The sequence below is a fragment of the Hyperoodon ampullatus genome, assembly GCF_949752795.1.
Source record: "Hyperoodon ampullatus genome assembly, chromosome: 10".
Classification (NCBI taxonomy): Eukaryota; Metazoa; Chordata; class Mammalia; order Artiodactyla; family Ziphiidae; genus Hyperoodon; species Hyperoodon ampullatus.
The window spans coordinates 42,505,457-42,566,296 of NC_136923.1; the positions used below are offsets into that span (position 1 = coordinate 42,505,457).

Below are 60,840 nucleotides of genomic sequence, written 5' to 3' on the forward strand. Positions count from 1 at the left end.
CCTGATCCCTGGGGGAGGGAATCGAAGAGGGGCCTTGCTTATGTCAAACCAACAAACACCAAGCCACCTCCTCTTCCAGATAACAGGCTGGGCATCTCTCCAAGGTGCCCAGTGTCTGAAATGCAGCCACATAGCCAGGTACTGTCTAGGGAAAAGTCATTTATGAGAACAAGAACATGCCAGGCGGATGGCTAGAGGCAGCAATATGCCTTCTTCACTATTCGATAGCATTAAAAGGCAGCCCTCTCTGTGGGCCTCTGAGACTTATTTTGCCACAAATTTTAATTATCAGGAATATCATCATGACCTTGGAGTTGGTAAGGGAGGGATCTCTTAAAATGACAAAAAAAATACTAAAGGAGAACACTAAGGTGAAAGATTGGTAAATTGGGACTTTATTAAAATTAAGAACGTCTGTTCATCAAAAGACACCACTGATAAAAAGGCAACTCACAGGGCTTCCCTGGTGGCGCAGTGGTTGAGAGTCCGCCTGCCGATGCAGGGGACGCGGGTTCGTGCCCCGGTCTGGGAGGATCCCACATGCCGCGGAGCGGCTGGGCCCGTGAGCCGTGGCCGCTGAGCCTGTGCTCCGGAGCCTGTGCTCCGCAAGGGGAGAGGCCACAACAGTGAGAGGCCCGCCTACCGCAAAAAAAAAAAAAAAAAAAAAAAAGGCAACTCACAGACTGAGAGAAGAAATCTGTAATATATAAAACTGACAAAGGACCCATATCCAGAATATATAAAGAACTGTACAGACAAGCCATTTAAAAGCTGGCAAAAGACTTGAACAGGCACTCCATGAAAGAGGATATGCAAGTGACCCAATCAGCCTATGGAAAAGTATGCAGCCTTATTAGCATTAGGGAAATTAAGATTAATAGCCACAGCGAACTATCACTACACACCCACAAGACCGGGTGGAACTTTGAAAACAGAAGGACAAGTGTTGGTGAGGATGCACAGCAACTGAAACTCTCAGGGGAATGTAAACTGGTACTACCTCTCTGGAAACAGTTTGGCAACGTCTACTAAAGGTGCACATATACCTACCTGATGGCCCGGAGTTCTCAGCGATGAGTGGATTCATGCATCTAAGGACACGTACTAGGATGTTCAGTAACGCTTTATTCATCACAGTCCCAAACTGGAGACAACACAAACGTCCCTCAGCCACGAACTCGAGTATGTTCACACCTCAGAACCCTAGGGGGCAGGGATAAAGGACATCATACACTGCACACCAGAATGTGAGTGAATCCCACTGAGGAAGCCAGGCAGCAAAGAGCACATACTGCATGAGTTCAGTTTTGTAGAGGTCAGAGCAGCTGAAACTGACCTCTGGGATAGAAACCATGATAGTGGGTTCCTCTGGGGAGGAAGCGAGGGGTAAAGAAAACACTCTCTAGAATTCGAAGTCTAAACATCACAATCGTCTCCCCTGCCGCATTGAGAACTTTTTCTCCTTTGCTTGTTGGAGGTCGGAAGATCAAGGACAGGTGGTATGTCTGAGGAGCCCCTATCTTCCTCAGCACACCCCGCTTTCTCCTGTGCCGCTAGCCAGGCAGGAACTCCGGGGAAAGTCCAACCAGGGGTTGAGCCACAGTGGTGATTTCATTTTGGCATCAACTAAGATTCCCACTGGCAACTCTGCTTTTCATCTCTTTTTAATTTTACTTATTTATCAAGTATTTTCTTAGCTCTTACTCTGTACCAGGTGCACTGTTCAAAGTATGTCACTCTTTAGTGTGTTATTCATTCATTCAGCCTGTAATAATGACTTCTTTGTTGAGCACTTAGTATGTGCCAGGCAGTAAGCTAAATTCTCAGTTAATTCTCACATGAGCTCATGGAAGGGGAAAATATTTGTTCCCATTATAGATAAGGAAACAGAGGCTCAGAGAGGTTAAATGACTTGTTCAAGGTCACATAGCCAAGTTGGTGGCAGAACTGAGATTCAAAGCCAGATCCTGCTTCACTCCCAAAGCACCTGACTTAGTCGTTTCTAGCGACCTCCTTAAACCAAATCACCTGAGAGACTGGTAAAGATATGAGGTTTCTTAGCCCCCCCGACCCGGCTCGGGCCTAGTGAACCAGAATCTCTGGCCCCAGGAGTAGAATCTCCCACAGTGGTTGTTCGAAACCTGATTCCTGGCCCTATCCTGCACTACAGAGCCAGACTCCCGGCCCTGCACACAGTAGGCACACACAACCTGTCTGTGGTTGGAAGGAGATGGCTGCCTGGATCACTCCTCTTCCACTGGAGAGGTGGGGGGAGTCCCTCGCTTCCTTCTGCTCTCTGGGCAAATGTAAGTCCCCTCCTCTGGGAAGCCCTCCTTGACTACCCCAGCCTACCCCCCCGCCCCCAGAACTGCTAACCCCTTTGCCTTAGTTGCCTTCCTTGCCTCTTTCTGTCTTAAATATGGACTAGGGTAAACCCTATGGAATTATCCTTTCTGTAGGTCAAAAATAGTTGAAAATGGGCTATTTCATCCAGTTCATTTAAGCAATTCCCTTTACCAGAATGTCAGCTCCGGGAGGGCTGGGGATGTTTGTGTTGTTCACAGCCCTGTCCCCAGACAAAGCCTGACACACAGTAGGCACTCTGTAAATGCTGGGTAGGTGCTGGAGGGAACCTGACCACTCCCAGGAGCTCCACAGCCGACGCACCAGACCCCACGTCGAGCTGGAGGGGCCCGGGCGCCATCCTGTACAGCGCAATCTCGGGTGCCTTCCCGGGCGCGGCGGCCCAGCGGCGGGGGGCGGCTCGCCGTCATCCATTTACCAGCCTCGCCCCTCCGACGCGAGCGTCGTTAATGAGATTAGCAATTAAAAAGCGGGCGAGCGGCCGCGGCAGAGGCGCGGGGCCATCCCCAGGCCGAGCCGAGCGGGACGGCGCTCCTGGCGGCCGCGCACCCAGCGCGCCGCGCGCCAAGCTCCGGGGCCATGGACGAAGCGCGGCCGCTGTGGGCCACCCCGCTGCAGTTCGTGTTCGCCTGCATCTCGTACGCCGTGGGCCTGGGCAACGTGTGGCGCTTCCCCTACCTGTGCCAGATGTACGGCGGAGGTGAGTGCCGGCGCCCGGGCTGCGCAGTCCCCTCAAGACCCCGCGGGGTCGCCTTCTGTGCGATAATGGCATTCTTAATCCTCTGACTCCTTTTTTTAATTTGAAAGGCCTGGGGGTGCGCGCTGGGGTTGGCCCCATATTGCGTGCCAGTAAACTGAGGCTCAGAGAACGAAGTGATTTGCCCAGAGTCACAGAGGCGGGAATCGGACCTAGGATATCTCAGTCCACAGCTGGAGCTCTTATCCAGAGCGCCTTCTCGAGCCCTCTGCAGCCCCGACCCCATCCCCGGGGCGGCCAAGCCCCCCAGCACGCCCTTGTCACCCTTGTTGGTCAGGCTGCGGCTCTGCGAGCAGTAGGAGGCACGGGGTGGGGGTTATACTATTTTCCTCCCTCGGGAGAAGAGGTGGCAGGGGTCTGACAGCAGGAAATTTTCTTGTTCAGCAGAAACTCGTTATACAACTTTCAGATCAGAAACATTCCTGGCAGCATGATTTGAAACTCAGGATAAAAGGATTTTGAGCTGTTTCTTTAAATTTTTTATCACAAGATTGGTTTGGGTTTGGGGCCACAGTAGGCAGGAAGGCTAATCACTCTATTGCAGTGTTGTTCGTTTGTTTTGGTTTTTTTACAAATTTTTCCTCTGAAGCATCACAGTGCGCTCACTAGACAGCAACGCACCCACACAGCATTCGCATACCTTCCAGGGAGCTGGAGACGCCTTCTGTGACATGCCAGAGAACCTCAGTGAGGGTAAAGTGCCTTTTTGGAAGGCAAGGTGGCAATAGAGATTGAAGTCTCAGCATTAAAAAAATTTTTTTCTGAGTTATTCCATTTCTAGCATTCTACACAAAGAAAATAGTTCTGACAGAAGGTAGACAGTAGAAGGATAACCTCCATCTTTTAATAAGAGCCAGGCATGGGAAACCTCCTAAGCCCTCAACTAAAGGGGATTGGTTCCATAAATTATGGAACATGCACGCGGTGGTGCTCTTGGAAGCCATTAAGATGGTTTTTCAAAAAATGTATTTAAGTATTTTTTCATGTCATACATTAAATGGAGGGAGGGAAGTCAGATTCGAAGCTGTATAAAATGGATGATCTCAATTATGTTTTAAAGTATGCAGAGAAAAGAGAATGAACAAAAACATACCAAAGAGAATAAAACAATAGTTATCTTTGGCCGTGTGTGTGTGTGTGTGTGTGTGTGTTGTGGTGTCTTCTGTACTCAGCATGAGTGGTTTTTTTCACCATAGAGGACAATGAAAGATGTTAGACCAAAGTATTTACTAGGTTTAACCTATTCAAGAAGACCAACATAAAACACTACTCCCTCACTCTCACCCACCCCTCCCAGCTCAAAAAAAAAAAAAACTTGACAGAAGATTAATGTGCAGTTTTTTTTAAAAAAAATAATGCATTCTTAATCCTGACTCCTTTTTTTAATTTGAAAGGCATATATATATATATATATATATATATATATATATCTCATAAGTATGTGAAGCACGTGTATGCCCATATGCTCCAACAGCTTCATAACTGACTTTCATAAGAATTATTTGTCAGGATGAGATTTCCACATCATTCGGCATTCAGTGCACCTACCCACGATACCTTTACCCTACTACACGTTTCCCAAACATGAGGCCAGGTGAGCCTTGCTGTCACGTGACTATTTAATTCCTTGTTTCTAACAACAGCATTACCTGAGTAGTCTGCAGGTGGACACTGGTAAGGTGGGGTAGTTCTGAGGGGGAATATAATTGACGCTCGAACAACATGGAGGTGAAGGGCGTCCATCCTGCACGCTGTTGAAAATCCCTGAAAATCCGCATATGACTAACAGTTGGCCCTCCGTATCCACAGTTCCTCCATATCTGCGGTTCAGCCCACTGGGGATTATATAGTATTGTAGTACTTACTACTGAAAAAAGTCTGTGTATAAGTGGACCCATGCAGTTCAAACCCAGTGTTGTTCAAGGGTCAACTGTATATATAAATTGCTAGGGAAACTGCAAGACCTTCAAGACCCAGGAAAAGAAAGAAGAAATCTTGTGCCTGGTACAGAGTATACTTAAGCTGATAGGTGGAAAGGTAGATGGATGGATGATGGTTGACCAGCAAATGGACACTGGGGAGAGGATGGATTGGTGGGTGGGTGGAGGGATGGATTGATGGATGGATGGGTCCAAGATGGACAGATGTCGGTTAGGTGGGTGGCGTCCTCTCAGTCATAAGTGTCTACAGAACAAAGACCAAACAGCTTATCCTGGCTCGGTAAGGACTTGACCACCTAACACCTGCCCCTATTTCCACCTCATTTCCTGTCACCCATCTTCCAGCAGCCCCCCTCCCCGCCAACTATTCTGAACAACTGTCCATTAGTGAATGCCCACTCTCTATCTCCACACTTTGCCCAAGCTATTCCTCCACCTGGGATGCCACTGTTAGCCTGGGGCACTTCCAGCACCTGGGCAGAAGGCCTGCACTTTGTTCTAGAGTTTCTGTCGCCCACTAGCCCCATCTCTGTGAAGTGGTGGGGTCAGAGGAGGCACCCAATGAATATTTGTTGCATGAAGAAGCCAGGTCTGTTATGAAAAGCCACAGAGTTCGTGAGGCAGGGGTGCTGATGGTTTTCCCAAGCCTTTCACTGCCCAACGGTGTCACCTACAGTAAGTGATTTCTGTTTACACTCCTGTTCTGTACCTGACAGGTAACCAACCGCATCATGAAAGGCTCCAGAGCGGGGGTCTAACTCCCCTCTACACAGAGCCCTGGCTTCCACCACCCCGCCCCCCACCAGCCAGCAAAGAGCTTGTTTATAAACCGCAGAGCCAGGCTGCGCCAAAATACTTCCCAGAATAAAAAGGATTAGGGGTCCGTGCTCCTTCCCATGAGGCTTCCTTCCTGCTCTGCGGGCCAGGCGGCACAAGGAATGTTAATTCTGAAGATTACATTCCAGGTGCCAGCACCCAATGCTAGAACAAAGGAAAGGCAGTTGAAGGAACTGCACAAAATCTGTGCTTGATAGTCAGCAGGCCTTGGAGACCAAGTCAAAGTCTAAGGCCGTGGTTGTTCGGGAAGAAATTGGGATGCAAATGTGTTGTATACCAACATGTGGAAAATGGGTGCACCTGCCGTTGACTTTTATATAAATGTGCTCAAATCATGGAAGAATCATGGAAGACTGAGAACATTGATGCGGCTCACGGAAATGTGGATTTTTTTCCCCTAAATTTTCTCTATGTGATACTTAACCCATAAAGAGGGGCAGTCAGAAGACACCTGACTAGGCAGTGGGACAGTGACACTTTTCCTCGGAGCCCCTTCTTCTCCTCCCTGGTGCTTAGGTCATTGCATCTCAGACTTTGCCCACCGAAGCTTCTTGATAAACTACAGACTGCTGGCCCCGCCCCTAGAGATTCTGATTTGGAGAGCTGTGGGGGAGGGCAGGATTCTGCGTTTCTGACAAGCTCCTAAGTGATGCTGATGGCTGCTGCTGGCCCATGGACCACACTTTAGAGGAATCCCCCACCCCAGACCACCAGCTGCTGGGAGCCAGGCGGTGGGGTGCCAATAATGTAGAACACCTGGCTTTTGGAGGAAAGAGCAGGACCTAATTTAGAACATTTGCTGATGACCATGGTGTAAATACTCCCACTGTGGCCAAGTTCAGACTAACCAGTGGAATGTCTGGGAATGTGGGGTTGGGAGGAGATGTGCAGCTCTTGAGAGCTGGTGTGAGCCAGCCCCGGCATGCCTGGAGCCACAGCCCTTCGGGGCAGCCCCCAGCCTGGGACTGAGCCACACCAGGCCAGGCCACAGATGGATGGGTGGGCAGCACGACGGCTGCTCCCTTGTGTACTGTGTGCATGTGTGTGTTGTGCTCAGTCTCTGGCCCTTGGTGTTTCTACAGTGCTCCTGGATGGAACAGAAACCTGAGTTTCAGAGGTTGTAAAGTATCAAACACAGTTTGCAAAGTAAGCTCAAGAGGCTGCGTCCCAGCCGTCAGAAAATGTCCCCGGGAGTCCCATATCTGCTGTTCATCCTGGGATTTCCAAATTCAATCCTGGTGACAAGCACACTCTTGGGCTTCTAACATGTGCCAGGCACATGCAGGGTGGACACAGGGGACTGAGGCAGAGATGTGATGAGGGTTAGGTTGGGGTTAGGCTGGGCCTGTAATAAGGAAGAACCTTTATATTCTATCACAAGTTAATCAGTAAAGGGATGTTGCCTATAAGCTTAAATTATACATAATGGCCCATCTCTGGGAACCCTGGCTCCCAGGTAAGGAGCATTAAGCTAAAATACCTTTGTTTAGCTCACAGCAAACATCCTGATGAGGCTCACCTGTGAATGGCTGCATTCCCCCCTCTGGAGGCTGACCGGAACCAGGAAGTGCTTGGCTTTACTCCTCCCCTTTAGTATAAAAGACCGTGAATGCTAACTTAGGCAAGATGGTTCTCTGGGAGGCGGTTTTGCCGTCTTCTCAGTTTTCTGGCTTTCCGAGTAAGGTTGCTATTCCTTCCCCCAGCAACTCATCTCTAGATTTATTGGCCTGTCGTGCAGTACAAGCTGGGACTCGGTAACAAATTTGGGGTTGGGGAATTTTCCGGTAAGGCCCTAGCAGCTGCCGGGACCACTTGTCCAGAGAACCTGCCCTTCAGAATTCCCCAAAGCGGCACCGGCTGCCCCAGTGCTAGGCAATTGGAACAAGGAATTGATATTTGGGAGCCGATGGGTTCCATGCAGTAGGTAAGTCACTCCGGTGTGTACAGCCGGAAACTTTATTTCCTCTCCATTTGGGGCTTTTTCTCCAAAATAAGCCAGTTTGTATTTGAGTGGGGTACCCTGTTGGAGAGAGGAAAGAGTTGTTGGACTTTTACCCGGTTCGTTTGCTTCTTTGGATGCTAGCGTTGGTATGTGCCATTTGTGTTTTGTTTGTCTTGAATGTCTGTCTTTAAAAATGGAGAATGTTTCAACTATCCCTAAAGAAAGTCCTCTGAGGTGTGTTTTGGATAAGTGATCTGATTACAGCCATGACCCATGAGTAGAAGATGATGATATTTTATTGTAATATTGTGTGGCCACAGTACCTGTTAGAAACTCCACAAGGGGTTTAGACAGAGTTATCTTGGGACCCTGTGCACCGTATACTGCTACGCTTGCTGTGTTAATTACGTCGTTTGTGGTCTCCTACGTCGTTGGTATATGTAAAACCCCAAGACCAAACTGGAGGGTTTATTTAGATTTTCTGTTTTTTCTTTGGGTTTTTTGTTTCATTTTGTTTGGTACTCTTTCTCCATTTACAGCCAAATCAATTTTGTGATATTTAAAACTCTTAGTGATGTCAGATGGAGGAAAGGAATAGAAAAGGGGGGAAAAAAAAAAAGAAGGCCTGTCTGTAGGACATTCCCAGGGAGAAGAGAAAGGTTGCACTTGGTTCCTAAAATCACCAAAAGCCCCAGCCCAGAATTCAGCCCGGTTGGTTGATGCCAAGGCAAAAAGGCACCCTTTTAATGGTTAGCGATGATCAATTGCTATTTATGGTTTTATGGTGGCTTTTCTGTGAAGAAGTGGGGAAGGATGATGACATTCTTTACGTGCAAGTATTTGTGCTATTGCATCAGGGAAAACAAGAGAAAGAAAGGAATGAGAGTGAGGATAGGTTGCTTCAGACCTTAACTCCTCCAGCTGAGCTCGGGACTGCCCCTCCTTCTAGGGATCAACTAGAAAATCCTGTGTTAGTTCCTGGGGCACAGGGGCCTGGTATGGTATTGCCATCTAAGACCCGACAGGGCACCCAGTTGGGATGAGGAACCGCTCCCGGGGCAGGGCAGTCTCCCTTACCCCGTTCTCTCATAGGGGGCCTAAATGCCAACAGCCAGCCAGCTGGGTTTCTCAGCCTTGTTTATTTGAAAGGATTGCAACCCTCCTTTATAGGGAGCTCTCCTACACCTGAACCCAATTGGCAGTACCAACAGCTGAACCAAATCGGAACCCAATGAGGGAGGACTGCCCTTATTAGAACATTACTTATCAGTGCATCTTGGCAGGGCTTTGAAAAGGGGAGCCAAAGCAAAGAGAGGTTGAACAAAATTCAGCAAAAAAACAAATGAAGACCCCTCTGAATTCTTGGAGAAGATTTATCAGGCCTACAGACATTATACTAATGCAGATCGTGTGGCCCCTGAAAATATTAGAATCGTAAATTTGACCTTTTTTAGGGGCAGCAAAGTGCCTTATATCAGGAGAAAGTTGAAAAAATAAGAGGGTTCATTTGAAATGAACCCTTCTCAATTGGTAGATGTTGCTTTTTAAAGTGTTCAACAGGGCTTCCCTGGTGGTGCAGTGGTTAAGACTCCGCCTGCCAACGCAGGGGACACGGTTCGAGCCCTGGTCCGGGAAGATCCCACGTGCTGCGGAGCAACTAAGCCCGTGCGCCACAATTACTCAGCCTGTGCTCTACAGCCTGTTAGCCACAACTACTGAGCCTGGGAGCCACGACTACTGAAGCCTGCATGCCTAGAGCCCATGCTCCGCAACAAGACAAGCCACCACAATGAGAAGCCCGTGCACTGCAGTGAAGAGTAGCCCCCGCTCACCGCAACTAGAGAAAGCCTGCACACAGCAACAAAGACCCAACACAGCCAAAAATATATAAAATAAAATAAATTAATTAGGGAAAAAATTAAGTGTTCAACAGGGAACAACAACAGAAGAAAGAAGATGCAAAATGAAACGCCACTTTTTTGGCAGTGGCATTGAATTCCCGGAAGGTGAGTAGTTGGGAGAGAGATAAGTCACCGTTGGGGTGGGAACAGTACACCTGCTGTAAGGAGGAGGAACATTGGAAAATAGGTTTCCCTAGGCTAAAACATAAGAAGAAAATCAGAGACGAGAGCCTCTCATACGATAGAAAGAGGGGAACACTGGTGAATGAAGAGGACAGGGGCTCCCTTGGACTTGAGGTGCCTAATTCCCTACAGGAACCCCGGGTGAAATTGACAGTGGGGAATGAGCTGATTAACTTTCTGATAGACTTCACCCTGAAGTTTTTCACCAGAACAGCTTGACATCAGGGTCCCACCAGAACACACTTTAAGCCTACAGATGGTGCTCAGGAAAACCCCAGCAAGGGAGACAGCTCTTCCCCCATGCTCCCCACCCTCCCCAGGTCAATGAAAAGGTAAGACCAGAAGTGTGTGCTAATGGCACCCCAGGGAGGGCCGAAAACACATGATCAACACGAATCCCATTAAAAAGGGATGCTGGGAGGTGAGTGCCCTTGCCTGAGTGGTTAAAGGCACAGCCGGTCACGGGCGATGCTGGAGAGGCACGGGCTCCGAGGGCACCATGAGACCCGAGGCAGCGGCCGGAGCCCGGGAGGCGCAGGGACGCATCTGTCACTACCCTGGGGACGGTCCCCCCGGACCACCACTGCCACGCCCGAGAGCCAAACACCATGGAGCCCTTGGATCCTGACCCCCCAGGTTGCTGACCCCACCAGAACTGGAAGCCAGCTTGAGGCTGGGTATGACCCACAAACCTTTGGATCGAAGGGGGCCTTTGGGTTTCAGCATCCTGTAAGACTTTACCCATTTCTAAGCATCAAGAGTATCTGCAGAGTTCCAGGGAAAAGGTGCTGGCCAGTTTCCCCGTGCAAGCCACCATTCACTTCTATAACAATGAGTCCAATTCAGATGAGCAGGAGGAAGGAGTCCAGCCCTCCCACCTTCAGTGTCAGGAGGCGCACGATGGCCCAGGAGGAAAGGGCAGAGACCGGCTGACAAACCCAGGATGGCAACCCAGAGGCTGCAGTGGCCTCAGTGGTAAGGGTTCGCTCCACCCCCCTGACTCTCCGGAGGATGCTGGGTACCCCTCATCCAAATAAGTCTGTCTCTCCAGCACCAGACCAACTCACATGTGCCCTATGGGACAACCCCTGGGGACAGACGCGCCAGGACCCTTTGCATTTCAACTGGGTGTACAAGGACTTGACTTTCTCTGGCCAGCACCTCACTCGTGGCAAGGACTCAGCTTTTACTCCTCCTTCTCCTAGTGAGTCTTTGTGCCTCATTTATACCTTTGAGAAAGGATTCTAGGACCAAGAGGTTTGCATCCACATGGGTTACTATCAGGCGGGGCCAACTTTCAAAGTACGTTCAGCAATGTCACTGTGCTGATCAAACAACAAATTATTCCATAACAATTAATAACCCACCCATGCCTCTCACTTAACCTGAGACCCTTTATTTGGCTATTTCCACTTTTGTAAAAATGATTCAGATATTGTCCGAGGTTGATTGCTTAGTGACATTCTGAAAAATAAAAACTTATTTATAAAAAACACACAAACACACTGAATAATTTCCATATAAGTAACAAAAACAAAAAAATAAGGATTTGTGGGGGGGGAACCATTCTGGATAAAAACACATATGATGCTTGTCTAAGGGCTGTGTGTATGAATAGAGAGACAAGCTTTAACTCTTAGTTGGGGACCACTTTGGGCTTATTACTTGACTAGAGTAACACTGTTTTCAATCAAAGTACCTAATGTAATATTATTTTCAGCTTTTTATATTTTGATGACCAAATGAGTGTATTTGTCAAGGTTTTTTACTTAACTATTTTACATGTTGTTGTCTTCCCAGTTTCTACTTGAAATAAATATTTTGAGAGACAAAAAAAGGTGGTGGGGGGACACTGGGACAATCTCTGAGGCAAGAGAATCGCTTCTTCCATTGATAGACTTGTCAAAATACCAGTCAGTGTATTCAGAAAAGGACAAGGTGAGGGTCGAAGAGTGGGGTTTCACTTGGACCACATCTCACCTGGCTGGAAATGTAGTGTACAAGGAATTGTTTTGATCCCTGAGGCATCTTGGACACTGTGCTGCGGCACATTCATAATAGTGTCCATGAGGGAGAGATGCCATCTTACAATGGATTCAAAAGTCAGGGGAGTTCCCAGGCGGTCCAGTGGTTAGGACTTGGTGCTTTTATTGCCAAGGGCATGAGTTCAGTCCCTGGTCGAGGAACTAAGATCCTGCAAGCCACTCAGCACAGCCATAAAAAAAAAAAAAAAAAAAAAGCATACAGTGGGGCCTAACCTACAAAAGACCATCCAGCAAGTCACTCAGAATTGCATGATTTGTGCTAAAAATAACCCAAAGGCGGCTATTGGACCTCCCCAGATGGGGACCCAACACAGGAACCTGCACCACCGAGGACTGGACTCAAATGCCTTGAGCTGCAGGAAGTCAAGTCAGTTGAAATGCACAAAGGAAGCTTTGAGTAAAGCCCTTCCTGGGGACATGATGGGCCTCAGTGTGTCAAGAACATGTCTGTCAAAGGTGTTTGTTGTGGCAATGTGGCTGATGACAGCAAAAATTACCCACCAATGGAAGCAGCTGGCTTCACAGCTCAAGGGGATTATCTTGAACCATCAAGGCCAAATCAGTACTGCATGTGCACCTGTATGGAATTGTCACAGAGCTCACATTGCTTGCAGGTTTGCTGGACTGAAGAAGATTGATCGTTCTGGGGGACAAGCTAGAAGATGGGCCCCTTCTTAATCTGGGGATGCTGCCATCATTGATATGGTTCCTGGAAAGCCTATGTGTGTTGAGAGCTTCTCTGACTCTCCTCCTCTGGGCCATTTTGCTGTTTGTGACATGAGAGACAGTTGCTTTGGGTGTCATCAGAGCAGTGGACAAAAAGTCAGCTGGAACTGGCAAGGTCACCAAGTCTGCCCAGAAAGCTCAGAAGGCTAAGTGAATATTATTCCCCAATACCTGCCACCCCAGTCTTAATCAGTGGTGGAAGGATGGTCTCAGAACTGCTTGTCTCAATTGACCAGTTAAGTTTAATAGTAAAAGACTGGTTAATGAAAACAATGCATCATAAAACCTTCAGAAGGAAAGGAGAATGTTTTGTGGACCATTTGTTTTTGTGTGTGGCAGTGTAAGGTTCTTAGTTTTTAAAATCAGTACTCTTTAATTGGTTAAAGCCCTCCTTGAGGAAATTATCCCCTGATTTGGATTAAGGCATTGGAACTACATTCATCCTGGAGACCACAATCAACAGGAAAAACTGAGAAAGTGAATACTAATTTGACTTGGGATAAGGCCTTACCAGTTGCCCTGCTGTGAATCAGTGGCTCCCAGAAGCAGGCTTAAAATAAGTCCCTTTGAAATGTTGTGTGGTAGGCCATTTCAGGTGTCTGCTCAGGCGAGAGAATCTATAAATGCTCTAAAAGACCTAGCAGTTGCCAACTATGTTAAAACTTTGGGCACTATACTAACCTCTGTTCATGAGGTTTGCCTCCAACAGGTCTGCCTATCCAACTGAAGTAAATGGTAATTTCATTGTAGCTGGAGAAGCATCAACCTATTTAATTTTGTCCAAATAAATAGCACAGGAATTTAGTATATGTATTGGGAACTGGAACCAAAACTCAAGTTCAATTACAAATTAGACAACAAAGTGCTAAGGGGTTTCATCATGTTCAAATACTTGTAGATAAAAAAGGAAAGATTCTAAGATTCTAAGGAATATTCGTTGCCCCATTTAGCAGGAAATAGCCAGAGCAGTCTTCATCACTTTTTCCACAAAACTGTGGAATGGACATCGACAGTGGGGAATTGTAATACGGAAGAACCTTTGTATTCTACTACAAGTTAATCACTAAAGGGATGTTGCCTATAAGCTTAAGTTACACATAATGGCCCATCTCTGGGAACCCTGCCTCTTGGGTAAGGAATGTAAAGCTAAAATACCTTTGTTTAGCTCACAGGAAACATCCTGACCAGGTCCACCTGTGAATGACTGCAGGCAGGAAGAAATTAACACATTCCCTCCCGAGGCTGACCGGAACCAGGGAATACTTGGCTTTACTCCCTCCCCTTTTAGTATAACAGAAGTCTGAATTCTCAGTCAGCCAAAATGGTTCTTTGGGACACAAGTCCACCATCTTCTCGGTCTGCTGACTTTCTGAATAAAGTCGCTATTCCTTGCCCTAGCAATTCATCTCAATTTTATTGGTCTGTGTGTGGCGACCTGTACAAGCTTGTACTCGGTAACAGGCCATCCACACAGGGCTGGGTAGGTGCCTCTGTTACCTGTTTCTGCATGACAGACCACTCTAAAACTGAAGGACTTAGAAGGAATGATAGAATAAGAAAACCACCATTTGGCAACCAACATAGTAAATAATTGTTTCAGGCAGGATTCTACCCATGGATGCTAAAAGTAGTGGGCAAAGGTCTGATGAGAAATAGGATAGTTACCTGGTCTCAAAATATCTCCCTACAAGATACGTAGTAATTTCAAAGGGGAAATAGTAACTTTCAGTAGAGAAACCTGGTGGACCCCAACTTAACCTAGTGAGTAAGTTAACATTTCCAAGCATGGGGCAAATCTACATTATGTCCCTCTGGACAAAGAACCAGGTCACTTTAGTGTTCCTGCCAAAACTGAAAATGAGGGGCATTCCACAGAATAACTGGCTAGTGTCTCCAGTGTTTCAAGGTCATGAAAGACGAAGACTGAGGTACTGTCCTATATTAAAGGAAGCTAACTAGACGTGGCAGATGCCTTGTGCGATCGTGAGCTGTATCTGAGACCAGGAAAAGGACGTTAGTGGAATAATTGATAAAATTCCAGTAAGGTCTACAGCTAAAATAATTCTGTATCAGTGTTAATTTCCTGATTTTTTTGCTCAGTGCCCTGGGACTATATAAGAGAATGTCTTTGTTTTTAGGAAAGACATACTGAAGTATTAAGAGGTAAAAAAGTCATGGCTAAAACAGTTTATTTCTCACACTTCTGTGAGTGGCTGGGCACTTCTCTACTGGTTTCATCAGGCCTGGCTCATGCAGCTACCTTTGCTGGTGGGTGGGCTGGGCCGGAAGTGCCCTCACATGTTGGCAGTTGGTGCTGAGTTGGCTGGGCCCCTCGGCTCTCCTCCATGTGGCCCTTCATCCTCAGGTAGCCTAGACCAGCTTATATACGTGGTGGTCTCAGGGCCATGCTCCAAGAGGATGAAGGTGGAGCTGTAAGGTATCTTGAGGTCTGAGCTCTGGAACCACCATGGTGCCCTCTTCCCCACATTCTACTGGACGAAGCAAGTCCCAGGGCCAGGCCAGATCCATGGGTGGAAATGGACTCCACCTCTTCCCGGGAGCAGCTGCAAAGAGTGTGTGCTATTTAGTCTCCCACACTATTGCCCCATTGAGATGCATGGGAGCAGATGCACCCTTTTTCAGACCTCTGTTAGCTTCTCCCTGGTGCCAGGGTCTCCTCATTACAGAGCCAGGGTCAGAATTTTTACATAAAAGGAGCATGGGGGACAGTCCAGTTGGAAGAGGGTTGGTTAACGGACTTGTTCTCAAACTGATGACAAAACAAAATTATTTTATTGAGGTATATTTGCATGCAGAAAAATTCATGTTTATTGGCATACAGTAATATGAATTTTGACAAATGCAGGCAGTTGTTATCCCCACAATCATGTCCCCTTGTAGTCAGCCCCTCCTTACTCCCAGCCCCCAGCAGCCACAGATCTTTTTCCCTATAGTTCTGCCTTTTCCAGAATGTCATATAAATGGAATCACACAGTACGTTGCCTTTTGAATCTGGCATCTTTAACTTAGCATAATGCTTTTGAGATTCTCCCATGTGGCTGCATAAATCAGTAGTTTGTTTCTTTTTATTGGCTGAGTAACATTCCATTGTATGGATGTACCAGAATTTATTTATCCATTCACGCACTGAAGGACAATAAGGTTGTTTCTAGTTTATGGCAACTGTGAATACAGACACTGTAAATGTTCAGGTATAGATTTTCGTGTGAACATAAGTTTTCATTTCTCTAGAGTAAATACCCAGGAGTGGGATTGCTGGTCATACAGTAAATGTTGCTTAACTTTATAACAAACTGTCATACTGCTTTCCAGAGTGGCTGAACCATCTTACATTCCCACTAGTAATGTATGAGAGTTCCTCCAAATCCTCGTCAGCATTTGGTATTGTCAGCATTCCCTATTTTAGCCATTCTAAGAGGTGTGTAGTGTCATCTCATAGTGGGTTGAATATGCAGTCTCCTAATGAACAACAGTGCTGATCATCTTTTCATGTGCTATTTTACCATTCATATATTTTCTTCAGTGAAATGTCTGTTCATATTTTTGTACATTTTTGAATGAGTTCTTTTCCATTTTTGAGTTTTTATATATTCTAGATATAAAGATACATGGATATCTTTTTCAAATGTGTTTTGCAAATACTTTCTTCCAGTTTGTAGCTTGTCTGTCCTCTTTTATTTTTTTTTCCTGCATTTATTTTTTTAATTTTTTTCATCTTTATTGGAGTATAATTGCTTTACAATGGTGTGTTAGTTTCTGCTTTATAACAAAGTGAATCAGTTATACATATACATATGTCCCCATATCTCTTCCCTCTTGCGTCTCCCTCCCTCCCACCCTCCCTATCCCACCACTCTAGGTGGTCACAAAGCACTGAGCTGATCTCCCAGTGCTATGTGGCTGCTTCCCACTAGCTATCTATTTTACGTTTGGTAGTGTATATATGTCAATGCCACTCTCTCACTTTGTCACAGGTTACCCTTCCCCCTCCCCATATCCTCAAGTCCATTCTCTAGTAGGTCCGTGTCTTTATTCCTGTCTTACACCTAGGTTCTTCATGACATTTTTTTTTCTTAAATTCCATATATATGTGTTAGCATACAGTATTTGTCTTTCTCTTTCTGACTTACTTCACTCTGTATGACAGACTCTAGGTCCATCCACCTCATTACAAATAGCTCAATTTCATTTCTTTTTATGGCTGAGTAATATTCCATTGTATATATGTGCCACATCTTCTTTATCCATTCATCTGATGATGGACACTTAGGTTGTTTCCATCCCCTGGCTATTGTAAATAGAGCTACAATGAACATTTTGGTACATGACTCTTTTTGAATTATGGTTTTCTCAGGGTATATGCCCAGTAGTGGGATTGCTGAGTCATATGGTAGTTCTATTTGTAGTTTTTTAAGGAACCTCCATACTGTTCTCCATAGTGGCTTACCAATTCACATTCCCACCAGTAGTGCAAGAGTGTTCCCTTTTCTCCACACCCTCTCCAGCATTTATTGTTTCTAGATTTTTTGATGATGGCCATTCTGACTGGTGTGAGATGATATCTCATTGTAGTTTTGATTTGCATTTCTCTGATGATTAATGATGTTGAGCATTCTTTCATGTGTTTGTTGGCAGTCTGTATATCTTCTGTGGAGAAATGTCTAGGTCTTCTGCCCATTTTTGGATTGGGTTGTTTGTTTTTTTGTTATTGAGCTGCATGAGCTGCTTGTAAATATTGGAGATTAATCCTTTGTCAGTTGCTTCATTTGCAAATATTTTCTCCCATTCTGAGGGTTGTCTTTTGGTCTTGTTTATGGCTTCCTTTGCTGTGCAAAAGCTTTGAAGTTTCATTAGGTCCCATTTGTTTATTTTTGTTTTTATTTCCATTACTCTAGGAGGTGGGTCCAAAAGGATCTTGCTGTGATTTATGTCATAGAGTGTTCTGCCTATGTTTTCCTCTAAGAGTTTGATAGTTTCTGGCCTTACATTTAGGTCTTTAATCCATTTTAAGCTTATTTTTGTGTATGGTGTTAGGGAGTGATCTAATCTCATACTTTTACATGTACCTGTCCAGTTTTCCCAGCACCACTTATTGAAGAGGCTGTCCTTTCTCCACTGTACATTCTTGCCTCCTTTATCAAAGATAAGGTGACCATATGTGCGTGGGTTTATCTCTGGGCTTTCTATCCTGTTCCATTGATCTATCTTTCTGTTTTTGTGCCAGTACCATACTGTCTTGATTACTGTAGCTTTGTAGTAGTCTGAAGTCAGGGAGCCTGATTCCTCCAGCTCCATTTTTTGTTCTCAAGATTGCTTTGGCTATTCGGGGTCTTTTGTGTTTCCATACAAATTGTGAAATTTTTTGTTCTAGTTCTGTGAAAAATGCCAGTGGTAGTTTGATAGGGATTGCATTGAATCTGTAGATTGCTTTGGGTAGTAGATTCATTTTCACAATGTTGGTTCTTCCAATCCAAGAACATGGTATATCTCTCCATCTATTTTTATCATCCTTAATTTCTTTCAGCAGTGTCTTATAATTTTCTGCATACAGGACTTTTGTCTCCTTAGGTAGGTTTATTCCCAGATATTTTATTCTTTTTTTTTTTTTGCAGTATGCAGGCCTCTCACTGCTGTGGCCTCTCCCACCGTGGAGCACAGGCTCCAGATGCGCAGGCCCAGTGGCCACGGCTCACGGGCCCAGCCGCTCCACGGCATGTGGGATCCTCCCGGACCGGGGCACAAACCCGTGTCCCCTGCATCGGCAGGCATACTCTCAACCACTGCGCCACCAGGGAAGCCCGATATTTTATTCTTTTTGTTGCAGTGGTAAATGGGAGTGTTTTCTTGATTTCACTTTCAGATTTTTTCATCATTAGTGTATAGGAATGCCAGAGACTTCTGTGCATTAACTTTGTATCCTGCTACTTTACCACATTCATTGATTAGCTCTAGTAGTTTTCTGGTAGCATCTTTAGGATTCTCTATGTATAGTATCATGTCATCTGAAAACAATGACAGCTTTACTTCTTCTTTTCCGATTTGGATTCCTTTTATTTCCTTTTCTTCTCTGATTGCTGTGGCTAAAACTTCCAAAACTATGTTAAAGAAGAGTGGTGAGAGTGGGAAACCTTGTCTTTTTCCTGATCTTAGTGGAAATGCTTTTAGTTTTTCACCATTGAGGACGATGTTGGCTGTGGGTTTGTCATATATGGCCTTTATTATGTTGAGGAAAGTTCCCTCTAGGCCTACTTTCTGGAGGGTTTTTATCATAAATGGGTGTTGAATTTTGTCAAAAGCTTTCTCTGCATCTATTGAGATGACCATATGGTTTTTCTCCTTCAATTTGTTAATATGGTGTATCACATTGATTGATTTGCGTATATTGAAGAATCCTTGCATTCCTGGAATAAACCCCACTTGATCATGGTGTATGATCCTTTTAATGTGCTGTTGCATTCTGTTTGCTAGTATTTTGTTGAGGATTTTTGCATCTATGTTCATCAGTGATATTGGCCTGTAGTTTTCTTTCTTTGTGACATCCTTGTCTGGTTTTGGTATCAAGGTGATGGTGGCCTCGTAGAATGAGTTTGGGAGTGTTCCTCCCTCTGCTATATTTTGGAAGAGTTTGAGAAAGATAGGTGTTAGCTCTTCTCTAAATGTTTGATAGAATTCACCTGTGAAGCCATCTGGTCCTGGACTTTTGTTTGTTGGAAGATTTTTAATCACAGTTTCAATTTCAGTGCTTGTGATTGGTCTGTTCATATTTTCTGTTTCTTCCTGATTCAGTCTTGGCAGGTTGTGCATTTCTAAGAATTTGTCCATTTCTTCCAGGTTGTCCATTTTATTGGCATAGAGTTGCTTGTAGTAATCTTTCATGATCTTTTGTATTTCTGCAGTGTCAGTTGTTACTTCTCCGTTTTCATTTCTAATTCTATTGATTTGAATCTTCTCCCTTTTTTTCTTGATGAGTCTGGCTAATGGTTTATCAATTTTGTTTATCTTCTCAAAGAACCAGCTTTTAGTTTTATTGATCTTTGCTATCATTTTCTTCATTTCTTTTTCATTTATTTCTGATTTGATATTTATGATTTCTTTTCTTCTGCTAACTTTGGGGGTTTTTTGTTCTTCTTTCTCTAATTGCTTTAGGTGCAAAGTTAGGTTGTTTATTCAAGATGTTTCCTGTTTCTTAATGTAGGATTGTATTGCTGTAAACTTCCCTCTTAGAACTGCTTTTGCTGCATCCCATAGGTTTTGGGTCATCGTGTCTCCATTGTCATTTGCTTCTAGGTATTTTTTGATTTCCTCTTTGATTTCTTCAGTGATCACTTCGTTATTAAGTAGTGTATTGTTTAGCCTCCCTGTGTTTGTATTTTTTACAGTACTTTTCCTGTAATTGATATCTAGTCTCATAGCATTGTGGTTGGAAAAGTTACTTGATACAATTTCAATTTTCTTAAATTTACCAAGGCTTGATTTGTGACCCAAGATATGATCTATCCTGGAGAATGTTCCATGAGCACTTGAGAAAAATGTGTATTCTGTTGTTTTTGGATGGAATGTCCTATAGATATCAATTAAGTCCATCTTGTTTAATGTATCATTTAAAGCTTGTGTTTCCTTATTTATTTTCATTTTGGATGATCTGTCCATTGGTGAAAGTGGGGTGTTAAAGTCCCCTACTATGAATGTGTTACTGTCGATTTCCCCTTTTATGGCTGTTAGTATTTGCCTTATGTATTGAGGTGCTCCTATTTTGGGTGCATAAATATTTACAATTGTTATATCTTCTTGGATCGATCCCTTTATCATTATGTAGTGTCCTTCTTTGTCTCTTCTAATAGTCTTTATTTTAAAGTCTATTTTGTCTGATATGAGAATTGCTACTCCAGCTTTCCTTTGGTTTCCATTTGCATGGAATATCTTTTTCCATCCCCTCACTTTCAGTCTGTATGTGTCCCTAGGTCTGAAGTCGGTCTCTTGTAGACAGCATATATATGGGTCTTGTTTTTGTATCCATTCAGCCAGTCTGTCTCTTTTGGTGGGAGCATTTAATCCATTTACATTTAAGGTAATTATCGATATGTATGTTCCTATTCCCATTTTCTTAATTGTTTTGGGTTTGTTATTGTAGGTCTTTTCCTTCTCTTGTGTTTCTTGCCTAGAGAAGTTCCTTTAGCATTTGTTGTAAAGCTGGTTTGGTGGTGCTGAGCTCTCTCAGCTTTTGCTTGTCTGTAAACGTTTTAATTTCTCCATCAAATCTGAATGAGATCCTTGCTGGGTACAGTAATCTTGGTTGTAGGTTTTTCTCCTTCATCACTTTAAATATGTCCTGCCAGTCCCTTCTGGCTTCCAGAGTTTCTGCTGAAAGATCAGCTGTTAACCTTATGGGGATTCCCTTGTGTGTTATTTGTTGTTTTTCCCTTGCTGCTTTTAATATGTTTTCTTTGTATTTAATTTTTGACAGTTTGATTAATATGTGTCTTGGTGTGTTTCTCCTTGGATTTATCCTGTATGGGACTCTCTATGCTTCCTGGACTTGATTAACTATTTCCTTTCCCATACTAGGGAAGTTTTCAACTATAATCTCTTCAAATATTTTCTCAGTCCTTTTCTTTTTCTCTTCTTCTTCTGGAACCCCTATAATTCGAATGTTGGTGAGTTTAATGTTGTCCCAGAGGTCTCTGAGACTGTCCTCAGTTCTTTTCATCCTTTTTTCTTTATTCTGCTCTGCAGTAGTTATTTCCACTATTTTATCTTCCAGGTCACTTATCCGTTCTTCTGCCTCAGTTATTCTGCTATTGATCCCTTCTAGAGTATTTTTAATTTCATTTACTGTGTTGTTCATCGTTGCTTGTTTCATCTTTAGTTCTTCTAGGTCCTTGTTAAATGTTTCTTGCATTTTCTCTATTCTATTTCCAAGATTTTGGATCATCTTTACTATCATTATTCTGAATTCTTTTTCAGGTAGACTGCCTATTTCCTCTTCATTTGTTAGGTCTGGTGGGTTTTCGTCTTGCTCCTTCATCTGCTGTGTGTTTTTCTGTCTTCTCATTTTGCTTATATTACTGTGTTTGGGGGTCTCCTTTTTGCAGAGGCTGCAGGTTCGTAGTTCCCGTTGTTTTGGTGTCTGTCCCCAGTGGCTAAAGTTGGTTCAGTGGGTTGTGTAGGCTTCCTGGTGGAGGGTGCCTGAGTTCTAGTGGATGAGGCTTGATCTTGTCTTTCTGGTGGGCAGGTCCACGTCTGGTGGTGTGTTTTGGGGTGTCTGTGGACTTATTATGATTTTAGGCAGCCTTTCTGCTAATGGGTGGGGTTGTGTTCCTGTCTTGCTAGTTGTTTGGCACAGGGAGTCCAGCACTGTAGCTTGCTGGTCATTGAGATAAGCTGGGTGTTGGTGTTGAGATGGAGATCTCTGGGAGATTTTCGCCGTTTGATATTACGTGGAGCTCGGAGGTCTCTTTTGGACCAGTGTCCTGAAGTTGGCTCTCCCACCTCAGAGGCACAGCACTGACTCCTGGCTGCAGCACCAAGAGCCTTTCATCCACACGGCTCAGAATAAAAGGGAGAAAAAGTAGAAAGAAAGAAAGAAAGAAAGAAAGAGGATAAAAGAAAATAAAGTAAGGTAGAATAAAATAAAGAATTATTAAGAAAAAAAGTTTTTTTAAAGTAAAAAAAAAACCCCAAAAAACAAAAAAAGACGGATAGAACCCTAGGACAAATGGTGAAAGTAAAGGTATACAGACAAAATCTCACACAGAAGCATACACGTACACACTCACAAAAAGAGGAAAAGGGGAAAAAAATAATAAATCTTGCTCTCAAAGTCCACCTCCTCAATTTGGGATGATTCGTTGTCTATTCAGGTATTCCACAGATGCAGGGTACATCGAGTTGATTGCGGAGCTTTAATCCGCTTCTTCTGAGGCTGCTGGGAGAGATTCCCCTTTCTCTGTTCGCACAGCTCCCGGGGCTCAGCTTTGGATTTGGCCCCGCCTCTGCATGTAGGTCGCCGGAGGACGTCTGTTCTTCGCTCAGACAGGACGGGGTTAAAGGAGCCGCTGATTCGGGGGCTCTGGCTCACTCAGGCCGCGGGGGAGGGAGGGGCACAGAGGCGGGGCGAGCATGCGGCGGCGCAGGCCGGCGTGACGTTGCGCCAGCACGAGGCGCGCCCGTGCGTTCTCCCGGGGAAGTTGTCCCTGGATCCCGGGACCCTGGCAGTGGCTGGCAGCACAGGCTCCCGGGAGGGGAGGTGTGGAGAGTGACCTGCGCTCGCACACAGGCTTCTTGGTGGCGGCAGCAGCAGCCCCAGCGTCCCACGCCCGTCTCTGGGGTCCGCGCTTTCAGCCGCAGCTCGCGCCCGTCTCTGGAGCTCCTTTAAGCAGCGCTCTGAATCCCCTCTCCTCGCGCACCAGGAAACAAAGAGGAAAGGAAAAGTCTCTTGCCTCTTCGGCAGCTCCAGACTTTTCCCCGGACTCCCTGCCGGCCAGCCGTGGCGCACTAACCCCCTTCAGGCTGTGTTCACGCCGCCAGCGCTCTGACTGAAGCCCGAGCCTCAGCTCCCAGCCCCGCCCGCCCCGGCGGGTGAGCAGACAAGCCTCTCGGGCTGGTGAGTGCCGGTCGGCACCGATCCTCTGTGTGGGAATCTCTCCGCTTTGCCCTACGCACCCCTGTTGCTGTGCTCTCCTCCGTGGCTCCGAAGCTTCCCGCCTCCGCCACCCACAGTCTCTGCCCGCGAAGGGGCTTCTAGTGTGTGGAACCCTTTCCTCCTTCACGGCTCCCTCCCACTGGTGCAGGTCCTGTCCCTATTCTTTTGTCTGTTTATTCTTTTTCCTTTTGCCCTACCCAGGTACGTGGGGAGTTTCTTGCCTTTTGGGAGGTCTGAGGTCTTCTGCCAGCGTTCAGTAGGTGTTCTGTAGGAGTTGTTCCACATGTAGGTGTATTTCTGATGTATCTGTAAGGAGGAAGGTGATCTCCGCGTCTTACTCTTCCGCCATCTTCCCCTAGATCTGTCCGTCCTCATAACAATGTCTTTCATGAAGCACAGTTTTAAAATGAAGTCTGATATTTTATCAATATTTATCAATATTTTCTTTCACAAATAGTGTTTTTGATGTTGTATCTAAGAAATCTTTGCCCAACCTAAGGTCAGAAGGATTTTCTCCTGTGTTTTCTTCTAGAAGTCTTACAGTTTTAAGTTGTACATGTAGGTCTATGATCCATTTTGAGGGCTTTTTTTGGGTATAAAGTGTGATATATGGGTTGAGGTTCATTGTTTCTGCATATGGATGTTCAATATGTTTAATTTGTTGAGCATAATTTGTTGAGAAAGTGATCATAGAGCAGATCATAGAGCACTGGGACTGTGTGTGTGTTTGGATGGCTGGGCAGTGGGAGGGGTAATAGAAATTACTGAAGGGCAACACTAAGGAACCATCTGGGCACCAGGCCTTGAATGTCCAACCTTCCCACAGGCAGTGGACCATCAAGCAGGCTCTGTGAAAGAGAAAAACCTTCGTGGACCTTTCCAGGCCTCCTGTGGCTACTGTTTAACATCTTGGGTGAAAATAATCTTTTCTTATAACCACTGAGGGTATGAATGCTGCTCCAGGCAGGTTGTGCCAACACAGCCTATACTGATGGGTATATGGTGGGGGGGAGCCCCTGACAGCCTCGTGGACTCCTTGCTGTTGAGAGGAACCGGCTAAGATGCTGCAACACCTCCCTGCTGGGCAGGAAGGGAGCAGGGGCTGGCAGAGTCTTCAAAACGGGGTCCAGAAACGAGGGGGCAGGATTCGTTGTAGCCTTGATGTGAGCAGGGAGGACGAAGCTGGGAGCGCGGAGGTTGGTGATGTGGGGCCCGCTCTCCCGAGCACACGCCGGCACCTTTCTCTCCGTCGTGAGAGGGCCTTGCGGGGGCTCTGCTTGGCCTCGGTGGCAGCCATTCTCCTTCTGGGATTTCTGTCCCGAGGAAATAATCAAATACGTGGACCAGGCTTTGTTTAGGACGGCAGAAAACTGGCAACAGCCCAAGTGCCCAAGGACTGATGTGATGAAAGAAATTCTAGGCTCATTCTCCCAGTGGAATGTTGTGCAGCTTCTTAAGGGGTGATGGGAAGGTACACAGTGTGGTCGAGAGACTGACGGTGAGATCCTGTCGGGAGAGAGAAGTGGGTTATAGGACAGCACATATGTACAATGGAGGCATTTTTGTAAATATTAGACGTTCCTGTGAACATACGTATTGTGTTGTTTACCTTAATACTTCCAGAGCCAGTTCCTTCTGTAACCAGCCTTTAATCCCTGCAGCTGTAGAGTCAGGGTTTTCTTTTAATCAGAAGTCCTGCCCTCCTCTCCCAGTGAACCTTTTTTCAGGTCCACTGCCAAGGAGCTAGGAGCTGGGGGAGGGATGTCCGAGGGGCTGCAGAGGAGGGGGCGGGACCAGCAGGAGAAGCAGTGGGGCAGCCGGGGTGGGGGACGCCCCCGCAGGCTGCCGTCCTCTGTCCATGTGTCTGGCAGTGGGGGGCCTTTTGTAGTTCCGTTCCCACGTCCTGGCTCCCCACTCTCACCGAGGGCCATTGTCTGCAGGTGGCTCCTTGGGAACCAGTGGGTTTAAAATTTGAACTAGTCATAATACCCTTTATTAAAATGAAAACTTAGGCTGAAGGCCACTGTATACAACGGATATACATCCAACAGAGGTGCTCTGTAAAGGGAGCTTGTGGCCTGGGCTCGGTCCGTCGGGGACCTCCTTGTCTCCACGCATACATAGCAAGCCCTTGCCTCATCTCTGAAGACAAAGGCCCAGAGGAGTATTCTGTGGCTCCAGACGATCATGAAGCAGCTGAAATTCCTCTGCCCAGGTGATCCCTCGTGGGCAGGGCGCCAGGGCTGCTACTCTCCCATCCATCCTACACTCAGCTCAGGGCCCGGCCCAGAGGAAGCATTTAGTAAAACAGCTGTTTGGTGTAATACCTCCACCCAGATGGGGGGGCACCATCTGGGCCATGTCAAAAGCCCAAAGGAAGTGTGTGGAGGTGGGTGGCTGGCTGACTGGATTCAGAGGTGATGTTCAAAACATTTAACCACTCAGTGGTCCAGACTCTGATCAACTATTAGTTGCTACAGGGCTTCCCTGGTGGCGCAGTGGTTGAGAATCTGCCTGCTAATGCAGGGGACACGGGTTCGAGCCCTGGTCTGGGAGGATCCCACATGCCACAGAGCAACTTGGCCCGTGAGCCACAACTACTGAGCTTGCGCATCCGGAGCCTGTGCTCCGCAACAAGAGAGGCTGCGATAGTGAGAGGCCCGCGCACCGCGATGAAGAGTGGCCCCCGCTTGCCACAACTAGAGAAAGCCCTCGCACAGAAATGAAGAGCCAACACAGACATAAATAAATAAATAAATAAAGCAAAACTGTCAACAAGTAAAAATAAATAAACACTATAAAATCCATGACTTTAAAAAAAAAAAAAAACTATTAGTTGCTACAATAGAAATGGAATGGGGGTTTCTGGCAGAGGGGCTTCTGGGGGTTTCTGGGCAGCTGAGGCCTTGAGGAAGGTGCTCAAGGGTCTTGGCATTGGTGGCAATTTACCACCCAGGATGGGCGTATTTAACGATCTTAACAACTGATGTGGCTGCATGTCATCCATGGATGGAATGATGAATAGAAAGACAAAAGGATAGAAGGACAGCTGGATGGACGGAAAGACAGAAGAGTGGGTGGGTGGAAGGATGGAGGATGAGTACAAAGAGGAAGGTGGATTCCGAGGGAAAGATAAAATACAAGAAGGAATGGAGGATGGATGGAAAGGTGGAAGGATGAATAGACTAGTGGAAAGACGGGAGGGTGGATGGAAGGCCTTTTGCACAGAGGTTAGGTGGGGTCCAGAGTAAAGCCCTGGGTGATGGCCTGGTTCCGGCTCTGGACACCCACAGGTAGTTTCCTGGTGCCCTACGTCGTCATGCTCACCGTGGAGGGCGTGCCGCTCCTGTACCTGGAACTGGCAGTGGGGCAGCGCATGCGCCAGGGCAGCATCGGCGCCTGGAGGACCATCAACCCCTACCTCAGTGGCGTTGGTAAGTGGGTGCTCTCCAGTCCTCTCCCACCTGTGGACCCCCAGACTGTGTTTTGGGCAGGAGAAGGTGATGGGGGGAGTCCCTTGGCAAAGCTGCTAGTGCAAGGGGCAAGCGTGAGGCCCCAGAGAGAGCCCTTGAGTGGGGCGGGCGGAAGGCCCAGGAGGGGTGCCGTGGAATGTGCGCTGAGAGGGGCCGGATTTCTTACCCATGGGCCGGTGAGAGAGGGAGGATGCACAGCCCCTGGGGAACTGATGCCACATTGCTTCTCTTCTCTGGGGCTCAGTTTGCTCATTTGTAACAGGGGAACAGCTGCCCCAGAAAGGAGCTGTAACTCAGTGTCCTGTCCAGCAGCCATTCTGGGAACCCGTATATCGGCTCCCTCTGTCAGCGAGCACCTGCTCTGTGCCAGGTGCTGGCCTGTCTGTGTATGTGTGTGAGCTCGTCTGATCTTCATCACAGCAGAGCGGGTGTGGGTGCCATTAACATCTGCAGTGCATGGAGGCCGAGGCACAGTGGATGGCAAAAGGGACACTGCTTTCCATCCTGCCTCCCCTGAGTTACCCTGAGCCAGTGTCCGGGGTGCCTGCGGGAGATCTTTGCCCGACCTGTGCGGCCTTCGTGGGCCGGGGCTCCTCTGCTGAACTTTGACCAGCAGTGGCCACGGTCTGTTCTGCTCACCTCTCCCACCCCCCAGGCAGACAGGGGGACAGGAAAGTGTCGGGAGCAAGGAGGATGTGAACTTGGACGTGACTTAGTCTCAGATGCAGAAGAAATGTGTCCGGTGGCCTCACACATCACCTCCAAATCGCACTGCCTCCTCATCTTGAATGGCTGTTAATATTTAACACAGAGGTGTGTGGTTTTACAATCGGCCCGCATCATCAGTCACAGAGGGCTTCTCTGAGGCAGCATTTGCTGAATAGGAAAAATACCAGATGTTGGTGCCAATCGGGGATGCTGGTGAATGTTTAACAACCAGCTCCGTGAGGTGGGGCGGGGGAGGGGAAGGCCTGCTTGTAGCATTTACTGATTCCGGTGGTGTAACTACTGCCACCACGGCCACCATCAACTTCTAAGGAGATGTCCCGGAGCCTGGGGTCGGGCAGAGCCATGCACAGCAGCTCTCGGGGCTGGCGAGGGCCACAGCTCCAGGACACCACTGCTTCCCCGCAGGCCTGACCAGGTCAGGGGTAACCCCCATCCCCTCCACTGCTGACACACCTCCTCACACCGTGTTCCCCGCCACTGCTGGGCAGGGTTTGGCACAAGTGACCCAGCTTCATTCAGGTAAGCCAGGGAGAGAGCAACTGTTAGGTCTGGCATCAGTGACAAAGTGCTTCTCACACTAGGTACGAATCCTAGTTGTGCCACTTAATAGCTGTGTGGTCTTGGGCAAGTGCTGTGTCTCAGTTTCCCTCTCCGCAAAGTAGACATAACATCGCATTTCACAACATCGTTGTGAGGACCTAAGCACATCAAAAGAACATCACAGGCCTCATGCCCCAGAAGATGGGGAGAGAGGTTGTGGAAGAGACTAACCCTTAGAAAGTGCTCGCAGGTGCCAGGTCACAAACCCGGTTGTGCTGTCCCAGGGCAGGCACTGCAGGCATGTCCTGGGGGCTCTGGGCGGGACCCCTGCTGCCCCGTCCAGGCAGGCGGGGTAGGGGCAGTCCTCACCTCCCTCTGCGTCCTGTCCCTGCAGGCGTGGCCAGTGTGGTGGTGTCCTTCTTCCTCTCCATGTACTACAATGTCATCAACGCCTGGGCCTTCTGGTACCTCTTCCACTCCTTCCAGGTGAGCGCACCCGAGCAGGGGTCAGAGCGGGAAAGAGGGAGGGCAACAGAGTGCCCACCGCCGGCGCATGGGTGGAGCATGGGGGCAGCAGCCTCGAGGGAGTCAGGAGCTGTCAGGAAGTGGTGCGAAGTGCTGGGGGAGGCTGGGCGCCCCCAACCAAGTGGAGGACTTCTGAGCCAGGGACTTCTAGCGGGTGAGGGGCCCCCTGTTGCTGCCAGGGGTCCTACCGGCATGGGTCCCAAGCACTTTCCAGATGACAGACCTGGGCTCCAGCTACTCACGGGCAGAGTGGCCCTGGCCCATCAGGCAGTGATGCTGTTGGGGCTCATTTCTGTTTCCTGTGAAATATAGGGATTGAACCCAATGGGGTTAGACTTGCTTCTGTCAGTGGAGAGTTTTTGTCTAATGAAATCTGATCAATGGGGGGCTGGTCTTGGCAGAGCAGAGGTGGGACCCCCTAACCCCCTTCCCCCTCCAAGCCAGAATCTACCACCCGCCCCCACTCAGCTCAGAGCTTCTCTTTAGCTCTTGGCCTTGGGTCGTGTTCATTGTACATGCACTGTTTACGCTCTTTTGTTTCTAAGTGACAGAGAGCCCTGTTCAAACTTGCGGAAGCAGAAGAGGCTCTTACTGACTCTATCTACGAAGTCCAGGAGTGGAACTGCTACAGGTGTAGCTTGACTCAGGCTCAAAGGAAGTCATCAGTGCTGGGTTGTCTCTGTCTTAGATGCAGAAGACGGCTGTGGTGGGGCTGAACTGCATCCCCCTCTAACTTCCAAACCCAGTGCCCATTGTAGGAAACGCCTGTCTCCACCACGAGTTAGTGAGGGCAGGACCCAAGCCTTATTCATGCTAGGACTCTCTAGGGGCTTGTGGAAATAAACAGACCACCCACATGAGAGCAAGCAGAGGCTGTCTATCTGGAGCTCGTTAGCAGGAGGTCAGCACCTTCACTCGTATTTGGCAGAAACTCCAGGCAGGACAGGCAGAGGAGCGGGAAATCGTGCTAGTGGGAAACGGAAGGCTGCAGGTGTGCCCTGATTGTAGTGTGCGGCATGGAAACTGTAGCTGTGTGATTGGTTAGGGGAGCGTATATGGCTTTTTCCACTTGGTCCTGAGTTGGAGGGAACACAAGTTTGGAAAACTGCAGCCGGTGACCGAGTCACGTCCACTCTGGGCTGATTACTGCAGGAATTGTGGTTTGGGTTCCTGGGCTGGTGGCTGCAGAGTTCGTTTGTCAAAGATGGTCTGGCCATTGTCCCTTTGATTTGGTCTCTCAGACCCACCGTAGAGTTCGGCAGATTGGGAGTGTGGAGCCCCTCCCTGCCTGACCCCTCTGCCCCAGCCCCATCCGTGCCCGTGACAAACCCCTCGATTCCCTGTCTGCCTTCAGGGGCTTCAGCCGCCTGCCCTCTGGGGACCAGCGTCCTCTTCCAAGAGCCTCCTCTCAGGGCCACCTCCCGTCCTCCCCACCCCGACCTTTGGCCTCAGCCCTCACCTCTGTGTATAACGTTTGTCTTGATCCCAAAGGATCCCCTGCCATGGTCCATGTGCCCACTGAATGGCAACCGTACGGGCTACGATGAGGAGTGTGAGAAGGCTTCCTCGACGCAGTACTTCTGGTACCGGAAAACCCTCAACATCTCGCCGTCCATCCAGGAGAGCGGGGCAGTGCAGTGGGAGCTGGCGCTGTGCCTCATCCTGGCCTGGCTCCTGGTGTACTTGTGCATCCTGCGGGGCACGGAGTCCACCGGCAAGGTGGGACAGTGGCGTGTGTGTGTGGGTGGGTGGGTGGGTGGTGTGTGTGTGTGTGTGTCGGCCCCGGACAATGGCGAGAGGCTGCCTCTGCAGTCGAAGGGCAGAAGCTGCGCTTGTTGGGGGCCGGTGGGGGAGAGAGCAAGGACAGGGATGCTGGCACGAGTCACCTGCTAGTGACTCTAGAGATGGCCAGCGGTGCTCGAAGTCACAACCCTAAATCTCGAAGTGAGGACCTTCCCATTTCCTAAAACGATGAGCATTTCTGTCCCAGCCCCAAACCCGTACCACCCAAGGGGTGCCAAGCAACTAAACAGAGTTCTTGCTTTGAAAACTTTTCACGTTGGCAGATGTCCCCAAGACACCCTCGGCTCTCAACCCTAGCTGCATAGTGGTACCACCTGGAGAGCTTTTAAAACTCTGCTGTCTCAGTCCTACCGTCAGAGGTTCCAGAATGATCATTGTGAGGTTCCCCCTGAGCACTGGGATTTTAAAAGCTCTCCAGGTGATTCTGGTGTGTAGCCGAGTTTCAGAACTCAGCTTTGGTCTAAGCTGCTTTCAGTGACCCTGCAGAGCTGTCGGGCCTGATACAGAAACCTTTTCTCTTTGGTGTGTCCCCAGGTTTATACTCCTGCTGGGGCCGAGACACTTCTTTAATCTGCTCCACGTAGAAACTTTTCCTGGAGAGTTTCCCTCATCTTCCGTCTCTCTCAAGCTGCAGCAGGCGCTCTGAACCCCCAGTGTGCCCTGCTCATACTCAGTCACTCCTCTCACCCTGGGTTAGACATGCACATTGTTTCAATCTTCAGTCCTTCATGGTAGATTTCACTGTCCCACTCTCCTGAGGCTTAGAAAGGTAAAGTCTTGCCCAAGGGCACCAAGTAGTGAGGGCGGAGCCAGGCAGACCCAGCTTTGCCCCAGAAACTCCCCATCGTCTCGGTTTGGTGAGCCACCTCTTGTTTGCCGACACTTTTCATGACTTAATCCCCCAGCTTTTCCCTTCTGAAGGTCCTAAGAGTCCACCTGTCCTCATCCTCTTGGCCATCTGAGTTGCCTTCTCCATCCCCACCATGTGTTTCTTGAGGCATCAAGACCAGAACTACCCACGGTATTTTAGGTGTCCTGTGATGCCCGAATACCATGCCTAGTAGGACATCTTTTGGTTTCCGAGACCTCGTGGTGGCCAGCATCTTAGCCCTGACAACACCCCATCTCACCGCCGAGCTGAGGGACTAGTGAATCTTCCTGGGAAAAGCTTAGAGTCTGCGGCAACTCACTCTGTCCCGTCTTGAAGCTTGCCCGATAGTTTATGCTCATAAAAAAAAGTTCTTCAGTTGGTCTATGCCAGATTATCATGACCATGACCCAAAACATCCGAGGGCAATATCTGCAAACTTGGAGATTTAATGAGGCCATCCCTTTTCCAGATCATTTAGAAACTTGTTGGATGAGGACATGTCGTGCCATGAAAACTTACTCATTTGTGGTGTCTATTTCCTCTGCTTAAGCCACACCTCTCTCCGTGATAGAAGTGTCCCAACAGCTCTCTTTAGTTATTTTTTTAAATTGAAGTACAGCTGATTTACAATGTTGTGTTAGTTTCTGGGGTACAGCAAAGTGATTCATTTATATATATTCTTTTTCATATTCTTTTCCATTATGGTTTATTACAGGATATTTAATATAGTTCCCTGTACTATACAGTAGGACCTTGTTGTTTACTGATCCTTTATATAATAGTTTGCAACTGCTAATCCCAAACTCCCAATCCAACCCTCCCCTGTTCTCTGTGAGTCTCTTTCTGTTTTGTAGATAAGTTCATTTGTGTCATATTTTGGATTCCACATGTAAGTGAGATCATATGGTATTTGTCCTTCTCTTTCTGACATACTTCACTTAGTATGATCATCTCTAGGTCCATCCATGTTGCTGCAGATGGCATTATTTCATTCTTTTTATGGCTGAGTAATAGTCCATTGTTTACATATACCACATCTTCTTTACCCATTCATCTGTCGATGGACATTTAGGTTGTTTCCATGTCTTGGGTATTTCAAACAGTGCTGCTGTGAACATAGGGGTGCATGTAGCTTTTTGAATTATAATTTTGTCTGGATATATGCCCAGGAGTGGGATTGCTGGATCACATGGCAACTCTATTTTTAGTTTTCTGAGGAACTTCCACACTAGTTTTCCATAGTGGCTGCACCAACTTACATTCCCACCAACAGTGTAGGAGGGTTCCCTTTTCTCCACACCCTCTCCAGCATTTGTTATTTGTAGACTTTTTTTTTTTTTTTTTTTTTTTTTTTGCGGTGCGCGGGCCTCTCACTGTTGTGGCCTCTCCTGTTGCGGAGCACAGGCTCCGGACGCGCAGGCTCCGCGGCCATGGCTCACGGGCCTAGCCGCTCCACGGCATATGGGATCTTCCCGGACCGGGGCACGAACCCATGTCCCCTGCATCGGCAGGCGGACTCTCAACCACTGTCCCACCAGGGAAGCCCTGTTATTTGTAGACTTTTTAATGATGGCCATTCTGACCAGTGTGAGGTGGTACCTAATTGCAGTTTTGATTTGCATTTCTCTAACGATTAGCAATGTTGAGCATCTTTTCATGTGCCTTTTGGCCATCTGTATGTCTTCTTTGGAGAAATGTCTATTTAGATCTTCTGCCCATTTTTGGATTGGGTTGTGTTTTGTTGTTGTTGTTGAGTTGTATGAGCTCCAACAGCTCTATTTATGGGAATTAATTTTGTTAAAGACTGTGTGCCATATCCTGGCCTTCTCTGTTGGAATCTGCTTTTTACCCCTCCAAGATTTTTTTTTCAGATTATCTAGAAATGGTTTTTCCCAATAGTTCAGGCTGGATCCTGTGTCCAGAAATCCTGCCAGCTTCCCTGATGGGGGAGAAGCGAGCCAGCCTGGTCTGGACTCCAGAGAGCCTTCCGGGAAACTTGTTCACCTGAGGGGAAGCGGGGAGATTCCAAGGGCTTGCTCTAAGTGTCCTCTCTAAGTGTCCAGTGGTTATGGACATTTGTCACCTGTCCCCTGTTTTCTCTTGATTTCCTTCAGCTCACTGGCCGGATGCCCTCTCTTTCCACCTATCCATTTCCACCTCAGACCTGGTTTATCTTCTTGTAATCTCAGGTGGATTTATTACTCATCTCAAGTTCAGTGTTTTCAGTTAAGAAGCAGTCATCGAAGACACACCCCACTTGTGCCTGCCATTCCCAGGGTGAGAGGGGACACAGCACCACTCTGGTGACCTTGGGAGTTCATGGGAAGACGGGTGCCACACCTCAGTGGGAGTGGAGGGCCGGGTGCAACTCAGGCTCATCTGGACTTGGGTCACCAGCTGTATTTCTCATAGGAGGATGTAAACATTAAGGGAACTGCTCTCATCAAGAACAAACAAACAAAAAAACTTGCAAAGTATTTCATTTCTTTATATATGGGGCTCTTGTGCACATACAAGTTGATATACAGAAAAAAATTCCAGTCCTGGATGGGCATCCATGCACTTGAAGGTCCCTATTGTAAGGCTTTGTAAAAGTTAAAATTAGGCTACTTCTAAATCCACCATGAAAACCAAAGATAAAACATCATTGAACCCGTGACGTATGTCAGCAGGGAAAGGTTTTGGTTCACAAAAAATTCCATTGATGTGCAATTTTAAAGCCTCTGGAAGTGAAGCCTTTCAGAAAAAAATCACTGAATTTCTATTATATTTATTATAGGAACACCAGTGTCAAGACTTTTCCTTTATGGCACCCATGGCTAAGCTTCTCTCAGGCTCCAGTCCTGGGGATACCTGACCTTCCTCCAAGCTCTTGGACTTTTTTTTTCCTTTCAGAGAGAATATAAATCTTGTAAGTGATTGTGCTTCCTGCTTTGCTTGGGCCACGAGGAAGCTCAGAGATCAATCTGGCTCAGAAACTGGGTAGCACCTCACACACCTATTCTGTGGGCTCCCTTTTCCTTTGGGCTTATCTTACTGGATTGCCCACATTTTCTTTTTACACAGATATCTTTATCTAGCAGTTTTAAAATGTTAATGTGATGATGTATTTTTGTGGGCTGCCTCAAATCCTTTCTGGAAGAAGTCTGGGTTGAAGGGGGGAGGCGGGAGGACAGAGGTCTCTAGGACCTGTTCCCTCTTCTCCACTAAATAAGAGATTTCCTGGTGGTCACACACACGTGGGCATCCACATCCCACCACCCAGTTTCCCAAACTCGGAACCTGTGCCTGACCAAGAATCTCGATACCTTTCCAGCTATCGGTAGCCCGAACAGCCAAGACAGTGCCATGGTGTTTCGTGGGGATGGCGGGTCTGCCCTGGGCAAAAGGGCCCTGTAGTCACTGCATCTCCAGGAGGCTGACCCTGCCCTCTGGTGCCCGCAGGTGGTGTACTTCACTGCGTTGCTGCCCTACTGTGTGCTCATCGTCTACCTGGTCAGGGGCCTCACGCTCCACGGAGCCACCAACGGCCTGGCATACATGTTCACTCCCAAGGTATGGGCTGGAGGGGAGGGGTCCCGAGGGCACCCCCATTCATCCTGTCACCTTCCAGGGTGGGTGGAAGGGGGAAGACCAAGGGTGGGGGGAACAGTAGTGGACCCGGGGAAGGGGGGTGTGAGCCCGCCAGGCAGTGGAGGGGCGTGGATTCCGTCCTCAGACAGGCAGCCCCTATGCCCTGCTGATTCTGGGGCATCACATCTTCCGTCCACTCTCCTCTTCGTCCTCACTGTCCCCAACCGACTGCTACCCCAGCCCCACATCTGGCCTTCACCCCAGTCTCACCCCAAACCCTCCCTCCAGCCTGTGGACCAACTTGTTTACCAGGAGCGTCACGCCAGTCAGCTCCCCCTCCTGCTCGCACCTCCATGCATCCCGCCCCCGACAGGGGTGCATCCATACTCCGCAGGGCTCTCCGTGATCCAGTCCCAGGCACCCCGCTCCCCGGTCACCCCATAGCTGATGCTAATCAAGAGAGGCCACCATTGCCTTTGGGGCAGGACAAGTTATTCATTTAGCAAATCTGGTCCCTGGAAACAAAATGACTTTGGCAGCACCCTGCCATTAGTGCCCCCACCAACATTGCAAATGCCCCCTAACATTAGTGCTGCGGCACAACCCAGACGTAGACACCAGCACCGCCATTTCTGGAGGCCCAGACCCGTGCAGTGCCTGGGTCATGGATCAGGGGCTCAATACCTTTAAAAGTTATTTTACCCTACACTTTTCAATTGCACACCTCCTGCGGGTGAGAGGCAGTGGAGGGTAGGACATGAGGATGCGTTTTATCTGCTGAGGACCGGGCTGGGCACGCATGGGGCCAGGAGAGCTGGGTTTGGGCCCCAGGCCTGCCTCTGGCTGGCTGTGTGCCACGGGCAAGTTCCTTCCCCTCTCTGGGCCTCCTGCCCCCTGCCGATCTGAGAGTCTGGGATTCCCACCCGGGGTTCTCCAGCCCTGTCCCTGCTGGCTTTCCAGATGGAGCAGCTGGCCAACCCCAAGGCCTGGATCAACGCAGCCACCCAGATCTTCTTCTCGCTCGGCTTGGGGTTCGGCAGCCTCATCGCCTTCGCCAGCTACAACGAGCCCTCCAACAACTGCCAGAAGCACGCCATCATCGTGTCCATCATCAACAGCTCCACCTCCATCTTTGCCAGCGTCGTCGCCTTCTCCATCTATGGCTTCAAGGCCACCTTCAACTACGAAAGCTGCTTGAACAAGTAAGCCTGGGCCATCTGGTGGGCCCCAGGCCTCAAGGTGGGGCAGTGAGCCTCCAAAGGCCCGAGCTGAAAGGGTCCCTGGGAGGAGGCAGACACCAGAAATCAAGGGGTGCAGGGCAAAGGGCACAGGCTTTGCTGTCCTCAATCCAGGGTTCAAATCAGAACCACCAGCAGCTGATGAGCATAAGGCAAGTCGGCGTCTGCCTGAAGGGATGAGGGCAGTTTTGTGTATTCAAAGCACTTAGCACCAATAGGGCATATACAGCAGATAAACCTGAGTTTCTTCTACCCCATGTCCCCACCTCAGAAGTAACCAAGAGCTCTCCAGCTCAGCCATGGAGATTGCAGGATCTACTTTCTGCTGCCCCTTACCCAAAATATAAGAAACATCATCCAGAAGGTATGCTGTCCAATACAGTAGTCACTAGCCACAAGGGGCTAGTGTAAACATTTAAATGTAAATTGATTTAAAATTAACTAAAATTTGGGGGACTTCCCTGGTGGTGCAGTGGTTGAGAATCCGCCTGCCAATGCAGGGGACACGGGTTCGAGCCCTGGTCCGGGAAGATCCCAAATGCCACGGAGCAACTAAGCCTGTGCGCCACAACTACTGAGCCTGCAATCTAGAGCCCACGAGCCACAACTACTGAAGCCTGCACAACGAAGAGTAGCCCCCGCTCACCACAACTAGAGAAAGTCCACGTGGAGCAGTGAAGACCTAGTGCAGCCCAAAATAAATAAGTTTAAAAAATTAACTAAAATTTTAAATTGATTTAAATTTTGATTTAAATTGGTTTCCATTTCAATGTAAATTCTTTTAAATCAGTTCCTCAGTTGCACTAGCCTCATTCGAGTACTCAGTTGCCACATGTGGCTAGTGGGTACCATATTAGACAGCACTGATGGAGAACATTCCAGTCATCACAGGAAGTTCTGTCAGACAGTGTTGGTCCAGAGGTTAAAATAGCCCAGCTGCGTGGGTTTGGTTCCTTTGATCATCACTGTTCCTATCTGAGGCTTCTTCAAAGCCGTTCACAATCACTCTGCCCTTTAAAAGCTCACCAGTCAACAGACTCCCTTTGTTGGAGCGACCTCACCTAATCAGAAGAGGCAGAGCGTTTGGTGACAGCGGCCTTTGTAATCAGCAAAGGTCAAACAGCTGTTCTGCTCTGCAGGATGATTCTGCTGCTGACCAATTCTTTCGACCTTGAGGATGGCTTTTTGACAGTCAGCAATCTGGAGGAGGTGAAAAGTTACCTGGCGTCTGCCTACCCCAGCAAGTACAGCGAGGTGTTCCCACAGATTAAAAACTGCAGCTTGGAATCAGAGCTGGAAACGGTAAGGTGCTGGCAAGGTCTCGGCTTGTTTCTCCTCACACGCTTCACAGGGCCCTATGGGAGCTGCTCTAGAGAAAATGCAACTTGAGGGGTATGCACATCCCGTGAAAATCAGGGAAAACTCGGGACTTCCCTGGCGGTCCAGTGGTTAAGACTCCATGCTTTCACTGCAGGGGGCACGGGTTTGATCCCTGGTCAGGGAACTAAGATCCCACATGCTGTGCGTGGTGTGAAAACAAACAAAAAAACCAAAACAACAACAACAAAATATATATATGTATCTCCTTCCTTGTGCCTCTTAGAGGATGAGAACTCTGCCCACTAGTCTCCCCGAGTGCTGCACGGGAATCCCAGTCTCTACACAGTTCCTTTGGGTTCCCTGTGTCCTTTCTTCCTTTAAATTTTCTCTTTTTAAAATTTAAAAATAGAGGAATGTATAAAGAATAATATAACAAACACACATCTATCCACCTCTCAGAATGAAAAATTGTAAATATTTTGTCATTTTGGGCTCAGATTTTTTTTATGTAAAAGAAAACATTTCAGAGATAAAGGTAAAATACCCTTTGTTACTGTCCCCAAAGCTCTCACTACTCCCCAGAGGCCAGAACCTTCACTTGGATGTCTTTATTACCCGTATATATTTATGAGTAATATTGTTGTTTTGCTTCACAGTTTTTAACTAGAAATAAGAGGTCCTGGGAGATATCTTTCTCATTCAACATTTCATTTTTGAGACTGGTCTATGGTGATACATATGGACTCCTGTTCATTCATTGTAAGAGCTACATTTTATTCCATCATTCAAATATCCTACAGTTTACTGGACCCAGGCCAGCGGCAGTGGAAGCCCAGAGTCCTAACCACTGGACAACCAGGGAATTCCCTATGGATTCCCTTACTGATAGACATTTGGGTTTTTCCAAAAAACTTTTGCTACTAAAAGCACCTTTATATTTTACAGAATTATATTTGCTATGCTGGCAACTTTTTTTTTTTAAACAATTGAAGTATTGTGTTACTTTCTTATATACCTCAAAGTGAGTCAGTTATACATATATATTCTTTTTCATATTCTTTTCCGTTATGGGATATTACAGGATACTGAATATAGTTCCCTGTGCTGTAGAATACTACCTTCTGGTTTATCCATTCTATATGTATAGTTTCCATCTGCAGGTCCGAAACCCCCAGTCAAACCCTCCTCCCACCTCCCTAGGCAACCACGAGTCTATTCTCTACGTATGTGAGTCTTTTGTTCTTTCATAGATAAATTCATTTCTGTCATATTTTAGTTTTTCAAACTTTGTTAAATTTAATTTTATTTTATATTGGAGTATAGTTGATTTACACTCTTGTGTTTATTTTAGACATCCAGCAAGCTGATTCAGTTATACATAGACATAGATCTATTCTTTTTCAGATTCTTTTCCCCTATAGGTTATTAAAAGGTGTTGAGTAGAATTCCCTGTGCTATAGAGTAGGTCTTCGTTGGTATCTCTTTTATATACGTTAGTGTGTATATGTTAATCCCAACCTCCCAAGTTATACCTCCTCCACCCCACTTTTCCCGTTTGGTAACTGTAAGCTTCTTTTCTAAATCTGAGAGTCTGTTTCTGTTTTGTAAATCGGTACATTTGTATCAATTTTCAGATTCCACCTGTAAATGATGTCATATGATATTTGTCGTTATCTGTCTTACTTCATTTAGTATGATCATCTCTAGGTCCATCCTTGTTGCTGCAAATGGCATTATTTCATTTTTTATGGCTGAGTAATATTCCATCGTATATATTCACCACATCTTTTCTATCCATTCCTCTGTCGATGGACATTTTGGTTGCTTCCATGTCTTGGCTATTGTAAACAGTGTGGCAGTGAAGGTTGGGGTGCATGTGTCTTTCCGAATGATGGTGTTCTCTGGGATTACGCCCATGACTAGGATTGCAGGATCGTATGGTAGCTCTATTTTTAGTTTTTTAAAGAAGCTGCAGATTGTTCGCCATTGTGGCTGTCACAAATTTCCAATCGCACCAGCAGCGTGTAGGCAGCTTCCCTTTTCTCCACACCCTATTCTGCACTTATGCTTTGTGGACGTTTGCTGATGGCCAGTCTGACTGGTGCAAGATAATACCTTGTCCAAGTTTTGATTTGCATTTCTCTAATAATTAGCGATGTTGAATATCTATCCCTGTGCTTTTTTTTTTTTAACAGTGTGAGTAAAGCTAAACTCTTGAAATTGGCTTCCTGAAAGTCGGCCCTGTTTTGAATTCTTTTCCGTTACCTACAACAGGACATTTCTTTAGACCAGGGGTCATTTACTGCCCCGCAGGCCTTGCGAATATTAAGTGCCCATAAGCCCCCTTTTAAAGATGTTATGAGAAACGGCCACAAGGCGGCAGCATTTCTTCATGCCCCACTGGTAACTCCGGCAACCAGAGGCTTAGAGAAAGTCGTGTTCCTGGGTTGTAAATTACATGGAAAATGCCCGAAGAAAACCCCGAGGGCTTACATCTCGTCTCGTTACTTCATCCCCTCACCCCACAGACTGATCCCCAGCCCCTGCAAAAGTGCTATGCAGGTGGTGCTGTGGTACGTACGGGGGGCGCCTCTAAGGAACGAGGCTAGAGGTGGGAACCCCACCACCAAACCCATGAAGACCAGGTGACTTTTCAAAGCTCTTCCTACCCAGTGGGTGCACTAGGCTTGCTTCAGCTGTAGGAGGACCTGCCTGGATCTGGAGATTGTAGTCCCATGCAGAGGGGACCAGGCACTACAGGTCCAAGGGGGAGTTCGTTTGCCGGCACATCCTGCCCACTCAGCTCCCTCAGCCCCAGCACACTCCAGCCTTGGGACCCAATCCTGCTCAGGCTCCAGGGATGTGACACCAGCCCAGGTCACTGAGGCCTCAGAGCAATATAGTAGGCATTTTTTTCCTCTTTTTTCTTTAAATTTAATTTTTACTTTCTGTTGGAGTATGGTTGATTTACAATGCTGTTTGAGTTTTACAGCAGCTTGATTTAGTTATACATGTACCTGTTCTCTTTCAGATTCTTTTCCCACATAGGTTATTACTGAGTGTTGAGTAGAGGTCCCTGTGCTCTCTAGTAGGTCCTCACTGGTTATCTATTTTTATACATATATGTATATGTGTGTGTGTGTATATATATATATTAGTGTGTATGTATTAATCCCAACCTCCTAATTTCTCTCTCCCCCCTCTGCAACTTCCCTCTTTGGTAACTCTAAATTTCTTTTCTAAGGCTGTGAGTCTGTTTTTGTTTTGTCAATTACTTCATTTGTATCTGTTTTTAGATTCCATGTGTAAGTGATATCATATGATATTTGTCTTACCGTGTCTGAGTTACTGGACCTAGTGAGATCATCTCCTGATCCATCCATGTTGGTGCAAATGGCATGATTTCATTGTGTTTTTTGGCTGAGAAATAGTCCACTGTGTATATGTAGCGCATCTTGTTTATCCATTCATTCATCTCGGTGGATTTTCGGTAGTTTTGATGCCTCAGCTATCGTAAATCTTACTGCAGTGACCGTTGGGGTGCATGTGTGTATTCGAAGGATGGTTTTCTCTGGGTATTTGCCCAGGAGCGGGATGGCTGGAGATTATGGGAGCTCTATTTTTCAATTTTTAAGGACCTTCCCTACTGCTCTTCATTGTGGCTATTACCAATTTACCTTCCTCCCAACAGCATTGTTGGGTTCCCCTTTCTCCTCGTCCTCTGCTGCATTTATTCTTTGGAGAATTTTTGATGATTGGTGCCAGGGGATATAACTCGTTGTCATTTTGATTTCCATTTTTCTACTCGTTGGCGACGCTGAACATCTTTTCACGTGCTTTAAAACAAACAAAAAAACCACAACAGGGTGAGTAAAGTTAATCTCTTGAAATAGTTTTCTTGAAAGTCCGCCCTGTTTTGAGTTCTTTTTCCGTTACCTACAACAGGACATTTCTTGAGAGCAGGGATCATTTAGTGCCCCGCAGGCCTTGTGAATATTAAGTGACCATGAGCAGCGTTTTAAGGTTGTTGTTATGAGAAGCGGCCACAAGGCAGCAGCGCTTCTTCATGCCCCACTCCGGTAACTCGGGCATCCACAGGCTTAGAGAAAGCCGTATTCCTGGGTTCTAAATTACATGGAAAATGCCCGAAGAAAACCCCAAGCGCCTGTGTCTGGATACTTCCCACCCCCCTCACCCTGCAGACTGATCCCCAACCCCTACAGTCGTGCTATGCTGATGGTGCCGTGGTTCGTAGGTGGGGCGTCTCTAAGGAAGGAGGCTGGAGGTGGGAACCCCACCAGCAGGAGCCGTGGAGATCTGGTGTCTTTTCACAGCTCTTTCCTCTCAGCAGGTCCACCATCCTTTGGGTGCACTAGGCTTGCTTCAGCAGTAGGAGGACCCGTCTGGATCCGGGGATTGTAGTCCCATGCAGAGGGGACTAGGCACCACAGATACAAGGGTGGGGCTCGTTTGCTGGCATATTCTCCCCAGCTCCCTCAGCCCCATGACAGCCCAGCCGTGGATCCCAAGCCTGCCCAGGCTCCAAGAATGTGACACCAGTCCTGGTCACCGAGGCCTCAGGGCAACAATATAGTCTGCATTTTTTTCCTCTTTTTTAAATTTATTTTTTATTTTCTATTAGAGTATGGTTGATTTACAATGCTGTGTTTGAGTTTTACAGCAGCTTGATTCAGTTATACATACACAAGAACCTATTCTCTTTTGGATTATTTTCCCACATAGGTTATTACTGAGTGTTGAGTAGAAGTCCCTGTGCTCTCTAGTAGGTGCTCATTGATTATCTATTTTATAATTATATATATATACATATATATTAGTGTGTATGTATTAATCCCAACCTCCTAATTTCTGTCTCCCCCCTCTGCAACTTCCCCCTTTGGTAACTCTAAATTACTTATCTTAGGCTGTGAGTCTGTTTTTGTTTTGTCAATTAGTTCATCTGTATCCTTTTTTAGATTCCACCTGTAAGTGATATCATATATTTGTCTTACTCTGACTTACTGGACTTAGTTAGATCATCTCCTGATCCATCCATGTTGCTGCAAATGGCATGATTTTGTTCTATTTTCTGGCTAATAGTCCACTGTGTACACATATGGCGTTTTCTTTATCCATTCATTCAACTCGATGGACATTTCGGTAGTTTCGATGCCTCGGCTATTGTAAATCTTACCTCAACGACTGTTGGGGTCCATGTGTGTATTCGAAGGATGGTTTTCTACAGACATTTGCCCAGGAGTGTCATTGCTGGACCTTATGGGAGCTGTGTTTTTCAATATTTAAGGACCTTCCCTACTGCTGTCCATTGTGCTGTTACCAATTTACCTTTCCACTAACAGGGGTTCCTTGTTCTCCAGACACTGTCCCGTATTTATTGTATGTAGACTTTTTGGGGTTTTTTGACCAGGCTGATTGTCCTTCGTACTGCTGTGAGGTGATAACTTGTAGTTTTGATTTGTATTTGTGTCATAATTATATATGTTGAACTCTTTCCTTGTGCCTTTTGGCCATATATATATATTTTTTGGAGAAATGTTGTTTTAGGTCTTTTTTTCCATTTTTTTGATTGGGTTGTCTTATTGTTGAGTTGTACATGCTGTTTGTATATCTCTGAAATTTAGCCCTTGTAGGTTACATCATTTTGAAATATTTTCTCCTAGTCCTTAGTTGTCTTTTTGTTCATGGTTTCCTTCGATGTGCAAAAGCTTTATGTTTGATTGGGTCCATTGGTAGGTTTGCTTTTATTTCTGTTGCCTTGAGTCTGACCTAAGAAAATGGTATGATTTATGTCACAGAATGTTTTGCCTATGTTCTCTTCTGGGGTTTTATCGTTTCATATCTTGTATTTAAGACTTTAATCCCTTTTGAGCTTATTTTTGTGTATGGTGTGAGGGTGTGTCCTAACTTTATTTGCAGCTGTTCAGCTTCCAACACTACTTGCTGAAAAGACTGTCTTTTCTCCATTGTATATTCTTGCTTTCTTTGTTGAAGATTAATTGACTGTAGGTGTGTAGGTTTATTTCTGGCCTCTCTATTCTGTTCCATTGATCCATATGTCTGTTTTTGTGACCATGACACTGTTTTCTTTACTGTAGCTTAGTAGTATTTTAAGTCTGGGAGGGTTATGTCTCCTGCTGTGTTCTTTTTCCTCAGGATTGCTTTGGCAATTCTGGGTCTTTTTTGGTTCCATATAAAGGATTATTTGTTCTGGTCTGTGAAAAATGCCATGCATAATTTGATAAGGATCTCATTAAATCTGTAGATTGCTCTGCGTAGTGTGGCCATTTTAGCAACATTATTCTAGAACTTTTTTTTTTTTAATATTTGGTTGCGCCAGCTCTTAGTTGAGGCAGGCAGGCTCCTTAGTTGCGGCACGTGGGCTCCTTAGTTAAGGCTCACGTGCTCCTTGGTTGCGGCATGCATGTGGGATCTAGTTCCCTGACCAGGGATAGAACCCAGGCCCCATGCATTGGGAGTGTGGAGTCTTATCCACTATGCCACCAGGGAAGTCCCTAGGACCTTTATTTTTCACATTAATTTTCAGGTCAATTTGACAAGTTCCACTGGGGGGTGGGAAATCCCTTTAACTTTTACTAGAATTGCACTGACTCTGTAATATAATTTGGGAACAATCAATATTTTTTTCAACTGTGACTTCTGATTTAGGAACAGGCTTTTTCTCATCATTCACTTACGTCTTCTTTTATATTCTGCAACTAATCTTTCTCCACGAAATCCTGGCAGATCTTTGATTACCTTTATGTCTATGAACCTTATTGTTTTGTTCCTATTGTAAATAGTGTCGTTCATTTTCCAATTTCTACCATTGCTGGTTTTCGTTGCAAAAGAAAGCTAATGGTTTTTGTGTTGGTCTTTTATCTGGCAACCTTGATGAATTCTTATTCTCATATTTGTCTATATATTTGCTTTACTTTTCTATGTAACTCTCATGGCACCTGCAGATCCTAGGAATTTTTTTCTAGCACAGTGGAAGTGCAAATGAGAGTGGGCATGTTTGTCTAATTCTTATATTTAATGTAAATACTTCTAGAAACTGCTTCTAGAAAATGTCTCTAGAGAATGCCTTTCAAGAAGAGGGAACAGTAAAGGCCCATAGTTCTGCTTGCCAGTAAGGTACCTTGGAGTTTTTTTGGCCCTTTGATTTCATAGGTGGAGCCATTCCAGGTCATTTCATGGATGAGGTAACACTTTGTTACTCCTTCCTCCCTGCTTACACTGACCTGTGGCACGACCCTCCCTACCAGGGTGTCAGCAGATCCCCAGACCTCAGCCCCTGCCTTTAAGGCCTGGATCCTGTTCAGATGACTTCTGAGGCCTACTTGTGTTCCTGCTCTCAGTTCAAATTTCCTTTTTGTTTCTGGCACCTGGGAATTTTCCTCACTTATTTTTGAGTTTGGCTCAGTGCCCAAGAATTGTGTGGTTATTGATTTATTTAGACTTTTTTCCACTTGAATTTTTCCATGAATCTTTAACAAAGTCTAAAGTTAAACTATACCTTGATTTCCTTCCCAAACAGTACAAGGACTTTCAGACACTTTCACTCACCCCTCTTGTTTTAAATAGCTTTTATGTCCAATTCATTTTTTTAAAGGTTAACATATATATATATATATATTTTTTTTTTTGGCTGCGTTGGGTCTTCGATGCTGTGCGTGGGGTTGCGGTGAGTGGGGGGCTACTCTTCTCTGCAGTGTGAGGGCCGGGCTTTTCATTGCCGTGGCTTTTATTGTTGCAGAGCACGGGCTCTAGGCACGTGGGCTCAACAGTTGTGGCACACGGGCATAGTTGCTCTGTGGCTTGTGGAATCTTCCCAGACCAGGGTTCGAACCCGTGTCCCCTGAATTGGGAGGTGGATTCTTAACCACTGAGCCATCAGGGAAGTTCCCAATTCTTTTTAAACTGATAAATTGGATGCTATTGTTATTTTATACAACAGTGTCTGTATTGACCTGCATGCTTGCTATTTTATTTGTTCACCTTTATTGCATCCCAGCTGTCTTCTGGGGGCGTGTATTATCAGTGACACTGTTTAGCACTGTCGGCTCATGGTAATAAAAAGCAGGCCACCTTTAGTAAGTTCTGTTGTTGTTTTTAAATTCTCTGCAAGTGATCACTCCCTTATGGTCTGCACCCAGGGTGGATGAATACCATTGTCCCCATTGGTATGCTGTTGAGCTGACCTATATTTTGAATCTGACAATCCAACATCTGCCATTCCAGGGGAAGGGTGCTGAAATCTTAGTTCTTCTTCCTGCTGACTCTTCACTCACAGTGGCCTGTTTTCCGGTCAGTTTATAAATCTCGGGTTGCAAGCTCACTGCTCGATTATCTCTGGTGGTCTTGCAGGTAACCCAATTCAGACCTGCAATGGAAGCTTTCCCCGGAGTTTGCTTCTGCTGCTTCTGCTACTGGCAGCCAGGGGGTGCTCCCCCCACCCCACCATGAGCCCTTTCAACCAGGAGCTGAGGCTCTATTTCCACAGTTCAGTATCCCTACAACAGCGTTACCGCCGCAGGCATCTGGCCACTGAGCAGCCTGTCTACTTGGTTGCCTGCCGGCCAGGCCAGCTCCCCACCATTCTGGCTCCTGTAGCTGTGGCTCCACTATCTCAGCTCCCGGAACACCCAGTCAGTCATGATACAGGAAGCAGAAATTATCCAACCATTATTTTACTATATTTTATCCATAATGATGTGAGTTGGGGCAGGAGAGAGGAAATCAGTGTTCCAAGTCGACTGAGGTGTCTCCTCACACTTTGCAAATAAGGGCTCCTGACAGCTCGCATTTCTATCCAGCCCAGCTCACCCTCAGTGGGCTGGTGTGCAGATTCCAACCTCAGAATGTGGCTTCTCGTGGCTGATTCTCAGGTTCCCCAAGTAGCTTAGCACCTGGGGAGGGAGTCCTAAGTCCCCCGGGTGTGTAACTGGTGTCTTCATCCCATGGACAGGCCGTCCAGGGCACCGGCCTGGCCTTCATCGTCTACACAGAGGCCATTAAAAACATGGAGGCGTCCCAGCTGTGGGCGGTGCTGTACTTCTTCATGCTGCTAATGCTGGGCGTTGGAAGCATGCTGGGGAACACCGCCGCCATCCTCACCCCTCTGACCGACAGCAAGGTCATCTCCAGCTACCTGCCCAAGGAGGCAATCTCAGGTGAGCGGGCCAGCGAAGGCGGCGGGGCTTGGGGAGGTGAGCAGAGGGAGGAGTCTCCTCAGGGGCCGCGGGCTCAGCGAGAGGCCGCAGCAGCCTCACGGGGGTCCTGCCATGGCTCTCTCCTCTCGGGCAATCTGGGACCTGGTACACGTGATTCACCCCATGCATCTGGTTCTCCACATCACAGGGGAGTGAAGTGGTCACCCCAACCTTGGCAAAGGCCAAACTCCCCAACATGGCCCTCAAAGCTCTCCAAGCTAGCAGAGAACCTGCTTTTGTCTTTGTGTTGACTGAAGCATAACGACAACACATACATTTCTCGCACCAGAGAGCCCCTCCCTGCTCCTGCCCCATCAGTACGCCCCCATCCCCATCCTCTTTCCCGTCCGTGTAATAATCCAGCCTAAGACCATACACCACAAGTCATCTACCCATTCTGCAGTTGGTGGACCTTTGCCTTGTGAGGGCAAGAACCTATTTATCCAAGCCTGCCTCTCCGCTTCACTCCACCACCCATGTGCTCCAGTGCAACCCGGCAGTGTTGGGAGAACCATGACTCCTCACCCCAACATCCGAACCCCTCGTCCCAGCCCACATCAAACCCAGCTCCCACGAAGAGCCCTCTAGCGCTTAGCCTCCCTGCCCTCAGGAGCCAGCATTATGTGAGCCTCCCCTCCGGCACAGAGCCTGTTCTCCTTGTGTCCGCCTCAGGCCAGCGGTGGGGCTCACTGGCTGGTGGTATAGGCTGTGGCCATGGAAAGGGCAGGTGGGAGCTTTAGAGTCTAATACTTTGTGGGGTGCCCAAGGGAGGCAGCAGAGACTGGGGCCAGAGCTTCGGTTCTGGAGACAGAAGGGCCTGTGTCTGAACTCCAACTCGCTTTCTTTCTGTGCTGTGGGATGTTGGGAAAGTTACCCGACATCTCTGAGCCTTGGATTCCCCCTCTGTAGAAGGGGGCTCCTGATAACCTGCCCCAGAGGCTAAAGGCTCCACTGCATGGCAAGTGCCTGGGGCGTAGTGGCAGCTGGGTAAGCATTCGTTTCTTCTCTTCCCCTCCCTACTCCTTTGTTCTGGTCAGAAGTGAATCCTCTCTAGGGAGTCCTGTGAGGGATGCCCTGCAGCTCAAATCTCCTCCCCTGATTCACTTCCCATGAGCTCAGTGGCTGAGTTGCTGGGATAAACAGTCACCAGACCCATAGATTGGGTGAGATTCCCCTAGACAGCAATGCCTACAAGTTTCTCTTTTCCACTGAGTTTGATTCCCCGCTACTGGACGGCTCCATGAATTAACAGCAGGAAGTCCTGCTGACACTCCTTGCAACACCTTTGCCCCACGCTGCCCAGCACACACACGTACAGAGAGGCCAATCCACGACGGTTCTCCCAGCCCATGCGGATGAACCGAGTGGCCAGCGCCTCCTCAGGGTCCATGGCTCTTGGGCCCCATAGAAAGGTGGGTGCGCAGGCCGGGGTCTCAGGCAGGTGAGCAGGCGGTCTTGTGCTCCTAGGTCTGGTGTGCTTCGTCAGCTGTGCCATCGGCTTGGTGTTCACCATGGAGGCCGGCAACTACTGGTTCGACATCTTCAACGACTATGCCGCCACACTGCCCCTGCTGCTCATTGTCCTGGTGGAGGCGGCCGCCGTGTGCTACCTGTACGGACTGAGGAGGTAGGAGGCCTGCCCTGCCAGCTGCCCAGGAAACCCACCCGTGAAGGCCATGCCTCACAACACTTTCTGCCACATATAGTTTCGAGAGTCCCAGGTGTTCACATTATGCACGTGGGTCTTTGTGGTCTACAGCCCAGGGTCCTGCTAGGTCAGTGGCAGCAGGGGGGCAGGTGGTGATGGACACGCTGCAGGGTCCAGGAGAGGCAGGGGCTGTGGTTCCTGCTGTGACAGTCTCACCCGGCCCCCTCCCCTACCCCATGGCTGCCTCTTCCGCCGTGGGGAGCAGTTTCAAAGGCCCTGGACTGGAGGTAAGACACCAATCCGGATGCCGGGCCTGGGTCGGCCACTACCTGGGTGCCCTCAGGCAAGTCACATCACAGCCCTGGACCTCGGTCCCCTCCCCTGGGAAACGGAGAGGTGGCTGGGTCAGCATTTCCCAAAGTGCTGAGATACTTTCCATACTCATTTGTGTGTGTGTGTGTGTGGCAGAAAAATATGATTAGCCTATCCAAGCCATGGTAAAATGGATATTGTCATGCTATTGCTAAATTCAGGTAAAAGAGTCTAAAAAAAAGAGCCCACAGACGATGGGAATCACAATGGTGGGCTGCAGGCAGCTACACTTGGGAAGCACCACCCCATGCCAGCTCCAGCGGGTCAGGGCCAAGGTGCTTCTGGTTCCTTCAGGTTTGGTCCTCCCTCCCTCTGCCCCAGAAAACCTGCTCTGGTTTCAGGGGACAAAAGCGATTCCCCTCTGGGGGCATTTCCAGGGGGAAGGAGAGTTGCTGACAGCAGGGTGGGAGAGGTGGAGCGGGGCTGCCTGGTGTTGAGGACTGGCTTCACAGGCGTCCCGCCAGGCCCTCTGGTGTACAGCAGCAGCCTCCAGCTGAAGGCCAGCACCAGGAGGATGGCCTCTGCTGTCCACTCACCTATGGGTGGTTGCTTTGCCCCCTCTGTGGCGGCCTCAGCCCTTCTCCCCTCCCTGCCCCCAGGACCCCCAGAAGGAATCAGACGACCCAGTGGTCGTGTTCAGACATCAGTGGCGCCCAGCACAGAATCTTCCTGAGCAGACGAGGAGGTGTGGCCTGGACTGCCTGGCGCCAACAGCATGGATAATCCAAGCTTTCTCTCCCCACCTCCAAACAGATTCGAAAGCGACCTTAAGGCTATGACTGGACACGCTCTGAACTGGTACTGGAAGGCCATGTGGGGCGGTGTGAGCCCGCTGCTCATCATCAGCCTCTTCGTCTTCTACCTGAGTGACTACATCATCACGGGGACCCTGCAGTACCAAGCCTGGGACGCCTCCCAGGTATCTGCCATCTAAGGCCCCAGGCTCACTCATGAGCACGGGCCTCTAGTTTTCTGAAACCAAGGAACTCTCTCCAGGGTGGGGGTAGGTTATTTGTCACAACATGGAAACATCACCCAGGTATGTAAAAATACTCAGCCCAGGACAGCGGAGCTGGGCTGTGAGTTTTTCAACATGGGCTGCAGTGAAGAGAGTGAGATTCCGTCCAGAACTTCCTGGTGGCCTCTATCCACTGAGGCCACTCAGGAAAAAGGCCAAGCAAGGCTGGAGGGCATGGCCCCTGAGGAGCTGGGTGGGGCAGGGACTGGCGTTTACACTGGAGTTGCTAGGACAGAATGGGGGACTGAGGGGGGCACTCAGGAGGCTGGGCTGCATCTGCTCACCCAGCAGAGGGCAGCACATCAGTGTTTTAACAACCTGGACAGCCGTATCACTGCACCGGGCCTGAGGATCAGCCTTGGCTGTCCTTGCACAGACACACTCTCATAAAAAAGATTTACTTTTTAAGGAAATTAATACAACTGACCAATTTGGATTTCTTTCCCTGTGGGTAGAAGATGCTGCCCCTTAGCATATGGTGTGTGTGGAGTGTGCAGACAGGGTGCACAGGGCCCGTGCTCCAGTCCACGCTGCACCAAGGCTGGGAAGGTGCCCCCATGTCTGGTTCTGGCAGTGGTGCCGAGCAGGGCTTCCCACCCCGCAGTGGAGGAGCAGGGTGTTTCGTCCATGCACCCTGATACTTTTGGAAAATGCAATTAACAGTGAATTCCTTTAAAAAAAAAAGGGAGAGCAATACAAGCACCAAATATGTATCGGATTCAGCAGACACAGGATTATGCTGTCAAACTGCTAAAATCATTTATGTTTCCTCCCAATTCCTGTACTCATACACAGAACACAAAGAGTAACAGACGAGCAACAGAAGTCTGTGGGCTGGTTCCCACGGCCACACTCCGTGTGGCATTTTGGTTTACAAACCGTACGTGCTTTGGTTGACAGCAAGTACCTGCTCCCTGAACTTAGCTGTTCTCTGGTTCCTTTGTGGAAAGGTAGCGTAGCATTTATTGGCTTTTGGGCCTCAACTGGTTTCTCATCAGTTTTGCATCTAGGGAAACATCCATCATTCTTCCAGCTAAGTCCTGAGGTCCATCAACACTTCTCCTGAGATGAGAGTTGTGCTGCTGGACACAGACACTAATAACCACATATGGCTATTGAAATTTAACTCATTAAAGTTAAACAAAATTTAAAATTCATTTCTTGAGCATCACTGGCCACATTCCCAGTGCTCAATGGCCACCTGTGCCTGGTGGCTGCTGTATTGGACAGCACTGGGCAAGGGTAGCCCCTACATTTAGGTGCCCTGCTGCTGCCTTGAACATAAGCCTTGGATTATTCTCATGGTTGCTCTTTCCAGGTATCTCCAAACAGTATACACAGGGGGAGTTAGTGTGCCCAGCAGAGCCACTAGTGACCTGCACACAGAGCTGGGGCGGCCCCGGGTGTAAGGATGCCCTCTTCCTCCCGCTGGAGGGCCTGAGGCCCAGAGGGGTGGTGCCCTCAGAAGGCTCCGCACGGGAGGTTCTTTCTTCTGACACTCAGGTTCCTTCTTCAGGGCCAGCTTGTGACCAAGGACTACCCCCCGTATGCACTGGCCATCATTGGGCTGCTCGTGGCCTCCTCTACCCTGTGCATCCCCCTGGGGGCCCTGGGGACTTTCATCGTGCGCCACCTCAAGTGGGGAGACACAGCCTCCGTGGCCTGAGAGCTGGGCTTCCTCGAGACTGCCGTCAGCCACTCACTATCTTACAGCCACTTACGTACAGATGGCGCCGCCCCGGCTGCTTTTGGAAATATTGACTCCGGAAGCACTGAGCCCATCGTCTTCTTGAGTCTAGAAAGGATCAGGAAGGTGAAAAGAAAGACGACTCCCTCAGGACACATACCCCCACCCCCAGAGTCACACACGGTGCTTCCTCCCTGTCACCAGAGGCAGAATTCTCATGGTCAGTCTTGAAGACAACTGCTTGACTCTAGCAAAGTCCTAGAAGTAGGGCACACCGGGAGCTGAAATTTGACTACAGTTTTTATGGGATAAAAGTTAAGGAATTTTTTTTTTTCTGAAGAGATCCCAAAATACTAGCGGGCATTCATTTTTAGAGAATTTTGAAAAGGAGTTTTTTAACTAAGATGACTAATCTGAATGTCATCAATGCAAAATTAATTAGTTCTTTTTTCAGTCACAGTGAACCTGCAATCACTGTGTTCTCCTTCGCTAATAGGACTGACTGGCCATAAAGAAAGAAGGCCTTTGTTTGGAGCTCACAAAAAGAGTCGCTTTTCCCTAATCTGAGGCCTCTCAGTGGGTCCAAGACCAGTCCTCTCTACGAACACCCCCAAACCACCTTCGGCCCTGGTGCCTCACGGCACTGAAGAGCTGCCAGAGCCTCTATGAGGATGAAACTGAAGCTAACTTTCCCATAGACCTAAGGTAATATTTGGACATGATGACCAACTCTTTATAGGAAAGACCATAACTTAGTTTTAAATTATTTATCTGTACATAAGTTTTCTAAAATGTGTAGAAAGATGGCTCTCAAACAGAACACCCAGTAAGTAAAGACACCATATTTATGATACAGCGTTAGTCCACCTTGTGAACGTCTCCTGTCTTTTAACTGCAATAAGTAGGCCAAGGTTATCCCGGAAGTGAGGAGGTCCCTTACTGCTCTAACATTCCTGAATTCCATGTTCTCAGTGAAGCACACAAAGTTTCTTTGAGTAGATTTGTACAGACATCTCTAAAGACACTTAAACATTCACCTGGGACATCAGCTAGAGATGGCTTTTCTTTTAAAACTTCGTTTTCATGCCATAAACTTCCCTATAACAAGAAATAGGCATTAGAAAGGTCTTAGGCAGTCTTGAACTTCCAGCTTCACCTGATGCCCATAAAAAGACCACTTGGTGGTGTTAGGTAAGCTAGACAGCCACATGTAAGTCAGAAGTTAGAACACACCCTCACCCCATATACAAAAATAAACTCAAAATGGCTTAAAAACTTAAATATAAGACACGACACCATAAGACTCCTAGAAGAGAACATAGGTAAAGCATTCTCTGACATAAATCGTACCAATGTTTTCTTAGGTCACTCTCCCGAGGGAACAGAGATAAAAGCAAAAATAAACAAGCTGTTACACAGCAAAAGAAACCATAAACACAACAAAAAGACAACCTATGGACTGGAAGAAAATATTTGCAAATGATGTTACCAACAAGGGCTTAATTTCCAAAGTATACAAACAGCTCATACAAGTCAACAACAAAAAATAAACAACCCAATACAAAAATGGGCAGAAGACCTAAATAGACATTTCTGCAAAGAAGACATACAGATGGCCAACGTGCACATGAAAAGATGCTCAACATCACTAATTATTAGAGAAATGCAAATCAAAACTACAAATCAAAATGTCACACACCAGTCAGAATGACCATCGTTTAAAAGTCTACAAATAGGGCTTCCCTGGTGGTGCAGTGGTTAAGAATCCACCTGCCAATGCAGGGGACATGGGTTTGAGCCCTGGTCGGGGAAAGTCCCACATGCTATGGAGCAACTAAGCCTGTGTGCCACAACTGCTGGGCCTGCACGCCCAGAGCCCGTGCTCTGCAACAAGAGAAGCCACCGCAATGAGAAGTCTGCACACCGCAACAAAGGGTAGCCCCTGCTAAAAAAAAAAAAAAAAAAAAAAGTCTACAAATAACAAATGCTGGAGAAGGTGTGGAGAAAGCAGAACCATCTTACACTGTTGGTGGGAATGTAAACTGGCGCAGCTACTATGGAAAACAGTATGGAGGTTCCTCAAAAAACTAAAAATAGAGTTGCCATATGATCCAGCAATCCCACTCCTGGGCATGTATCCAGACAAAACTATAATTCAGAAAAATACAGGCACCCCTATGTTTATAGCAGCACTATTTACAATAGCCAAGACATGGAAACAATCTAAATGTCCATCAACAGATGAATGGATAAAGATGTGGTACATATATGCAATGGAGTATTACTGAGCCATAAAAAAGAACGAAATCATGCCATTTGCAGCAACATGGATGGACCTAGAGATGATCATACTAAGTACCTCAGAAAGAGAAAGACAAATACCATATGATCTCACTTATATGTGGAATCTAAAATATGATACAAATGAACTTATCTATGAAACAGACAGAGAACAGACGTGTGGTTGCCAAGGTGGGGGGCGGGTGGGGGAAGGATGGATTGGGAGGCTGGGATCAGCGGATGCCAACTATTATACATAGAATGGGTAAACAACAAGGTCCTACTCTAGCACAGGGAACTATATCCAGTATTCTGTGATAAACCATAATAGAGAAGAAAAAAAAAATCACTTGGCTTTAAAATGCATGAACCAGCATTTACTTACCACAACTAGTCCTCTGATTTCTCATCAGAGGGTTCTTCGGTGTCACAAAACCTCAGCTAACAAGGCTTGGAGAGTGAGCACACTCGACAGCAAATACACAGCACAGAGTCTGTTCCTGAATCCTTACAGGTCACAGTCTCCGAGCCCCCAGCCCTGGTCACTGTCTTACAACAGGGGCTGCCCCTCGGGGGTTGGTCATCACCTGGGTATTTCAGCCCTGAATGCTAGGTATCCTCAGGAGCGTAGACACAAATGTTCTAGAGCAGCTCTTTATTCACAGTTGCTGTACTTCGGTGGTCCTCCACCTCAGTGTCCATTCAAACCACCCGGGAGCATTTAAAACTCCTGGTGTCCAGGCCACGCCCTGGAACCTGCCAAATCTGAGAACCGGGGCCCTATTTAAGAGAGAAGGAAAATGTGTCATACATTTAGGCACACTTACGTCGAAAGTGACCTTTAAAAGTTTGAAAGCACTTTTGAGCATTTCTAACTGTATGGAAAAGTTACTTCTCCAGAATAATTTTTGCTCACAGAAGTCAAATAGATGAAGTCCCATTATTATAGACTAATGTGCTCCAGATAAAAATGTCTCCAGCTTGGGTTCAGTTTTATTCTGCTTTCTGAGAACTGCATGAAGAGCAGAACATTTCATAGTAATCCTCTTGAACCACTAAGTCCTGTTTCAAAAAGTTCTTTGACTATTTTCTAGGGACTGCACAAAAGCAGTCATCTTAACATTTGTCCACCCTCTTCCAATAAGCTGGAGAGAAAAAGGCACGTTCCATCCCTGTGCCCTTAGCAGTACAATGACATTAGAGCCAGACACGGACTCCAGAAAGCTTTCTGATTATACTAAAAACACACCTACCCTTCACTTAGTTCTAAAGAATCAGGTAGGGAAATATTTGGGTTTTTTTAGCAATAGTCATAAATAAAACACTAAACAAATATATCTCTAGGTCTTTTTGGTCACTTATGAGATGTAGTTTTCCTTTGAGACCTCTCAACACAAGATTTTCCCTCCTTATGTAAACATACTAGCTAATTTTGAAAAAAAGGAAAATAAAGGAGAATCTATCTGGTCTCTTTTCTACTGCCTTCTCTATGTTTGCTTCCTCACATGCAGTGAAACCGCACCAATGCAGTGTATGAAGGCCATCACATGAGAAGAGGATCACATGATAACAGGAAGGGTAGCATCCAAAAGAGAAATTAGGGGAAAAAATTCTAATTTTCTGGATTTAAACAGAATGTGAGCTCTTCCGAATTGCTGCAGAATCTTTCCAACCCTTTTGAGAGGTGCCCTGGGCAGTCTGCCCACCTCAGGACCCCTTGTTGGCTGAGGCCATGAGAACCCACACAATAGGTTTGGGTGTGACCTCAAAACTGTCCAGGGGTGGAAAGAGCATGTAAACTATTGTGTTAGATTTCTCTATAAGTTATTTTACATAGAAAAATTAATTTATGGCTGTTCCACTTTACAGATAGAAAAGCTGGGGAAGAGAATTAATTCACCCAACCATTTTCTACTTAACATCCAGTCAGAGGAAGAAAAAAAACGAGTGATTTAAACAATCCTTTTGCAAGGCAAAAAGTATGTCTACAAATATGAAATTGTCAACCAGAATTTTCTGACCAGTCTCTTACATGTGAATCATGTGTCCTTTCATATTGCCCACCTGCATAGGATCAGCCTTTATGGAGTATATTACAATCCAGTCCCTGTGTAGGCTCTGGGGAAAGTTCTGGTCCCTGGACTCCATGGCTCTTAGATTCTGGAAGGGAAAAGAGACAATGATAGATAACAAATGATATAATTACAGACTGTGATCTTTTCTAAGAAGGAAATAAATGGGCCAAGTGATGGTGTGAGAGGGACAGTGCTTCAGTCAGGTGGTTGAGGAGGAGATACGTGGACTGAATTTTGAAGAATAATAAACTAGTTATTGGAATTGCTGGAAGGTCTGTCCAGGCAGAGGCAATGGCAGTGCAAAGGCCCTCAGGGGAGAAAGAGCAGAAAGGAGGCCTGTGGTTGGACTGGGGAGGGGAGCGATGGGAGATGAGCTTGGCGAAGTGGGCAGAGACCAGGTCATATAAGGCCTTGTAGGCCACAGCAAAGAGCTTCGGTTTCCTTCAAAGAGCAACAGAATCTCACCTGAGGGTTTAATGTGGGGCCCTGCGTCATCTAGTTTACACCTGAAAAGATCACTTGTAGCTGTGGAGAACAGACTGGAGAGGGTTGTAGATGGGGACCTTGGAAAATTATTCCAGGAGCTACTTTAGTAAGTCCATGGGAAAGATGATGGTGGCATGGACTTGGAAATTAATATGGAGAGGAATGGGGGGTCTGAGTTATATTTTGGCAGGGGAGAGTTGCCAAGACTTGCTTATGGACTGGATGCACAGTTGAGAGGAGAGGGATGAAATGTTTGACTTACTGGGTGGATGCTGGTGGCATTTCCTGAGATGGAGAAAACTTGGCATGGAACCAGTCTGCAGAGTATAAATCAGGCGCTCTGGGGGGAAAAAAAAAGAGCTCTGCTTGACCATACTGAGTTTGAGATGCCTGTGAATCAGGTGGGAATATCTGGTAGGCAGCAGAACATTAGAATGTGAACCTTTGGGAAAGGTCCGATCTAGAGGTATATATTTGGGAGTCACAGCATAAAGATGCTATTTTAAAACCATGGGTCTAAATGACATCACCTGGGGTAAGTGTGTACATAGAGAAGAGGGCTTAGGACCAAAGCCTACAAAAAAAATCCAATATGTGTTCAGACAGGGCCACAGGTTCTTTTCCATCTTTCTCATTGAGAGAGGGGGTCTGTGTCCCTCCCCCTGAATCTGAGTGGGCTTGTGAGTGCTCCGACCAATAGAATATGGCGGAAGGGACACCATTGGACATCATAAAAGGCCATGCAAGCTTCCACCTGGTTTGCTGGAACACTCACTCCGGCCACCGTGAGCCAACCAGGTATGAAGTCCTACGACCTTGAGGCTGCCGTGCTGCAAAGCCACATGGAGGTGCTCCAGCTCACAGAACCTGCTGGTCCACCTTCCAGCCACCTTTGTGCAGCACCAAACCAGCGTGGACCAGAGACCAGCCCCTCTGTCAGCTGAGTATCATTGAGTGTCCTCTGTCAGTGCTATCTGGAACAGAAGAGATCACCCAGCTGTGCCAGGCTCCATTCCTAACTCGCAACACTGTGAGATTACTTTCCAGAAATAGATAACTAGAACAGGGATAAAGCAGAGAGGAGACGTCAGTAGGCAATGGAGTTGTGAGTAAAGCTGGACAGAACCCAGGAGAATGTGTGCTCCCAAAAGGTCAGGAGAAGGACATCTTAAATTCTCCTAAACATGACTTACAACCTGTACTTTCTACTTCTCCTAACCTCAGAGTCTATGTTTAACCCAAAGTCTAATAGGAGCTCAATTTAGGACATAAAATGTAACATGATATTTTAACAGATGAGACTTTAGCTTCCTACAGCTAGAAAAATAAACAGGCAACAGGCATGCATCACTGAAAATGGTGAATGAAGAAAGATGAACGTCTGGGCCTTTGGCTAAAACAAACAAAAAGCAAAGACAAAGTCATGCTCAGAATAATCTGTAAAGGGAAGTGCTAAGAACAAACAGGCCATCTGACCAGTTCACGCAGGACCAGCGCATTCGTGGTAATAATTAAACATGTCACAACTCCTTTTAATTGTCTCTCCCCCTCCACCCCTGCAGTGAAATCCCATTTATTTAGCCTCTGCGTGATATCCAACACAGAGGATGAGAGCTGGACGTCAAGGAAGAGCTCCCGCCTGTAGATTTACCTGGGTTTCTCAGCAGGGGTGTGTGTCCGTTCACATGTGTTATCTTAGGGAACTGCCATATGGATGAGAATCCAAGAATTTATAGCTAAGAGACCAAGTTCAACACACAAGTGAGGTCCGAATATAAATGAGAGCCCACGTTCTCTTTAACTCCAAGGCCAGAGTGCTCGCCCTCATGCGAGCCTTATTCAAAATCCATTTCACAGAATGGTCCTATTGAGATGCTCTGTAAATAAAAAATTCCACAGACCAGAAAGTCTGGGTGCTGCTGCGTTGCACACACCCTCTAGGGGAGTCAAACCTCTGACAAGTCCGAGAATTGAGACAAGTTTTTGACTATGTTTAACCCAATGTTTCCAAACGGTTCTCACCACAGATCCCTACTGTCAAAAAACAGCTCTGAGAGCTTCCCTGGTGGTGCAGTGGTTGAGAGTCCGCCTGCCGACGCAGGGGACACGGGTTCGTGCCCCGGTCCGGGAAGATCCCACATGCCGTGGAGCAGCTGGGCCCATGAGCCATGGCCACTGAGCCTGCGCGTCCAGAGCCTGTGCTCCGCAACGGGAGAGGCCACAACAGTGAGAGGCCCGCGTACTGCAAAAACAAAAAAACAAAACAAAAAAAACAGCCCTGAGCACACAGGACTCGTGTTATTCCAAACACACTCAGGAAAATGCTTTGCCGAACAGACTGAGAAGCTGGGGGCCCAGAGCTCAGGGAAGAGCCAGGCCATCCTACAGGACACGGCTGCGTGAGGAAGAGTTCCCAGCAGTGAAAACACCCAGGCCAACGGGACAGAACAGAAAGCCGAAACCCCGCAAGTGGAGAGGAGCCTGATGTGTGACAGTGGCAGCACCGCACAGCAGAACGAAGGGAGTCGGGAAGGCTCTCTGCTGACTCTTCCTGTTACCCAGTGGGAAAAGAAAACTGGAGCCTGTGTCGGATGACAGCACACAGTCCCTCCCCAGGGGCTACACTCTCCTCCCTCCATCACTTCAAGTATGGCCACGCGACTTGCTTTGACCAATGAAATGTGAACAGAAGAGATCGTCACCTTCAAGCAGAAACTTCTCCCTTTTCTTCCTGCCAGGACAACTGGTAATGTTCCTGTGTGAAGCTGTTCCGTCACTCTGGGTCCCAGGATGCAGATGTCACGTAGCAGAGCTGCAGCAGATCCTTCAAGGATACACAGAATCAGTGAGAAATAAGTCTTCATTTTTTTAAAGCCATTGAGATTTGGGGATCATTTGTTACCACAGCATAACCTGATCTACCTGGATTGACACAGACCATTTCCTTACTTTATAGAATGGAGAAAAGACCTGAAGTGAAAAAGCAAAATTATGTGAAGAGAAGTCCCTTGGAGTTGAGCAATATTGTCTTACCCAAGCACAAGGGATGGTAGGAAATTTTTGGTAAATTCAACACCATTGAAATTATACACTTCTTTCACCAAAAGGAACCACAAGAAAATGAAAAGACAAGCCACAAACTAGAAGAAGATATATGTAGTATATATAAGCAACAAAGAATTACTCTCCAGAATATAAAGAATTTCAGAAATCTTCAAGGACAAACAATCTAACAGAAACAGGCAAAAGACCTCAAAGGCACAGCACAGGAAACACCCGATTCCCTCCAGCACCAGCTCTGAATCATGACTTTGGATTTTTCTCTCCTTACAGGCTGTGGGAACAGACTTCCAGAGAGCCCCACCTCCCAGTATTCATGCCCTGTGTAATCCCCTCCCCGAGTGAGCTGATCTAGTGGCTTGTTTCTAATGCATAGAATATGGCACAAGTGATGGGATGACACTTCTGAGATTAGGTTAAAAAAGACCGTGACTTCCATCTTGCAGGCTTTGGTGAACCAAACTGCCAAGGTGGAGAGGTCCATGTGCCAAAGAACATAGTATTTTAAAGACTTATCATAATTTATCTGTAGTAGGAAAACTTCTGACATCAGGACTCGTAGGCAAGCTGGAGGAAAAACCCCCAAACCCTTGTTTAAGCCACTTCCCCCAAAAACACCCTTCACACACCACACACACATGTGCAAGGGTCTCCTAGGCGCCGAGGTGTCTACATCAGCATTTCCCTCGGGCTCCCTGACACCTTCCTGTGCCCTGAGAGGACGTTTTCTAATAAGCACATTGTCCCACTTCTTGGTTGAGAGCCTATATCATTTTGAAAAAGAAATTACAATTTGGAGGTGAGAATACAGGGGACATCTTTTAATGAACACTATACTAAATATTCCCCTGGAATATCTGCAACTGAAAAATAATTATAAGGATAAACACAATTTTTCAAGTGGCTAAAACTGGAAAGTAGAATTTCAGAAGCTACTCATTTTCTTGCTTACTTATATTGTCTAGTTCTTCTATAATGACCACACATTGCTTTGCATGATTTTTATAAAAAAGAACATCCCTTTGTAAGACAAGGTATAGGAATGACACCAACATTAGTTAGAAAAGAATATGACATTTTATTTTCACTTACAGATGGACAGTACATGAATTTAGAAATATAATCATTGCAGGGTTCTGAAATATTGATACCTTAAGATCTAACACACCAACATTAGCCCATTCACTGCAAAACAGCCACATCAGCAGTTCAGATTTGGTCTTTGTTGTGGTCGTTGAAATAAGGTCTTAATGTGAAATGCCCAGTAGCATCTGAGTAATACATTACAGTAGACATGAACTAAGTTTCGATATTTCCTCTTTGGAATGAATTATGCTTATTTACAAGTTAAGAGTAGGTAGTTCTAATTACTTACCCTATTGTGAGTTTTAATGACTGACTTTAAGCTACAGAGGTTTTTCCAGCTATTATTTCCTTTAGAGTTTCTAAAAGTAACAACTCTTATTAATGTTTATAAAAGATAATGTTGGAAAAAAGGTAATGTTAAAATCAAGGCGCTCTTTAGAGATATTTAAGGACAGGAAAAGGTAT

General features: G+C 47.0%; 1 protein-coding gene and 1 pseudogene across 5 annotated transcripts; both read left to right on the forward strand.

Moving 5' to 3' along the window:
- Positions 1 to 2,928: 2,928 nt before the first annotated feature.
- On the forward strand, positions 2,929 to 51,367 carry SLC6A20 (solute carrier family 6 member 20; the record flags this gene model as incomplete). 4 transcript variants are annotated; one of them, XM_079713482.1, is made up of 11 exons in its annotated part: positions 2,929 to 3,068; positions 26,656 to 26,792; positions 28,495 to 28,586; positions 30,117 to 30,344; positions 34,744 to 34,854; positions 35,833 to 36,074; positions 37,250 to 37,412; positions 46,420 to 46,624; positions 48,131 to 48,290; positions 49,437 to 49,602; positions 51,218 to 51,367. In XM_079713482.1, 11 exons carry the CDS (start codon positions 2,944 to 2,946, stop codon positions 51,365 to 51,367), a joined length of 1,779 nt encoding a protein of 592 aa, XP_079569608.1. The 4 variants fall into 4 exon arrangements, with proteins under 4 accessions (XP_079569608.1, XP_079569609.1, XP_079569610.1 ...); XM_079713483.1 differs by having other exon boundaries at positions 2,944 to 3,068; positions 35,800 to 36,074; XM_079713484.1 differs by lacking the exon at positions 34,744 to 34,854 and having other exon boundaries at positions 2,944 to 3,068.
- Positions 10,424 to 10,961, forward strand: LOC307059475 (protein ripply3-like; annotated as a pseudogene). The gene has a single exon. The product of its transcript is annotated as a protein ripply3-like (transcript).
- Positions 51,368 to 60,840: the final 9,473 nt, after the last annotated feature.